This window comes from Odocoileus virginianus, chromosome 4 (genome assembly GCF_023699985.2).
Source record: "Odocoileus virginianus isolate 20LAN1187 ecotype Illinois chromosome 4, Ovbor_1.2, whole genome shotgun sequence".
NCBI lineage: Eukaryota > Metazoa > Chordata > Mammalia > Artiodactyla > Cervidae > Odocoileus > Odocoileus virginianus.
In genome coordinates, this window is record NC_069677.1 from 56418144 (window position 1) to 56490232 (window position 72089).

Sequence of the window (72089 nt, forward strand, 5' to 3'; positions counted from 1 at the left end):
AGGCCACAACTTAGGGACATCATGAAAGTTCCTCAGCATGATATGGGTATTTATTCACTTATCAAAATAACTCAGGTAATATTGTAAAGACATATTTGTTGCAAATTATCTCCATACAGGTATACACACAGCTAAAATTAAAGGACTTCTTCACTCCTTCCATCCCTCCTTCATTCCCGCTCCCTAGAGGAATTTGTTTTTAACATTAAAAAACAAAAAGTCTTTTCCTTCCTGTATGTGTGCGTGCCTGCTAAGTCGCTTCAGTCCTGTCCAGCTCTGTGTGATCCTATGAACTGTAACCTGCCAGGTTCCTCCATTCATGTGATTCTCCAGGCAAGAATACTGGAGTGGATGTCATTTCCTCCTCCAGGAGGATTTTCCTGACCCAGGGATTGAACTGGCGTCTCTTGCGTCTCCTGCCATTGGCAGGTGGGTTCTTTACCACTAGCGCCACCCAGGAAGCCCTATGTATGTGTGTACATGTGTTTATCTCCATCTGTATCTGGAGAGCTACCTGCCATCCCTGAGAGGTGTCAAATGCGTGTCTGTTCATTTCCTTAGATAAGTCTCAGCTACTGCACTCTCTAGGCTAGAACAATAAATTGCTTTAAACTCAGTCACCTGTGCCAAATAACATACCTCTCACAAAGGGAGTGACTTTAAAAAACAGAACAGAACACTCACCATTTTACTTGATTTGCAGTTCTGGAGTTCAGCTGTGTGGTTCTGACCTGGGCCCGCTGGCTCATCCCTGTGGTCCAGCCGGTGGGTGGGCCGGGGCGCTCATTCACAGCAGCTGGCTGGCTGACCAGTGGGTGCAGGACCCTCTGCTGAACTGCTCCGCCTGGCTCCAAGGGAGGCTAGCATCCGCCAGCAGCTTAACCCAGGCTTCAGCACCTGAGGGCTTCGACGTTCCCAGCGGCAAAAACAGGTAAGCCTCCCAAAGCGGAAGTGCGCACGTACTTCCGCATATGTCATGGTTGCAAACACTCCATTGGCCACAGCCGATCACATGACCAGAACCAACTTCAAGGAGTGGGGAAATGGACTCTAACCTCTTGAGGGGAGAAGCTGCAACGTTACCATAACAGTGAAGGCTTGGAGGGGAGGAATTTGCAGCCACTTTAGTGTTCAATGGACAAGATTCCCAAAAGGCCTGTGTAAGGCACCTGGGAATTCCTAGGAGTGTGAAACGCTGTGAAACGCTGAGCTGGCCAGAAGAACAAGAAGCTAGAATGTCTATGGGAAAGGCACACTCCGATTTCAGATTCTTCGTGCTCAGGATGTTTCGGGGGAGAGTTCCTCTCTCAAAGGCAGAGCCTAAGAGGGAAGGCAGTCAGTGGTTCGGGTCTAAGAGGTGATGGGTAGTGGGGTCCAGGCCGGGGTGGCTATGATAAGAACAGAATGGGTAAGAGCTGTAAGTTTGTGAATCCAAGCAAGGGACACTTAGCAACCAGGGTGTGAATTATCCTCTCTGGAAAACTCAGGGCAGCGGCCTTTGCAGTTGAGATTGTGCCAACCAGGCAGGTAAGGGCTTAAGTGATTGGGAAAGGCAATGAGTGTGACCACTTTGACAGCATTTATGGAGGAGTTTATATTAATGATACATATCTTAGTTAATGTTTGGTCATTGAAACTTGTCCTAATGTGTTTCCTTCATGAAATTTGCTCTGCTTCTTGGTCCCCACCCTGCTACAATGGCTCCCTGGAAACCTTGGCTCTTTTCTTTCCCTCAAGGTGGATATTATGGACTGAATGCTTTCATCCCCTCAAAATTCATATGTTGAAGCCCTGATGCCAAGGGTGACTCTGTGAGGAGATGGGTCCAGCTAAGAAATTAGGGTTAAATGAGGTCTTGGAGGGAGGGATTCTGATCTGATAGTATTACTGCTCTTCCAAGTAGAGACACCAGAGAACTCACTCCACACACCCCCATCCTCACCCCCAAGTGATCACCCACCAAGGCGAGCCCTATGAGGACACAGCAAGAAGGTAGCCAGAAAGAAAATTTGGTGGTCCCTTGGCCATGAATTTCTAGCCTCTAAAACTGTGAGAAAATAAGTTGATGTTGTTTAAGCCACCCTTAAACAGGCTGTAGTATTAGCGGCCATAGCCAATTAAGACAATGAATTTAACCTGGTCCTCCAACTGCTTCCCCTCCTTTGCCAGTTCTTCAATATCCTCTCACGGTCAGAAGCCTTAAGTGAGTCTTACGGGGCTCATGTCACCCTGTTGGCAGGGCTTTGTTGTTGTTTAGTCACTAAGTCATGTCCCACGCTTTTGCAACCCCATGGACTGCAGCGTGCCAGGATCCTCTGTTTGTGGGATTTCCCTGACAAGAATACTAGAGTGAGTTGCCATTTCCTTCTCCAGGGAATCTTCCTGACCCAGAAATCCAAGCAGAGTCTCCTGCTTGGCAGGCAGATTCTTTACCACTGAGCCACCCGGGGAAGCTCATTGGCAGGGCTAGTTCCTTTCAAAAAATAAAGGAGGAGGAGGATGTAATGGAGGCCTGAGCGGTGGTTCTCTGTGAGGATGTGACATGTGCCTTAAGACCTCAGTGAGAATTCCCTGGTGGTCTAGAAGTCAGGACTCCGCACTTTCACTGCAGGGGGAGTGGGTTTGACCCCTGGTCAGGGAACTAAGATCCTGCATGTTGCAGACTGCAGGAGTGTGGCCAAAAAGAGGACTGAGTGAGGAGGAACCAGCCTTGCGAAGAGCTGAAGGATGATCCAGAGCTAGAGCCCTAAGGTGGGCCTCAGTGTCTTGGTTACCTATGACCGCTACAGCAAATTACTACAAAGTGAGTGACTTAAAACAGCATAAGTGTGTTATCTTACAGACAGCACTGTTTAGTTAGTTTCCTTCTCTAACTCCTCCCAGAAAGCAAGCTTCATGAAGGCAAGGCCAGGCTTCCCAAGGTAGCTCTGAACCGATGGTCTTACACCCATGTGTATCTTCAGAGCCTAAAGCAGTGAAATCAAGTATTTCATGGATAATTCTCTAACTGAATGTAAAAATAATTGAATAAACTGGGGCATATTTACTTGATGTGATGCAAAAATGAACAAAATGATCAGGATGTTTGTGACATGTCAAATGAAGAAAATCAAGATATAAAATTGTATATAATCGCAAGATGTAAAGCAAATGAATATACAGAGAAAGATGAGTAAAGGAAACGCCTCAAATGTTAATAATGTTTTCTTCAGGATGTTAGAAACGGGAGTAGGTTTTCCCCCTTCCTTTCATTTTTATTTTTTGCATTTTCAGATTTGCTACAATAAGCATGTGTTACTATCCCCTCACCCCAGCTTTACTGAAGTACAATTGGAGTATGTGTTATTAATACTTTTTTCAATGTCTAGGGCTCTGAGTTAGAAATAATCTGCCAGGTCATACCTGAGTGCCTATCCAGTAGTAATGTCATTGAACTCTAAGACACCCCCTTATGCCTGTGTGGTGGCATAAGTCACATTTTATTTTCTGTTAGAATTATCTGGAAGCTAGTCGTAGCTCCTTCCCATCTGCTGGCCAGGGGCAGAGACTTTCCTTACTTGTGACCCCAGTAGTATTTTTTTGCCCTTGGGGCTGCACTTCAAACACACTGCCCAACATATTGCCCATTACAATAATTTTCAGTCGAGTCTCCCTACTAATTAAGCCTCTGTGCTCCCATAATCTAGTGAGTCTAGTTGAATAATCTAGCTGAGTCTAGATTAGAGCTAGTTTCAAATGTAAACCAGGCCTTTCTCAAAGCCCTGCAGTGGCTCCCCATCTCACTCAGAGTAAAAGCCAAGGCCCCACACTACTGACCCCTTGCTTCCTCTGCTCCAGCCACACTGGCCCTTGTGTGTCTACAACACTCCTCCCTAGGATCCCTAAACCCAGCTCCCTGGCTTTCTTCAGGCTTCTGCTCAAACATTACCATATCTGTAATAGGACAACAGAGGATGAGATGGTTGGATGGCATCACCAACTCAATGGACATGAGTTTGAGTAAACTCCAGGAGCTGGTGATGGGCCAGGGAGGCCTGGCATACTGCAGTCCATGGGGTTGCAAAGAGTCAGACATGACTGAGCAACTGAACTGAACTGAGTAGAACAGAGGTCTAATGGGCCCACTCTTAAAAGCAACTATTCCTACCCACAATTCTGTGTCCCTCCCACACACACTTTAAGTTTCTCCATGGCACTATGACCTTCAGACATACTGATTATTTATTGAGTGGTCCTCCCCTAGTGTAAGCACCATGATTAAGAACAGAAGCCTTTTGTACTACTGCTCCCCCTGGGCGGGGAACAGTCCCTGCTATGTAGGACACACTCAGTATTTTTTTGAATGAATGACTCCTGAGTGCCCTAAATGAATGAATGAAGTGGTGGATGGTGAGTCCTGTAGGAGGCAGGAAAGGGAAGGATGACTCTGGAGTGGGTTAGAGTACTTCCCTGAACTGCAGGGGCAGTCCAGAGACAAGAAACAAGAAATAAAGTTAAGCTTAGGGACTGAAAGTGATGGAAGCAAAGAGTTGAAGCTGGGTTTGACTGGCAAAAAAAAAATTATAAGGGGGTATGAAGTCAGGGAGGTGAGAGCAGCAGAAGGATTTAAGGACTTTGGTAAAGAAGAGTGTTTGCTACATCTCCCTTTCCCAAGGCTGTCTCTGCTGGTTGCATGGCAATCAAGAGAGAGCACTCCATATAAAACATTGAGGGGAAAGATAAAGTGGGCATTGCTGTTAATTAAGAGGCATTAGACATGCTCTCTCTGAAAGGAGCTTGTGGGAAAGGAGAGGGTTCTGACATTTAGAAAGAAGCTCCTCATAGCTAATTACTATGATCTAAATGTTTTTGTCATCCCCCCGCAAAGGTTATATATTGAAATTTTAAAACCCAGTGTGATGGTATTAGGAATCAGGGCCTCTGGGAGGTGCTTAGGTCATGAGAGTGAAGTCCTCATGAATGAGATTAGTGCTCTAATAAAATAGGTCCTCCAAAAGCTCCCTGCCCCTTCCGCTCTTCCTCTCTGAGGACAGAGTGCAGAGGTTTATAAACCAGCCAGTGGGCCTTCACCAGGCACCAAATTTACCACCACCTAGATCTTGTACTTCCCAGTCTCTAGAACTATGAGAAATAAACACTCAGACTATGGTGTTTTGTTACAGCAGTCTAAATGGACCAAGACACTGATGATGCCAGGCACATCCTTCATCAGCTCTCATTAAGGCTGCAGTTTTTTACTATTGTTCTTCCACCATGAGTGAGAACAATGCTTAGCAAAAGCATCCAAAGACCCTAAACTTTCTTCCTGAACAGAGAACTGTCTTATAGCACATTTGAAATATTCTGTATACAAATAACAAGTTGGCACTAGGCAAAAATTCACTCACTTGACTTTCTCAAAGTGGCTGTATTCATGGCAGTCTTCAGAGAGAAAATGGTGAATAGAAAGGGAAACAAAACTCCAAATGATGACAACAGAGAATGTGCCACAGGAAAAAATATTTTTTAAAAAATCTACTTACACTGGAAACATGTAAAATGTTATTTTACAGATACTAGAAGTAATATTTTTTCCTAAACAAAACTATAGGGTCTTACATGGAAGCAACCTAAATGTCCATCAACAGATGAATGGAGAAATAAGATGTGGTACATATATACAATGGAATATTACTCAGCCATAAAAATGAATAAAATAATGCCATTTGCAGCAACATGGATGGGTCTAGAGATTGTCATACTGAGGGATGTAAGTGAAACACAGAAAGACAATTATCATATGGTATTGCTTATATGTTTGAAATCTGAAAACAAAAAAAAGAGGGGGATACTAATGAACTTACTTACAAAACAGTAGCAGACTCACAGGGCTTCCCTGATGGCTCAGTGGTAAAGAACCTGTGTGCCAATGCAGGAGACACCAGTTCACTCCCTGGGTCGGTAAGAGTCCCTGGAGGAGGAAATGGCAACCCGCTCCAGTACTCTTGCCTGGGAAATCCCATGGACAAAGGCCCGTGGAGGTCTGCAATCCCAGGAGTCGCAAAAGAGTCAGACACGGCTTAGCAACTAAACAGCAACAACCACAGACTCAGACACAGAAAGCAAACGTATGGTTGCCAGAGGGGAAAGCTGGGGGAAGGATAAATTAAGAAGTTGGGGGATTAATATGTACACACTACTATATATAAAACAGATAAACATACTAGCGCTAATCAACGAATACAGTAAAGTTGCAGGATATAAAATTAACACACAGAAACCCCTTGCATTCCTATACACTAACAATGAGAAAACAAAGAGAAGGAAACAATTCCATCCACCACTGCAATGAAAAGAATAAAATACTTAGGAATAAATCTACCTAAAGGAACAAAAGACCTATATATAGAAAACTATAAAACACTGATGAAAGAAATCAAAGATGACATAAATAGATGGAGAAATATACCATGTTCATGGATCAGAAAAATCAATACAGTGAAAATGAGTATACTACCCAAAGCAATCTATATATTCAATGCAATCCCTATCAAGCTACCAATGGTAGTTTTCAGACAACTAGAACAAATAATTTAGCAATTTTTATGGAAATACAAAAAACATAGAATAGCCAAAGCAATCTTGAGAAAGAAGAATGGAACTGGAGGAATCAACCTGCCTGACTTCAGACTACACTACAAAGCCACAGTCATCAAGACAATATGGTACTGGCACAAAGACAGAAACATAGATCAATGGAGCAAAATAGAAAGCCCAGAGATAAATCCACGTACCTATGGACACCTTATCTTTGGCCAAAGAGGCAAGAATATATAATGGAGAAAAGACAATCTCTTTAACAAGTGGTGCTGGGAAAACTGATCAACCACTTGTAAAAGAATGAAACTAGAACACTTTCTAACACCATACACAAAAATAAACTCAAAATGGATTAAAGATGTAAATGTAAGACCAGAAACTATAAAACTCCTAGAGGAAAACATAGGCAAAACACTCTCTGACATAAATCACAGCAGGATCCTCTATGACCCACCTCCAAGAGTAATGGGAATAAAAGGAAAAATAAACAAATGGGACCTAATGAAACTTAAAAGCTTTTGCACAACGAAGGAAACTATAAGCAAGGTAAAAAGATAGCCTTCAGAATGGGAGAAAATAATAGCAAATGAAGCAACTGACAAAGAATTAATCTCAAAAATATACAAGCAGCTCATGCAGCTCAGTTCCAGGAAAATAAATGACCCAATCAAAAAATTGGCCAAAGAATTAAACAGACATTTCTCCAAAGAAGACATACAGATGGCTAACAAACACATGAAAAGATGCTCAACATCACTCATTATCAGAGAAATGCAAATAAAAACCACAATGAGGTACCATCTCACGCCAGTCAGAATGGCTGCTACAAACAATAAATGCTGGAGAGGGTGCAGAGAAAAGGGACTTATACTCTTATACTATTGGTGGGAATGCAAACTAGTACAGCCACTGTGGAGAACAGTAATAATAAGTTTTTAAGGAAATTCCTTAAAAAACTGTAAATAGAACTGCCATACAACCCAGCAATCCCACTGCTGGGCATACACACCGAAGAAACCAGAATTGAAAGAGACACGTGTACCCTAGTGTTCATCGAAGCACTATTTACAATAGCTAGGACATGGAAGCAACCTAGATGTCCATCAGCAGATGAATGGATAAGAAAGCTCTGGTACACATATGATGGAATATTACTCAGCTAATAAAAAGCATGCGTTTGAATCTGTTCTAATGGAAGAAGTGGATGAAACTGGAGCCTATTATACAGAGTGAAGTAAGTCAGAAAGAAAAACACCAACACAGTATATTAACACATATATAAGGAATTTAGAAAGATGGTAACAATGACCTTATATGCAAGACAGCAAAAGAGACACAGATGTAAAGAACAGACTTTTGGACTCTGTGGGAGAAGGTGAGGGTGGGATGATTTGAGAGAATAGCATTGAAACATGTATATTACCATGTGTGAAATAGATAGCCAGTCCAGGTTGGATGTATGAGACAGGTGCTCAGGGCTGGTGCACTGGGATGACCCAGAGGGATGGGATGGGGAGGGAGATGGGAGGGGGATTCAGGATGGGGACACATGTACACTCATGGCTGATTCATGTCAAAGTATGGCAAAAACCACTACAATACTGTAAAGTAATTAGCCTCTAATTAAAATAAATAAATTAATTTATAAAAGAAAAATATATAAATATATCTTAATCACTTGGTTGTACACCTGAAACTTACACAATATTGTAAATCAACTATACTTCAATTTTAAAAAAACTGTGATCTTAAAAAATGAAATATTCAATACAAGATCAGTTCTCAATAACAAAATTACAATATATATTTATAACATAACAAAAGTAAACTTTATCTCAAAATAGCATGTCAAGTATACTGATTCGGAATCTCAGATAAGTGAGCTGAAGCCCGTTAAGCTCCAAGTCACAAAGTAGGTAGGGCGGTGCCTGGCTCTCAAATCCCAAGCCCCCCAACTCCAGTGAGGTACGGGGAATAGAGGAGAGAACACTAAAAGGGCTTCCCTGTTAGCTCAGGCAGTAAAAAATCTGCCTTCAATGCAAGAGACCTAGGTTCCATCCCCGGATCGGGAAGATCCCCTGGAGAAGGGAATGGCAACCCATTCCACTATGCTGAAAGGCCCAGAATCATCAGGCCTCTGAATGGCCAAAACAAAAGCGTAATTCCATCGTGAGGTAGTAAGAAATCGTTCTTTGTGGAGTGAGTAGGTCCGAGAAGGTTTTGAAGATTTTCAAAAAGGCCTTAACGAAGGTTGTAAATAAGGGATGCTTTTTAAAAATTACTTTCCCATGCAATTGAGAAAATGCTATACCAGCCACAGAACCTTGCTAGAGGCAGGCAGCTCAGAAGAAGCACTTTTACCCCTGGTGGGGACTTTCTTGCAGCCCCAACTTCAACCCACATCATGATCCCCGTTCTGCTCTCTGAGGACCCTGGAAACAAACCAACTTGCCTCTCCTCAGGTCACTTCCCTAAGGAGAAATGGCCGGCTGAATTGCGTGACTTCTAGGATCCCTTCCGGCATCAAAATGCTTTCATTGCCCTGAAAAGTGTTGGGCTGTTTTCTTGATTCATTTATCTTAATCGTACCTTGAATCCCCACCCACAATTCCCATTGCTAGCCCCCTTCCCTACCCTAGGTGCCCTGAGATGCTGTTGAATGCTTTTCACTCTCCTCTCCAAAGACCCACATTTCCCCCTTCCTTCCAGAGCGTTGGAAACGTCCTCTCGTCTGTGTTGACTGCTTCGATAGCCTGTAAGACCGCTTCTTCCAACATATTCTGTGTACCGGCTCTCTGACTCCCTGACGTGCACATCAGTTTTGGGCCTCTCTCCTGCCTGGTTCTGCTCCAGGGCCTGTGAGCCCACTGAACTCTTGCCTCATGCTCAGGTACTGCTGGCAAGTAGAGAGGGCATGGACCACAGGTTTCTTACTCATTGCCTGGCCAAGCATCCAGTAGAGAGCTGGCTCATCGTCCTTAGTAAATATTAGTTCGATCTGACAGTCACAAAATACTGTTTAGGGACTTCCCTCGTGGTCCAGGGGTTAGGACTCTGAGCCTCCACTGCAGGGAGCGTGGGTTTGATCCCTGGTCAGGAAACGAAGATGTCACATGCTGCATGGAGTGGCCACAAAACTAAGAAAAAGGTACCAAATGGTATATTTTTAAAGTAAACAAATAAATTAGATATGGCTTAGTGATTCTAGACATTTAACTTCTCACTTTCTGTCCCCTTGAAAGCCCTGTTATTATAAGTGCCCTGGGCTGGAAGACTCAAGGCTGAAAGTCCCTGCTGTGAACTGACCCGATATTCACAGCTAGACCTCCATATTATTGCAAGCTAGGCTGGTACTCACTGCCAGGCCATTTAGTCCTCCTGTTGGATAGAAAGATTCTCGAAGAATAACAACCTCATACAAGGGACTACAAACTAGAATGTTGGTGTCCCCTTAAAATTCATCTGTTGAAACCTAATTTCCAATGTGATGGTACTAGGAGGTGGGGCCTTTGGGTAATGATTAGGTCATAAGGGCAGAGCCCTCCTGAGTGGGTTTCGTGCCTTTAAAAAAGAGGCCCAGAGAGTTCCCTCTCTCCTTCTGGGATGTGAGGACAGATACAAAAGATGGAGGTCTATGACCCAGGAAGTGGGCTGTCATGCATGTGCATACTAAGTCACTTCAGTCATGTCAGAGTCTGTGCAACCCCATGGACTGTAGCCCGCCAGGCTCCTCTGTCCATGGGATTTTCCAGGCAAGAATACTGGAGTGGGCTGCCATGCCCTCCTCCAGGGAAACTTCCCAACCCAGAGATCTAACCTATCTCTTATGTCTCCCGCATGGGTAGGTGGGTTCTTTACCACTAGCACCACCTGGGAAGCTCAAGTAGACTCTCACCAGATACCAAATCTGCCACCCCTTTATCTTGGACTTCCCAACCTCCAGAACTGTGAGAAATAAATTTCTGTTGTTTACAAGCCACCCAGTTTATAATAATTTGTTAATGGCAACCCAAACAAAAGTAAGACACATGCTTATGCTGTCACTATGACAAAATGAAACAAAACAAAGCCACTTCATAATTTTGTCTAGTTCACTTCAGTTGCTCAGTTGTGTCCGACTCTTTGCGACTCTGTGAACTGCAGCACGCTAAGCTTCCCTGTCCATCACCAACTCCCAGAGTCCACCCAAAACCATGTCCATTGAGGCAGTGATGCCATCCAACCATCTCATCCTCTGTCGTCCCCTTCTCCTTCTGCCCCCAATCTTTCCCAGCATCGGGGTCTTTTCAAATGAGTCAGCTAAACATAGACAAAAATAAGGTCACTGTACCACCACAAAATACCCTATCGCAGAATAGTTTCTTTTTTCAATTGAAGTTTAGTTGATTTATAATGTGTTAGTTTCAAGTATACAGCACAGTGATTCAGTTATGTATATTCTTTTTCATATTATTTTCCTTTATAGGTTTTATAGGTTTTTATAGGTTTTTAGGTTTTATAGTTTTTATATTGCAAAATATTGAGTATAGTTCCCTGTGCTATACAATAGGTTTTTGCTGCAGAATACTTCACTTTCTGACAATATCCACTTCAGAGCAAAAGCGCCTTTCCTTAGACCTCTCGCAAATCATCTAACCAAACACGAAATCCTGTATTAGATTCTTTCTGACATCCTCTTACTAAAACATCTTGCTGTAACAGTCATAAACCCAACTTATTTAACTATATACGTGTTCCTGGTGGTCTTTGGCTGAAATGTCCTTACAGTCGTAGGCAGTCATTTCACAGTTATTGTCTTCACAGACATCTTTCTTAGTCGCTCAGTCATGTCTGACCCTTTGTGACCCCATGGACTGGAGCCCGCAAGGCTCCTCTGTCCATGGGACTTCCCAGGCAAGAATACTGGAGCAAGTAACCATTCTCTTCTCCAGGGCATCTTCCTAACCCAGGGATCTAATCCAGGTCTCCTGCAGTGCAGGCAGATTCTTTACCATTTGAGGCACCAGGAAAGCCACGTACACCTTAGGGGTAAATATTATTATTCCTAATATACTCCCAGGGAAACTGAGGCGGAAAGATGTAAGGCTATTTAGCAGAGAACACAGAAGGGGACTCTAAGCCTAACCCTGGTTACTTAATATAAGGGTCAATCCAGACCCTTTTCACAACACCTAAATGTCCTCAGCCACATAGAGTCTCCGTTGGCATTCTTCATTAGAGTTGAAGTTAAACAGCAAGAATACAATCCCTCCCACCAGGAACCCTTGTCAGTCTTAACAGGCTTTTAAAGGGAAGTTGAACCTAAAGGTGAAGTTATAACTTGCAGTCTGAGCAGTAGGTAAACAGATGTCCATTATATTATTCTGTACACTTTCTGTGTACAAAAATATTTTACAAAAATTTTAGTAAGTATGAAACTGTTGCAGGAAGGGGGACCCCTTCCAGGGCCCGAAAGTGGGCTCTTGTCTAACACTCAGAAATGGATTGTCCAAGGAGACACATGTGCTGACAAAGCAAGAGATTTTATTGGGAAAAGGCAGCTGGGCAGAGAGCAGCAGGCTAAGGGAACCCAGGAGAAATGCTCTGCCAGTCTTGGGTTTTACGGTAATTCGATTAGTTTCTGGGTTGTTTTTAGCCAATCATTCTGACTCAGAATCCTTCCTGGCGGTGATGCCTTGTTCAGCCAAGATGGATGCCAGTGAGAAGGATTCTGGGAGGTGGCTGGACACGTGGTGTCACTTTTTTACCTTTTCTGAACTCTCCTGGTTAGTGGTGGCTTATTAGTTCCATGCTCCTTACCAGGACCTCCTGTCATAAAACAACTCATGCAAATAGTAACTATGGTGCCTGGCCATGGTGGGCGGTTTCAGTCAGTGCTTCCCCTAACAAAACCAAGCAGGATCCAATGGGATCCTCCCAGGTACAAAAGTCCTTCCATGTGCCCTATTTCTTGTTTGTAGAAAAAGGCTTTAGTCTCCGAGAAGCCTCCCCTGAGTCACAAGAGCCTGGCTCAAGAATTAATGATTGAAAGGATGTAGACATGTAGTGACAAAAACAGCAATTAGGCCTAAAGAACTGGTAACAATTGAAGCAGGAAATCACCCATAGCACAGTCACAGAATCTTTAGTTCCGCCCTGAAGGACATAGATAATGGTATCTGAGACACATTCCTGAGTTATTTTGCAGATACTATAACCACCACCAAAGGGAAAAAGCTAAACAGCATGATGACCAGACTGTGGCCATGACATACCCTGCTGCAACCCGAGCAATACTGCATCTATGGCCAGCACAATTCCAGGAGCTGGCTTCAAGAAAATGGCAACAAACCACCCTGAAACTGAGAATTATTATGCTTAAAACAATCAAGACCAAACCACAGCAGGACCGGTTTCAAGAGCTGACTGTGCCGCTCTGCACAGCCCCTGTCTGCACATCCTTAAAGCTTTCCTCTAAAGCTCTTGCCCCCTGATCTGCTCATTGGGAGATGGTTTGGGGGACATTAGTTCACCACCTCCCCAGATTGCCAGCTTCCCAAGCAAAGCACCTTTCTTTTCCCACCAACCCTTGCTTGTTGAGCACTAACTTTGGAGCAATGAGCAACCAAACCTGAGTTGGTTTCCAGCCCTGTGGTAAAAAGTACAATGCCACAGGAGATGCCTTGGTGGTCAAATGCCTCAGGCCTTGTCCACCCCCTGTATGGATGGGTAGAACAAGCATTAATCAGGCCCCGGACTACAGCAAGGCACTCACCTCTGTGGCAAAATATAAGTGGCATCAAAAATCTCACTAATCAAGATAAACAATATTTAAGGTGTGCATGCTAAGTTGTTTCAGTCGTGTCCGACTCTTTGTGACCCTATATACTGTAGCCTGCCAGGTTCCTCTGTCCATGGGATTCTCCAGACGAGAATACTGGAGAGGGTTGCCATGACCTCCTCCAGGGGATCTTCCCCAGCCAGGGATGGAAACTCTCTTATGTCTCTTGCATGGGCAGGAGGTTCTTTACCACTAGCACCATCTGGGAAGCCCACATTTAAGGCAGTGCTTTAAAAATATCAAACCAGCAAACTACCACGGTGGACCGGTGCCAGCTTTTGTAAATAAAGTTTTATCATAAGCTCCAACAAGCACTTGTCGACTCCAAAACCAAACCCTGGCATCAGCAATACCAAGTGGCCTTATGGGTGTCCATCGCTAGTAGCCATTCTCCCTCCCCAGCTCCAAAGACTAGCTTCCCAGTATTTTATAATAAATTAAAATGGAGTATGTTCTACAAAAATATTGAATCATGTTGTACACTGGAAATTAATACAACATTTTAAGTCAACTGTACCTCCTTTATTTTTTTTAATTAAAAAAATTTTTTAAAGACTGGCTCCAAATGAGCTAAGAGATTAGCAAGGAGGATCAGGTCGCAGCAGGCCGCTAGAATTTCCCGCTGGAGTCCAGAACACAGATGCCCAAGGAACCTGCAGGGGTCCTGGCTACCCTCCCGGTCGGCCCCTCCCCGTCAGCGCCAGTCCTCGCGGCTGAGGGGTCCTGCGACTTTTTTTTTTTTTAATTTTAAATGGTTAGTTTTATTTTATTATTACTTTTTTAAATGGTTAATTTTAATTTAGTGCATGGAATAGAATCCTTAACAATATAACTAGAAGGATTCCTTTTCTATGGCTTATATTGATTTTTTTAACTTAGCATTTATTTTATTTTATTTTATTTTTACAATATTGTAGTGGTTTTTGTCATACACTGACATGACGGGGCCCCCTACCAAACTGCGAACAGGCCTCCAGTTTCTAAGCAAATAGGTCCTGCGACTTTAATCTCCAGGCTCGCGGGCCGAACTGCGGGCGGTTGCCCGGGGAGACGGACGCACAGAAGGCGGCGCGGCCCGGGGCCTGGACCGCCGGCGCCCTTTGTGCTAGCGGCGGTCCCGCTTCCCGCCCGCCGCGGCTGACATGGACTCGCAAGGCAGCTTCGGAAAGCCGGAGAAGGAGCGGGACCGCGAGGAGGAGGAGCAGGAGGTGGACGTGGAGGACGAGGAGGAGGAAGAGGGGAAGGAGGAGGAGGAGGAGGAGGAGGGGGCGGGCCTGCAGAAGGAGCTGGAGAGCGTCGGGAGCCTCAGCGCGGAGGACTTCTGGAAGGTCTGGGACCTCGGAGATGCCAGTGCGGAAGACTGGGCTCGCGCCCGCTTGGTCAGCATCGTCACCCCCAGCCTGAGCCCGACGCTGACGCTCAGGACGCCGAGCCAGACGTCCTTGCCCACCTCCAGCGTCTCCTCCCAAAAAAGTACCGCCCCCCACGCCGAGCCCCGTCCTCTAAGGCTTCCCGGTCCCTAGGGGAGAGCTGGTCCAACGACCCTGCAGCGTGTCAGTTCCCAAATACACTCACCACCTCCCATACACCCCTGTCTCAGTCCCTTCTATCAAAGACACTTGGCTGAGAGGCTGTGATGGTTCACCGTTTAGAATGAAGGGGAAGCATCCTCCTAAAACGGAAAACAGGCAGTACTGTACGGAGCGCTCGCTTTATAACGAGTGCATTCAGTGATCGTGTCCTATCTCTCATATTCATTCTGCCCTCCCGCCTCTCTCTCATACCACGAGGCAGGGGAGGGAGGAGTGCTTTAAGGATGCTCTGCAATTGAAACAGTCCTGCCTCCCCACCCCCACCCCACCCACCCCCAAAATAAACAGTTCACGTTTGTGCCTAACTTCCTGTACTGAAACCCCTCCAGCCACTTGGAGGCAGAGCAGTTACTCAGAGTAGATTTCGTCCATCCCCCAGTATTGACATTTTGGTCTGGATTATTCTTTGCTGGGGCTGAGTGTGTTGAGGGCAGGAGAACGGACTGTACTTGGCATTATAGTATATTTAACAGCATCCCTGTCTACGTCTGACTCTGCCAGTTAGCCCCTACCAGGCTTTGTGACAATCAAAAATTGTCAAAATGTCTTTAGATATTGCTAAATGTTTCCTAGGGGGCAAAATTGACCTTTTGAGAACCATTGATTCAAATGGAATGACTAAATTGTTTTGTGTTTTATTCAACAGGTTTTCCTAGAATATTTCAGACATTTAGGAAAGACATGTCTGAAATGGATTTAGATAGGTAAGGAATTGTTTTCAGTTTTCATCTTCTTATTTTTTGAAAATGATGTTTCCTTTGGGGATGAACATGTCAGGAAGGTAGAGTAAGATCATGCAGGGTATTCGCAACTAATATATCTACTTTAAATTTTTAATCTACACTGTTAGACACTTTGGAGCAGATAGAGACAGGGTCCTTGCCCATCTCTGGCTTATTATCTACCTATAGATTTATGTACCCCTCTCTCTTCCCTCTTCCACTCACCAGAGCTAACATACTATTAACAGTTTGCTTTGTTTCCAGTATAATTTAAATAGTACATTTTCATGACTTGATTTATTAATTTTTAACATAGCTACTGACCTCCCATCATGAAAGCTGAGGAATGTAACTCACACCACTTCCCTCCTCTCCACTTTCAGTAGTTATATTACTTTTAATTTTCCTGGAAAATCCCATGGACGGAGGAGCCTGGTAGGCTGCAGTCCATGGGGTCGTGAAGAGTCAGACATGACTGAGCGACTTCATTTTCACTTTTCACTTTTATGCATTGGAGGAGGAAATAGCAACCCACTCCAGTGTTCTTGCCTGGAGAATCCCAGGGATGGGATAGCACAGAGTCAGACACGACTGAAGTGACTTAGCAACCTTTAGGACTTTAAAGTATTTAAATTTCTACTTCTTGATTTATCAATTTTAGTGACTACTAACTCTTTTAAAAAATTAACACCTTCATGAAATTCTACTTCCTTCTCTTACCCTTTCCTTTCCCAATAAACAACAAATTATTTAACAGATTTTATTAAAATATATAATATAGTCATATAAAGTCGTATTACTTTACTTTTATTATGATTTATTAGTTCTTAGTGCTTTTGGTGCAAGTTGATTCTAAAAGTTGAAAACCAATAACCAATGCTCATAATTTCTTGCTAAGAAACCAATACTGTGACTGCGTGCATGTATAAGAAAATGAAATCCTATGTCCATAAAACTTGGCTCCTAAAAGGAGAGCTTCTGAACTCTTGGTTGTTTTTAGCTGTCTTCAATTGTTCTGAATTGGGCTACTGGCCATAGTTTCCATATTGCTTTTTTTTCTTTTTATTCCTCTTCTTTTTGCTGGAGGAAGTTCCTTAGGTAATTATTTTGTGTTGATCTCATGGATAGTCAAAGTTCTGAGTTCTTGGCCGTCTTAAAATTTCCTCCGTGTTCCTTTACTCTTGGTCCAGTCACTCGTTTCCCTGCGAAGTTAGACAAACAGGGCTCCCCCAGATGGAGTGGCTTCAGCAGAGCGGTTCTCCAGCGATTACAGCACAGTCGTTTCAGAATTAAAACACACAGTCTGCCAGAAACAAAGCTTCCAAAAAGGGAGGTGGAGACATAAGAGAGCTGAGAAAGGTGAAAAAGTAACAGTCCTAACGTCGACTACACTCTTTGGGAAAATTTTGTTTGATATTTTTAGAAGAGCCAGCAAATTACAGCAAAACAAACAAACGATCAAAAAAAAAACACCTTATATTCAAAGAGGCAAAGGAGCTTGAAAAGCAATCGTTACTATTTACTTGTTACCAGTAACAGTCATGTTAGCTAGTCAGTAAATTCCTGCTTCCCGTTATGTCAATGTTAACTGACTGATTCAGCTCCACAATGCTTGTGGGATGAATACAGAATGCTTAATTACAATACATTTAACTTCAGCCCTTTAAAAAGACTGGATTGTTTTACAGCTATTTTAAAATGAGCAGTGTGTTCTAATTTAAATTCAAATAAATGTTTAAACACACATATCATCATTGCCAACGCCAACAATACTGACACACACACACAGATAGAGGGGTCGTAATTTACTCTCTAAGAGAAATAATACGGTATCGGGAGCCTCTAAGATTTAGAAAGAAGTACTTTGCAAAGAACGGATACGACTCTAACACAGTGTGCCTGACTTTACTGAAGACAAAGAATGGAAGCAAACATTTCCAATAAAAAAGAAATCAGGGTCTTCTAGGGACATTTGTTATTTGATTGTTAAATGTACCAGGTTTAAAAGGACTGCTAAGAACGCTCTAGGTATACTGAAAACAAGCATTTTGTCTAAATTTCAGGGCTATCTATTACAGTCTGCATCCAAAAGTTCCAGCATCAATACAAACAGAAGAAAGTTGGCTTCAGGAATTGACTGACATGGAGAAGCCCAGTGAGTGGTTTGGTTCTGAAGCTTTTCCTGGGAGGTGGGATTGCATGCTGGATAGAGCATAGGAGCAGGCGACCAGGGGAGGTAGAATTAAACCCCAGCACCAACACAAACTAACACCGTGACAACTAGGCAGGTCAGTTAACCTCACTGACTCTCCTTCTTCCTCTATTGGCCATAATAAGCCTTGTCTCATAGGACCATTATGAAGATCAAAATGAGATTCAGCGCTGAAACTCCTTGGCACAGAGTCTTTAGTAAATGGTAGCACCTATGTTCACATCAAGAAATAATCTGCCATCATATTTTGATACATATCTCTATTTTTTATTATAGAAGTAGCATATGTATGCTGTTTTTTAAACGTCAAACCATTAAGAAAAATATAATGGGAACATTAATTTTTTAACTTACCCAGTGTATGCCTCAGAAGTCATCATTATGAATAGCCTTTCCTTTAAACTTTATTATTTGTTGTATGTTGAATCATGTGTCCATCAGATGTTTACTGAGCACATACCAAGTACCTGTCATAGGTCAGTTTCCTATTCTAGCGTCACAGCAATGAATAAAGCAGACAAACCCCTGTCTCAGTGGTCTTCTATTAAAGCGTTGAAGGTGGAGGTGAATGTGATAGTGACATAAATAATATACAAAGCAAGTAAATGCACAATGGCTTAGATGATGTAAGTGCTAAGGAGAAAAATAAAGCAGGCAGAGGGGTGGAAAATGCTGGACAGATGGGTGAAAGTTTACACAGGACGCTCAGAGAAATCTTCACCAAGAAGCTGAAGTATTTGAGTACAGACCTCAAGGAAGTGTGAGAGTGATGATGATCTCCGGGGATAGAGTGTTCCAGGCATAGGGAAGAGCACGCGCTTCCCTCTAAAACAAGGAGGCAGCCAGAGTGGCTGCAGTGGAGTGAGGAAGGAAGTGAATGCTAGGTAATAAAGTCAGAGAGATGGTGAGGACCAGATCTTATTCAAAGAAAATGAAGTCCGAAGTCACTGGAGGGTCTGCCCAGAGGACTGACACAATCTAACATAAAAATCAGATGTAGAATTAATATCACATGTTAATATAACATTAAACCTGCTATTAGAAAACTTGTTAATTATTCCCAAATTAATCTATATAGTCCAAGTAATCACGATGAGGTTTTTCAGCGGAATTTGACAAGTTGACTCTTTGATCTTGCTTTGCAGCATTGAAAGATAAACTGAGACATTTTCCATTTCTTTAGAGTTTAAGAGTTTATTCAAGCAGATATGGATTGGAATTGGCCAGCGCCAAACTGGGTATGGTTAGGAGCACTCCGCAAAGGAGAGCTGTGGAGAGGTTTTTATAGAGAAGTCGAAGGTATTTGATTGGCTATTGCTTAAGGTTGCATTCTCTGGGAAAGCCCAGTTGGCTGTTTGCGGTTAGCTGTTCTTAACCTTGAAGCAATAATCTTGACTCTGGCTTAGGTTTCCCTTTTGCTAGCAGTTGGCTCATCTAATAGTTTCCTGTTTGATTACTTAACAACCGGAGCCTAGCGTACATTTTCAGTTTTTTTCATCTTTTTTTATAGTTCCATTTAATAGAGAACTTATTTGCAGTTCTAATTAATTTATTCTGCGGTGTTTTGCAGTTGTGTTTTACTGATGTAACAATTGGAATTTTTTTTCCTATTATATTTTCTAATTGGTTACTGTCAATGTATAGACTCGTTGGAAAAGACCCTGATGCTGGGAAAGATTGAGGGCAGGAGGAGAAGGGGACGACAGAGGATGAGATGGTTGGATGGCATCACCAACTCAATGGACATGGGTTTGGGTGGACTTTGGGAGTTGGTGATGGACAGGGAGGCCTGGCGTGCTGAGATTCATGGGGTCGCAAAGAGTCGGACACGACTGAGCGACTGAACTGAACTGAGACCTGTAAAAGCTACAGTGGGAGACAACTCAGAGACTGTAAAGCCCAGTCCCATAATTTTGTGTATGGGAAACTGAAATCTGAAGGTGTGACTGGAGGCTGTCACAGGCAATGGCTACCCATTCCAGTATTCTTGTCTGGAGAATCCCCATGGACACAGGAGCCTGGCAGGCTACAGTCCATGCAGCCGCAAGAGTCGGACATTAGCAACTAAACCACCACCACCACTTAGGAAGGGTCTCATCCTCTGACACCCATCTCTTTCTCCAGCACCAGCTCTGGCTGTCCTGGGAAAATGGGCCCACCCTCCCCCTTCACCCCTGTCCCATTGTGGGTTGTTCTGATTGGCTTTTCATCATGCCAATCTCATTTGCTTAACCTTCTAGACATTTACTCCAAGTGGCTTGTGTGTTGATGGCTGTCTTTCCCATTCCCAGAATTGCCCTGGAATTTGCAGAGGGAATTATCCTGGTGGTTTAGTTCACTGTTTTGAATAGGGAACTACTCCTCGACCTCAGCCCAGCACTCCTCTAGCTGAAGAATCTTTTGCAGAACGATGGTCTTAAATTAGACAGAATGGTATGCTTAAAAGGCACCACACAAAAGGGTCTGCAAACCCTGATTATAATCAAGTAAAATGTGCATTCGTGTAGCATTCTGAGACTCAAAAGCAGCAAGGAAGCATCTTTTATGTCTCCTGCATTGGCAGGCAGCTTCTTTACCACTAGTGCCGCCTAGGAAACCCCAGGAAACCTTTTTTAATGTGTTTCATTAGTGGTGCGCCTCCTCTGTTTGTTACTTTTTGTTGATAAAATGTTACTTGGGAAAAGGAAAAACATTCAAAGATAAACACAATTAGGGCACTTATTTTCCTAAGAGGCATATTTTCTCTTCTATGAGATTTCTTTCCTCCGTTGTCAGGACTGATTGACAAATGTGCACTCTTTTTTCAGAGAAGGAAGTGCCCTCTGTAAAGAAGGACGATGTACCCGGAAAATCTAGCATCTAAGTTAAGAGGTAACTGGATGTCTGGCATCAACCCCCAAACTGCCCGTAGGGAGCCTGCCTTAACTTGGACGCTGTCCAACCCCTTTAGAAAAGAGCTCCCCTAAGAATACAGCAGAAACTAACGCAACATTGTAAAGCAATTACATTGCAATAAAAAGAAGAATATAGGCAAGGTGGGGAAGGGAGGGTTTCAGGGCATTTAGACTCGTGGTGTGTGTGTGTGTGTGTGATGGGCTAGGACTTTACAGAAAATGGTTTTCAAACCACACTCCATAAAAGTTTTAAACTTTCCCTCTAAATCTCTTTTTTTTTCTTCAGCAAAATGGATAATTAACCCAGAAGAACAAAAACTAAGGATTTTATGTGAACTGGAGGTAAGAGATGTTTATCAACCCAACTAGTACACCATACTCATGGTAAAAATCACTGATTCAATCTCCCTTTTTTTTTTTCTTTCTCTCTTTTTAAAATTTAGTTTAAGGAAGACTTCATAACACTCTTTGAGCCCTCTCTGAGAACATTACCCAGCATCGGGCCACCATCTATTCTGACATTCAAACAAGAAAGTTCTAATTTAGGCATTAAGTTCAAGGTAATTTTCATTTACATTTTTTTTAATTTCTGTCATAAATGATATAAAAAGACACATGATGATTTGCACAAAAGATATTGAACATACTTTTTTTAAGATTTTTTTTTTTTATGTGGACCATTTTTAAAGTTGTTATTGAACTTGTTACAGAATTGTTTCTGTTTTATGTCTTCGTTTTTTGGCCAAGAGGCATGTGCGATCTTAGTTCCCCAACCAGGGCTGAAATCCACACTTTCTGCGTTAGAAGGCAAAGTCTTAACAACTGGACTGCCAGGGAAGTCCAAACAGTGAACTTACTTTAAAAAAAAAAAACGGCCAAGAGCTCACTTACTTGAAATAGTGCTTAGGGTGGCTGTGTTCATTTCCTAGGGCTTCTGTAACAAAAAGCCAGAAACTGGGTGGCTTATGGTGACAGAAAAGTATTGACTCACAGTTCTGAAAGCTAAAAGTCCAAAGTCAAAGTGTCAACAAGTCCAGCCTGGGAGAGCCCCTTCTTGCCTCTTCCGAACATCAGTCGTCGGCATTCCTTGGCTTGCGGCCGCATCACGGTAGTCTCTGCCTTGGCCATCACAGCGTGTGTCTGTGTCCAAATGCCCCACTTCTCCAAGGATACCAGTCATATTGCTTCATTGCCCACCCAGATGACCTCCTCTTAACTTCATTACATCTTCAGAAACCCCATTCTAAGTCAGGCCACATTCACAGGTATCAAGGGTTAGGATCAGCATAGCCTTTGGGGGAACACAGTGCAACCTATAACAATGGCCATAAGCCGGGAAGCACAGTGAGCATTAGCTGTATTTAATAGTGGTAAGTGACCAGTTAATGTGTGCTTTTGATGGGCAAGGGAGAGGTCACCTTAGTCATTCCGACAGGATGCACACCACCTTGCTTGGCCAAAGACTGACTGGCAGTATGATTGTTTCCCAATTTGGACTTGTGCTGAGAGCTGCGCACTCCCCAGACTGGAACCTCCTTGATTACTTCTTCTGGGGCACACTAAAGGTACAGCCTTATTTGCTGAAAATAAGATTCACCAACAGTTGAAGCAGAGCAGCACAGATATGCGTGCAGGAGTTGACAGGAATGCCCTGTGGATGCAGCAGCGTGGTTGGTGTTCACTGTTATTTTGTGCAGCACATTGAACTAAGCAATTCTAATGCATGGTGATTCATTAAATACATCATGTAATGTAAATTCTTTCTTGAAGAAAGAAATTCTTTCTTCAAACATAAGTGTTTATCACGCAGTCGTGTGCAACTCTTTGCAACCCCATGGACTATAGCCCACCAGGTTCCTTTGTCCATGGCATTCTCCAGGTAAGAATACTGGAGTGGGTGGCCATTCCTTTCTACAGGGGATGTTGCCGACCCAGGGGTCGAACCAGGTCTGTTGCATTGCAAACACAGCACCTTCCTTTTTCTGAAGCACAAGAGCTTGTATTGAGCTTTCTTCCCCTGACACCCAGAGATGGGCCTGAGCTTGAGGAAGGCCCTGGGGACTGCCTTCCACAGAGCTGTCTCTGCCCTGGTCCCTGGGCAGGGCTGGTTCCACCTGAACCCCTGGGAGACCTTTCAGGTCTTCGGGCCTTGACACTGGTCTAGGTTAGGGGTGGCGACAGCTGAGGGGCCAGCTCTCTTCTCCAGCCACAGTCTTTGAAGCGTAGATTCGCCGACCCTGCCCGGGGCCCTGGCTTCTCCTGCTCTGAGAGGCTCTGGGCCTATCTTCATTTCTTTCTCTGCTCTCTGAAGGAAGAAGAGGAGGAAGTGTCGCCCAAGTGTGAATTCTGTGGGAGCGACCTAAGAACATTTCTCTCCAGCGTGGACGTCTCCTCTGATTACAGCAGCGCTGAACTGCCAAAACATGTAAGTGCCACAGCAGGTTTACTGAGGAAATAGTGTTATTTTTAGACATTACTTTAAACATAAGCAGCATGTTCTTCTGCATCTTCCCACGACATCACCCCCCACCTTTCTTTTTTTTTTTTTTTTTTTTTGCCACACTGCATGGCTTGTAGGACCCTAGTTCCCCGAACAGGGATCAAACCTGGGCCCCCAGCAGTGAAAACCTGGAATTCTAACCACTAGATTGCCAGGGAATTCCATGAATTGCCATTCTTAAAAGGGTTATGTGTTAGCTCTTGGGACAATGCAAATCATAACCACAATGGGACAGCATTTCACACCCCTTGAACGGCTATAACCCAGAAGACAGATAATAACAACTGTTGGCAAGGGTGTAGGGAAACTGGAATCCTCAAACATTGCTGAAGGGGAATATAAAATGATGCAGCCACCTTGGACAAGTCTAAGCAGTAGTTCCTCAAAAAGTTAAAACATACAGATACCATATAACCCAACAAATAATTCCATTCCTAGGTATATACCCATTAAAACTAACAACATACGTCCACCCAGAAACACATATAAATGTTCACAGCAGCATAATTCATAACAGCTAGAAAGTGAAAACAACCCAGACACTCACTAAGATAGTATAAAGAAACGTGGAGCATCCAGACTATGGGATCTTTTTTTTTTAGATCATTAATTTTATTTTATTTTAAAAATTTATTAATTTTTAATTGAAGGCTATTTGCTTTACAGAATTTTGTTGTTTTCTGTCAAACCTCAGCATGAATCAGCCATAGGTTTACATCTATCCCCTCCCTTTTGAACCTCCCTCCCACCTCCCTCCCCACCCCACCCCTCTAGGTTGGTACAGAGCCCCTGTTTGAGTTTCCTGAGCCATACAGCAAATTCCCGTTGGCTGTCTATTTTGCATATAGTAATGTAAGTTTCCATGTTACTGTTTCCATACATCTCACCCTCTCCTCCCCTTTCTCCATGTCCACAAGCCCATTCTTTATGTCTATTTCTTCACTGCTGCCCTGTAAATAAATTCTTCAGTATCATTTTTCTGGATCTAGATTCCATATGTATGTGTTAGAATATAATATTTGTCTTTCTCTTTCTGACTTACTTCACTCTATAATAGGCTCTAGGTTCATCCACCTCATTAGAACTGACTCAAAGATGTTCCTTCTTATGGCTAAGTAATATTCCATTGTGTATATATATACCAAAACTTCTTTATCCATTCTCTGTCGATGGACATGTAGGTTGCTTCCATGTTCTAGCTATTGTAAATAGTGCTGCCATGAACAATAGGATACATGTGTATCTTTCAATTTTGGTTTCCTTGGGGTATATGCCTAGGAGTGGGATTGCTGGGTCATATGGTGGTTTTATTCCTAGTTTTTAAGGAATCTCCATACCACTTTCCATAGGGGCTGTATCAATTTACATTCCCACCAACAGTGCAAGAGCATTCCCTTTTCTCCACACCCTCCCTAGCATTTATTGTTTGCAGACTTTTTGATGAGGGTCATTCTGACCAGTGTAAGGTGATATCTCATTGTAGTTTTGATTTGCATTTCTTTAATAATGAGCAATGTTGAGCATCTTTTCATGTGTTTGTTAGCCATCTGTATGTCTTCTTTGGAGAAATGTCTGTTTAGGTCTTCTTCCCATTTTTTTGATAGGGTTATTTGTTTTTCTGTTATTGAGTTGTATGAGCTGCTTGTATATTTTGGAAATTAATCCTTTGTCAGTTGTTTCATTTGCTATCATTTTCATCCATTCTGAGGGTTGTCTTTTCACCTTGCTTATAGTTTCCTTTGCTGTGCAAAAGTTTTTAAGTTTAATCAGGTTCCACTTGTTTACTTTTGTTTTCATTTCCATTACTCTAGAAGGTGGGTCATAGAGGATCTTGCTTTGATTTATGTCACTGAGTGTTCTGCCTATGTTTTCCTCTAAGAGTTTTATAGTTTCTGGTCTTATGTATTGGTCTTTAATTTGAGTTTATCTTTGTATATGGTGCTAGGAAGTTTCTAATTTCATTCTTTTATATGTAGCTGTCTAGTTTTCCCAGCACCATTTATTGAAGAGGCTGTCTTTGCCCCATTGTATATTCTTGACCCCTTTGTCAAAAATAAAGTACCCATAGGTGCATGGGTTTTTTTCTGGGCTTTCTGTCTTGTTCCATTGGTCTATATTTCTGTTTTTGTGCCAGTATCATACTGTATTGATGACAGTAGCTTTGTAGTATAACCTGAAGTCAGGAAGGTTGATTCCTCTAGCTCCATGCTTCTTTCTCAGGACTGCTTTGGCTATTCAGGGTCTTTTGTGTTTCCATATGAATTGTGAAATTTTTTGCTCTAGTTTTGTGAAAAATGCCATTGGTAATTTGATAGGGATCTCATTGAATCTGTAGATCGAATTTGGTAGTATAGTCCTTTTCACAATATTGATTCTTCCTACCCAGGAACATGGAATATCTCTCCATCTATTTTTGTCATCTTTGATTTCTTTCATTGATGTCTTATAATTTTCTGTGTACAGTTCTTTTGTCTTCTTAGGTAAGTTTATTTCTAGATATTTAATTCTTTTTGTTGCAATGGTGAATGGGATTGATTCCTTAATTTCTCTCTGATTTTTCGTTGTTAGTATATAGAAATGCAAGTGACTTCTGTGTATTGATTTTGTATCCTGAAACTTTGCTAAATTCACTGATTAGCTCTAGTAACTTCCTGATACTATCTTTAGGGTTTTCTGGTTACAGTATCATGTCATCTGCAAACAGTGAGAGCTTTACTTCTTCTTTTCCAATCTGGATCCTTTTATTTCTTTTTCTTTTCTGATTGCTGTAGCTAGGACTTCTAGAACTATGTTGAATAATAGTGGTGAAAATGGATACACTTGTCTTGTTCCTGATCTTAGGGGGAATGCTTTCAGTTTTTCACCATTGAGAATAATGTTTGCTGTAGGCTTATCATGTATGGCCTTTACTATGTTGAGGTAGGTTCCTTCTATTCCCACTTTTTGAAGTGTTTTCATTTTAAACAGGTGCTGAATTTTGTCAAAGGCTCTTTCTGCATCTACTGAGATTATCATATGGCTTTTATCTTTTGATTTGTTAGTATCATGTGTCACATTGATTGATTTGCTTGTATTGAAGAATCCTTGCATCCATGGAATAAACACAACTTGATCATGGTGTATGAGCTTTTTGATGTGTTGCTGAATTCTGTTTGCTAAAATTTTGTTGAGGATTTTTGCATCTATGTTCACCAGAGATATTGGCCTGTAGTTTTCTTTTTTTGTGTTGTCTTTATCTGATTTTGGTATCAGGGTGATGGTGGCCCCATAGAATGAGTTTGGAAGTGTTCCTTTCTCTGCAATTTTTGAAAGAGTTTTAGAAGGATAGCACTAGCTCTTTAAATGTTTGATAGAATTCTCCTGTGAAGCCATCTGGTCCTGGGCTTTTGTTTTTTGGGAGATTTTTGATCACAGCTTCAATTTCAGTGCTTGTAATTTGGTTTTTCATAATTTCTGTGTCTTCCTGGTTCAGTCGTGGTAAATTGAACCTTACTAAACATCTGTCCATTTCTTCCAGGTTATCCATCTTATTGCCATATAGTTGTTCATAGTAGTCTCTTATAATCCTTTGTATTTCTGCATTTGTATTTCTGTCTGTTGTAACCTCTCCTTTTTCATTTCTAATTTTGTTGATTTGATTCTTCTCTCTTTTTTTCTTGATGAGTCTGGTTAAAGGTTTGCCAATTTTGTTTATCTTCTCAAAGAACCACCTTTTAGTTTTATTAATCTTTACTGTTGTTTCTTTCATTTCTTTTTCACTTATTTCTGCTCTGATATTTATGATTTCTTTCCTTCTACTAATTTTGGTGATTTTTTTTGTCCCCTTTCCAGTTGTTTTAGGTGTAAAGTTAGGTTGTCTATTCAATGTTTTTCTTGTTTCTTAAGGTAGGATTGTATTGCTTTTGTTGCATCCCATAGGTTTTGAGTTGTTAAGTTTTCATTGTCATTTGTTTCTAGAAATTTTTTGATTTCCCTTTTGATTTCTTCAGTAACCTGTTGCTTATTTAGAAATGTATTGTTTAATCTGCATGTGTTTGTGTTTTTTACAGTTTTTTTCTTGTAACTGATATCTAGAATCATAGCACTGTGGTCAGAGAAGATGCATGATACAATTTCAATTTTCTTAAATTTACTGAGGTTTGATTTGTGACCCAAGATGTGGTCTATCCTGGAGAATGTTCCATGTGTGCTTGAAAAGAAGGTGTATTCTGCATTTGGATGGAATGTCCTGAAGATATCAATGAGATCCATCTCATCTAATGTATCATTTAAGACTTGTTTCCTCATTAATTTCTGTCTGTTGGTGTGAGTGGGGTGTTAAAGTCTCCTACTATTATTGTGTCACTGTCAATTTATCCTTTTATGTCTGTTAGTGTTTGTCTTATGTATTGAGGTGCTCCTATATTGGGTGCATAAATATTTACAATTGTTATGTCTTTCTCTTGGATTGATCCCTTGATCATTATGTAGTGACCTTCCTTATCTCTTGTAATCTTCTTTATTTTAATGTCTATTTTGTCTGATATGAAGATTGCTACTCCAGCTTTCTTTTGCTTCCCATTTGCATGGATTACATTCTTCCTTCCTCTCACTTTCAGTCTGTATATGTCTTGAGGTCTGTAGTGGGTTTCTTGTAGACAGCATATATATGGGTCTTGTTTTATTATCCATTCAGCCAGTCTGTGTCTTTTAGTTGGAGCATTTAATCCATTTACATTTAAAGTAATTATTGATGTGTATGTTCCTATTGCCATTTTCTTAATTGTTTGGGGTTGATTTTGTAGATATTTTTTTCTTTTTTTGTATTTCCTGACTATACAAGTCCTTTTAACACTTGTTGTAAAGCTGGTTTGGTGGTACTGAATTCTCTTAACTTTTGCTTGTCTGAAAAGCTTTTGATTTCTCCATCAATTTTGAATGAGATCTTTGCCAGGTACTATAATCTTGGTTGTAGATTTTTCCCTTTCAGCACTTTAAATATATCCTGCCATTCCCCTCTGTCCTGCAGAGTTTCTGCTGAGAGATCAGCTGTTAAGCGTATGGGGTTCCCCTTGTATGTTACTTGTTGCTTCTCCCTTGCTGCGTTTAATATTCTTTCTTTGTGTTTAGTCTTTGTTAGTTTGATTAACATGTGTCTTGGTGTGTTTCTCCTTGGGTTTATCCTGTATGGGGCTCTTTGTGCCTCTTGGACTTGATTGACTATTTCCTTTTCCAGTTGGGGAAATTTTCAACTATAATCTCTTCAAAAATTTTCTCATACCCTTTCTTTTTTCTCTTCTTCTTCTGGGACCCCTATAATTTGAATGTTGGGACATTTGATATGGTCCCAGAGGTCTCTGAGACTGTCCTCAGCTCTTTTCATTCCTTTTACTTTATTCAACTCTTCAGAAGTTATTTCCACCATTTTATCTTCCAGCTCACTGATTTGTTCTTCCACTTCAGATATTCTCCTATTGATTCCTTCTAGAGGATTTTTAACTTCAGTAATTGTGTTGTTTGTCTCTGTATGTTTATTCTTTAATTCTTCTAGATCGTTGTTAATTGATTCTTACATTTTCTCCATTTTGTTTTCAAGGTTTTTGATCATCTTTATTACTGTTATTCTGAATTCTTTTTCAGGTAGTTTGCCTATTTCCTCTTCATTTATTTGGACTCCAGTGTTTCTAGTTTGTTCCTTCATTTGTGTGGTATTTCTCTGCCTTTTCATTATTTTTTTTTTAACTTATTGTGTTTGAGGTCTCCTTTTCCCAGGCTTCAAGGCTGAATTCTTTCTTCCTTTTGGTTTCTTCCCTCCTAAGGTTGGTCCAGTGGTTTGTGTAAGCTTCATATAAGATGAGATTTGTGTTGAGTTTTTTGTTTGTTTCTTTGTTTTTCCCTGTGAGGGGTAAGGCTGAGTGAGGTGGTAATCCTGTCTGCTGATGAATTTTCATTTTGTTTGTTGTTTAGATGGGGCATCCTGCACAGGGTGCTGCTGGTGGTTGGGTGATGCCAGGTCTCGTATTCCAGTGGTCTCCCTTGTGTGAGTTCTCACTGTCTGATGCTCCCCGGGGTTAGTTCTCTGGCAGTTGCTGGTGGTTGGGTGATGCCAGGTCTCGTATTCCAGTGGTCTCCCTTGTGTGAGTTCTCACTGTCTGATGCTCCCCAGGGTTAGTTCTCGGGCAGTTGCTGGTGGTTGGGTGATGCCAGGCCTTGTATTCCAGTGGTCTCCCTTGTGTGAGTTCTCACTGTCTGATGCTCCCCAGGGTTAGTTCTCGGGCAGTTGCTGGTGGTTGGGTGATGCCAGGCCTCGTATTCCAGTGGTCTCCCTTGTGTGAGTTCTCACTGTCTGATACTCCCTAGGGTTAGTTCTCGGGCAGTTGCTGGTGGTTGGGTGATACCAGGCCTTGTATTCCCGTGGTCTCCCTTGTGTGAGTTCTCACTGTCTGATGCTCCCCGGGGTTAGTTCTCGGGCAGTTGCTGGTGGTTGGGTGATGCCAGGCCTTGTATTCCAGTGGTCTCCCTTGTGTGAGTCCTCACTGTCTGATGCTCCCCAGGGTTAGTTCTCGGGCAGTTGCTGGTGGTTGGGTGATGCCAGGCCTTGTATTCCCGTGGTCTCCCTTGTGTGAGTTCTCACTGTCTGATGCTCCCCAGGGTTAGTTCTCGGGCAGTTGCTGGTGGTTGGGTGATGCCAGGTCTTGTATTCCCGTGGTCTCCCTTGTGTGAGTTCTCACTGTCTGATGCTCCCCGGGGTTAGTTCTCGGGCAGTTGCTGGTGGTTGGGTGATGCCAGGCCTTGTATTCCAGTGGTCTCCCTTGTGTGAGGTCTCACTGTCTGATGCTCCCCAGGGTTAGTTCTCGGGCAGTTGCTGGTGGTTGGGTGATGCCAGGTCTTGTATTCCCGTGGTCTCCCTTGTGTGAGGTCTCACTGTCTGATGCTCCCCAGGGTTAGTTCTCGGGTGTCTAGGGTCTTGGAGTCAGTGCTCTGACTCCAAAGGCTCAGGACTTGATCTCTGGTCAGGAACGAAGATTCCACAAGTGGTTTGTTATGGCATTAAGTGAGATGAAAACAAATACCCCAAAATGAGAAACCAAAGATGAACCCCAGACAAACGGCAGTTACAAAATCAGGCAAATAATAATTAAAATAATGGAATATACACCCATAAGCAAAATCAAAACAGTCCAACAAAAATAAAGCACAATAGATTGATCTGGTGAACAAAGAAAACCAAGAATTTATTTACTGTTTAACAGCAAAACTAAAGCGCAAACTGGAAAACAAAACTAAATCAAGGTGCCAAGTTGGCAATAAAGCAATGAAAACAAAACTAACAAATATGTTGAGAGGAAAGGAAATAAAGAAAGATTAGATATGCAAAGATAAACAGAGGTAGATAAAGAAGATTTATATACATTAAAGATTAACTTCAAAGGGAAAAGAACAGTAGGAAAAGCAAACAAAGGAATAAGTGTAGAAAAAAATTATAATAGGTTTAAGAAAATTAAAATTAAAAAAGAGAAAAGGAAAAAAAAAAAAAGAGGAAGAAGAAAGAAAAAAAAAAAAAGGAAAACTCCCCAGAACTGCAAAAACCCATGAAGAGGCAGAGGTTTATAACAACAATAAAAAATGTGATGAGAAGAAAAAAAAACAAAACCTTAATTAGATTTCATAGTGTCAATTTTAAAGGGGGGGGGAATCCAAAAGAATCTGTAAAACCAGTCAAAACATAAGAATAATAAATGTTTTTCCCGAGTCACTGCTGTCAGAGTCCGTTCCCTCGCTGGGAGTCACAGTCCACCTCGCCTCCCTAGGATGCCCCCCATCTCTGTGATGTGCTGGTCTCTGGACCTGCTGCGGGGGCAGCTCAGATGCTAATCTGGTCCTGCTCGTGTGTTCTTGCCTCCAATGTCCGCAGCTGTCAGAACTAGTGCGTTTTCTTTTGTGGGAGCTCGCAGTGGCCTTTTATATATTCCGTAGACACAGAGTCTGCCTAGTTGATCGTGTGGATTTAATCCACAGCTTGTACAGCTGGTGGGAGGGTTTGGGTCTTCTTCCTCAGCCACACTGCCCCTGGGTTTCAATTGTGCTTCTATTTCCACATGTGTGGGTCGTCCACTGGGGTTCGCTCCTGAAGCTGCCCTGGGGGACTTGGGTCTGCCCTGTGAGGGCCAGGTGCGGAGGTGGTGCAGCTGCTTGGGTCGCAGGGCTTCTGGAAGCACCAGGTACTCAGGGGGGTTGGCGGCTGGGGCAGCAGGAAATATAGGGCTCTAGAAGGGTATGGCAACCAGTACTGGCCAATATGCGCCAGTATTGTTGCCTGGAGAACCCCCCTGACAGGGAATCTTGGCAGGCCACAGTCCACAGGGTTGCAAAGAACTGGACATGGCCAAAGCAACCCTGCATGCATAGATGCAAGACTTCTTTGCCTGTGGCAGCTCTGCCCCAGTGAGGGTTGAGCATGAAGGTGGTGCATCTTCTTGGCTTGCAGGGACCCTGGCCGTGCCAAGTGTGCAGGAACACGGGCTGCCTCCACTCCAGGAGTTCTGGCCCTAACAGAGTCTTTTTTCAAGCCCCTTATAGCTGGCAATCAGAAGGCCTCTTTGGGCAGTCTCTCTCTGTAGCTCTGCCTGTTCAGGCACTTAGAGGGTTCCCTTGCCTGGGGTCCTTCTCTATTGTTAGGCGTGTCAGGCACATAGAGGGCCCCCCGCCCCTCCCCAGGCTGGGGTCCTACGCTGTAGTTCAGTGGTGAGGCGTTTGATGGGCCAGCCTCTATTTTCAGCTGCCGATGCTGGCGTGTGGGGAGAGAGAGGCTGTGGTGCTGGCTCCACCCCATACACATGACCCAGCAGTATCGCCTTGCTTCCACGGCTGCCCGGCTTTCCTCCACAGGCGTTTCCCACCAGGATTTCCTCCCTCACACCCCCTCAATCCGTCTCTCTGCAGTCAAGTAGCAGCCCTCGCCCTGGGATTGCGCCACAATCCCTAAACTCCAGCTCCCAGCCGCTGCCCCTTCCAGGGGACCAGCGTTCCCGTCCGGGGTATGTTTGGCTGCGGCAAGGACTGTCTGATTCTCATTCCATTTAGGCTGCCACAGATCAGCTGTTTAACCCTCAGCCTTAAATGTTTCTCCTCTGACTCAGACAGTTGCCCCGATGTGGGGATCGGACCCCTGCTTCAGTCCCCCACCCGCCAAGGGCAGGTCCAGTCCTACTAACACTCCCGTATTTCCCCCAGTTCCTTCGTCCTACTGAGTTTTGCGTGGCTCTATATAATCTTTTCCGCAGGTCAGGTCCTCCTGTCCGCTCTCAGCTGGTGTTCCGCGTGCACTTCTGTGTCTGAAGGTGTGTCCTGATGTATCCGTGGAGAGAGATATGCTCCACGTCCACCGACTCCTCCACCATCTTGTTCCTCCTCCCATACTATGGAATCTCACGCAGCCATAAAAAGACATGAAGCATTTAAACATGCTTCAACATAAATGAAAATATTATGCTAGGTGAAAAAAACCAGTTGCAAAGCACCACATTCCATTTATATTAATGTACAGAACAGGCAAAGCTACAGAGACAGCAGATAGATTAGTGGTGGCCATGTGGGGAGGAGGAGAAGGGTTATTGGGTACAGGTTTCATGTTCTAAAATTGATCATTGTGATCACTGCACACGTCTGTGAATACACTAAAAATTATTGAATTGTACCCTTTAAATGGGTGAATTGTATGATATGGGAATTATACCTCAATAAAGTTGTTAGCACCCCCCCCCAAAAAAATACGATAGATTGTTATCCAAAACACCATTAGCCATTTTGGGTTTTATTTTTTTCCCCTCCTATAATTACCTTCATCTAGGGCTAAGGAGATGAAAATAACATCTTTGTTTTTCAGACTTCCTGTTGTAGTTATTTCCAAAATCTGGTCGACTACATCTATGAAGAAAACCAAAAAATCCAGAGCCCTAAAGCTGAATTAATCAGCATTGACCCTCATGCCGCCCACGGCAGTGAAGCTGACAGACTCAAAGCGAAAGAAAAAGCTTTGCGGAGGTAACAGTGAGCCTTGGCTATTGGAACTCAGATAGGCCCACTTAATTAGAAAGCCTTTTTTTAAGAAGATTTGTTTATGTATTTATTTCTGCCGGTACCGGGTCTTCGCTGCCACACGCAGGCTTTCTCCAGCGGCCGCCAGCGGGTGCGACCGTCCTGTGTGGTGCGTCGGCTTCTGTCTGCGGCTTCCCCTGTTGCAGTGTGGGCTCTAGGCTGCAAGCGCTTCCTCAGCGGTGTCCTGTGGGCTCCGCGGTTGTGGTCTGAGGGCTTAGCTGCTACGTGGCACGTGGGATCTTCCCAGACCAGGGATCGGACTCACGTCCCCTGCGTTGGCACGTGGATGCTCAACCACTGGACCACCAGGGAAGCCCTAGAAGGCCTTTTGTAAAACAAACCTCATTTTTTCCAAAGCAAGTAACTGTGTAGATGCATTCCCAGTGAAGAAACAAAAATTGGCTAAAGCAAACTTCATGCAGTTCCTGGTGGACCTTTAGAGTAGGAAATTTACCCATCCCAGATTCTCAGGGTAATTGGGAATTCCTATTAATATATTAGAGAAATTTGTCCACCAAACACAGCAGAAACACACAGGCACTGATTAAATGACTGGGTTCACAAGTAATAACAGACACAAAGAATAAGGAGCGGCATGTAAGCAGTAAAAATTATAGTGTACTTCTTTTTTTGAAAGAAATAGAATGGTGGCTTTTATTCTCAGCTGGCGGAGCGGGGAACACAGTATGCTCCTGCCTCAAGAACTGCGCCCCTAAGGCAAGCGCTCGCAGTCAGGAGTCGGTGATGAGGAAACAAATGCGATAGGATCTAGATGTCTTCCTTTTGCTTTGTTTCAAAGACAGTCATAAACTGGCGTCAGTAGCCCAGTAACTTCATCTGGCAGTTTGGAGGCTCTGAGGCCTTCCTTCTGACATGTAACTACGAGGCTAAGGCCGTTGTAAAGGTAAACACTGGATAGGGGATGTATTTAGCATACAGTCCAGTGAAGCGTACCTCCTGCAGTGTTAGGGGGCAGAAAAGCAAACTTACAGATGTGCAGAATTAGGAGCAGTTAAAGTAAAATAAACTAGGAATGTTCGGGCCTGCTCACTGTTCTCTTTATCTTCTTTGCTCTCAGAGAAGTGAAAAAGAAAAACTCATTCTTCTTTTTTCCTTTTCACTGTGACAAATTCCCCCCGTTGATTTATTCCCTCCATATCAATGGAGGAAGGGAAATACGTGTCATTCTTGTCTGGCTGAGGACAAACTTCAGTTTTGCTCTGCTTGAAAATCACCAGCTTTTCAGTCCAGAGACCCATCTATCTCCTACTTTAAACTTTTCTTGAGACATGAACCCCAAGAAATCTTTATTGGGGTGATGAAGGACAGATGGTCAGTCTTCTGTAACTTATTTAATGCTTACACGGGACTTGTAGACCCTACCTAGGTGGGGTCATGGAGCTCTCGCCCTGTTCTATGAAGGGGCTCTGGGGTGACTTTTGTGGTTATTCCTGCTGGATCTGTTTGGAAGAGTGGCTGTAATCTCTTTGGGGGCATGGGTTTTTCTCTGCACATCATCTTTATCTTGATGTAAATCTGTGTCATCCGATAAGGGTCCTTCTGTCCAGGTTGGAGATAGTCCTTTGAACAATGTCTTTTTCAGAATGTATAATCCTCTGGTTGCAGGTCACAGGGCATCTCACAGTTAGAGAAGGCTTTATCCGATGAAATACAAATGAGGTTTGCCGGGGTGGAGGCGGGAAAAGCCAAGGCTGGCTTGGATTTCTTATAGCCCTTAGCTAACTGGGGCCTGTAATCCTGCGTTCTCAGAGTTTCCTCTCGATTTACCATAGGGAGTGGTTGGAGCGGCTGCAGTCGAATGAAGGCCTGGTAGCAGGTATTCCCCTTGCTCAGGGCTGCTGACTCACACTGAAAGGCTACAACCACTGATTCTGTGGCTCAGGGCTTTCCTTCTTGGTCACAAATGACCATTATCCTCCTGGAATTTAGGCTCTGGTTCCTGCTTCAGAGTCATTTATAAGGGATCCACCTCCTCCTCCTCCTCCCACCACACTCTAGTATACTATTTTAAACTTGGAACACATTTCAGACTTCTGCATCATGTTTTTAATTTTGTAGAAAACAAGAGCAACAAATGGCCAGACGCTATGAAATGTTAACAAAAGAAGAGCCTATTTTCTCTGAAGAAGGTAAGTTCCTCAAAGCTGATGTTGCAGATCAGTTATACATCAGGGAGCTCATGTGTTTGACCAAGGGCAAAAACTGATGTATTTTTTAAAAGTAATATTAAAATTTTTCATTTTGGTCAATGCCTCAGTCAAAATGGCTGAAGGTCAGAAAACCCCACTTTTCTATCACCTAGCTTTTGAAGCTATGAGTCTTCAGTTCACTGCTGTTATTGATTGAAATAACTTAGCAGCATCTATAGAGCACTGACTTCGACTGGCTTCCCTCACAGCTCAGTCGGTAAAGAATCTGACTGCAATGCAAGAGACCCAGGTTCAATTCCTGGGTCAGGAAGATGCCCTGAGGAAGGAATTGGCAACCCACTCTAGTGTTCTTGCCTAGAGAATCCCATGGACTGAGGAGCCTGGTAGCCTAGTCCATGGGGTCACAAGAGTCACACAGGACTAAACCACCCCCCCCAGAGAGCACTTTGGAGCGTCCCAGGTAGCACTAAAGGTAAAGAACCCGCCGGCCAATGCGGGAGACGTAAGACATGTGGGTTCCATCCTTGCGTTCAGAAGATCCCCTGGAGGATGGAATGGAAACCCCCCCAGTATTCTTGCCTGGAGAATACCCATGGTCAGAGGAGCCTGGTGAGCTACAGTCCATGGGGTCGCAAAGAGTCAGACACGACTGAAGCGACCTAGCACACAGAGCATTTTACAGAGAGCTAGAAAGAGCTTTTGAGTTCATTGTCTCTCTTTTAGTAAAACATACATTCCATTTTGTCTCAGGCTAGAATATGGAAAGTCTGTCAAAAATAAATCAGATTCCTTTCTTATAGATGGGCCCCATGGGTCAGCTGGCCAGTGTAGCTGCAATACTAGTACAACTGAAGGGGCATCCATTCTAGAATCAGAAGTTCTAGAGTTATATTCTTGCTGTTCTCCTTATAGGCTGCAAAATTTGGGTTAAATTTTATTTTTAATATTTCTGAGTATCAGGCTCCTCTGCAACTCAGAGCTATTGAAAAGATACTTTGAGAAGATTTTTTTTTTTTTTCAACTGAATCCCAAGTTCCTTGGGATTCAACTGTTTCCTACTAAACCTACAGCCAAAAAATTCCACGTAATGAAAATTATCATTTTTGTTCTTCCAACGAAATAAGAATGTTCTCATTTTTTTAACAAAAGAGGGCTCCTCAACTTAATTTAATGAAGCTCTTCATTCTTCTTTCATTAAAAAAAAAAGTCCAATAGAAAAAAGTGTCTGATGAATCAATGCATTTGTAATAGAATTTGAAATTTCATTTTAGAAGAGAGATTTTGGAAAGTTTTAAACATATATGTATTTTCATGTGATTCTTGTCCCATTAGATGCAAAACACTATAAAACAATTTCTTATCAATTTTCCGTGGATATTCCAGAAGTAGAGTCAGTTAAGGAAGAACTAACTGATTATCAAGTGGACAAAAGAAATATATCCATTGTTTGCTGTGATTCTAGAATAGCATGTGGAAAGGTAATTAGCTTGTAATTTTTTAAATTTGCTACTTTTTAAAAACCAGTTTTACCTAAAATTTTAAAAGCTGTCTCGATGAAAATGGCAGCTTGGTTACAGGACATCTTTAACTATTAGTCATAAAGAATTGGTACAGACTTGCCCTTTTAACTTCTATTTAGAATAATAGGCTTCCCTGGTGGCTCAGTGGTAAAAAAATCCACCTGCAATGTAGGAACTGTCGGAGATACAGTTTCAATCCTTGGGTTAGGAAGATCCCTGGCGTGGCAACCCATTCCAGTATTCTTGCCTAGAGAATCCCATGGACAAAGGAGCCTGGTGGGCTACAGTCCATAGGGTCACAAAAAGTCAGACAAGACTAATGTGACTTAGCATGCACGCAAGCAGACTTTATAACAATACCTTACATGTGTCTTATGAGGGGCTATTTTGGTTAAAGCCTTTTTACTTTAAAATGTGATCATTGTATAGTGACGAACATTTGGAACCCTTTAGAAACCTAAAATCAATGGTAGAAAATCACCAGAAGTCTCAGCCTCATCCCCAAAATCATGATTAATATTTCAGTATTATCTAGATCTGCACTGCCCAATGTGGTAACAAATATTTCACATGGCTATCCAAATTTAAAGGAATTATAATAAAATGAAATTTAAATTTAACTCTTCAGTCACACTAGCTACATTTCAAGTGTTAAATAACTGTGTGTGACTAATGGCAACCATATTGCAGGGCAGTTATAGAAAAGTTTTATGGTCAATAAAAGTTCTATTAGCACTGTTCCGAAGTTTTTAAGCATAGGTTTTTGTTAACACACCTGTAATTATATTACATATGTAATTTTTCCTACTTTTAACTTAATTTTCAACAATTTTCCCATGATATTATATAGCTTACGTTGCTATTGTTTAGTCGCTAAGTTTCACTTTTGCAATGTCATGGACTGTAGCCCTCCAGGCTCCTCTGTCCATGGGATTTCCCAAGAAAGAATACTGGAGTGGGTTGCCATTTCCTTTTCCAAAGGATCCTTCCAACTCAGGGATCAAGCCTGCATTTCCCACATTGGCAGGGGGATTCTTCACCACTGAGCCACCAGGAAAGCCCATGGGTTACATTAACATCATTTTAATATCTATGAGCCTTTTCATATAGTATCTGACCATTCTATAAATGGTTATAAATAAAGATTATTCAAAGTTCTTTTGTTTTACCAAATAATGTTGCTTTGAATATCTTTTTGTATAAATTAATTCTTATATAAGCATAGAATCCGCCTGCAATGCAGTTTGATTCCTGGGTCAGAAAGCTCTGCTAGAGAAGGGATAGGCTGCCCACCCCAGTATTTTGGGGCTTCCCCGGTGGCTCAGCTGGTAAAGAATCCACCTGCAGTGTGGAAGACCTGGGTTTGATCCCTGGGTTGGGAAGATCCCCTTGAGAAGGAAACAGCTACCCATTCTAGTATTCTGAGCTGGAGAATTCTGTGGACTGTAGCATGCCAGGCTCTTCTGTCCATGGGATTCTCCAGATAAGAATACTGGAGTGGGTTGCCATTTCCTTCTGCAATATGCAGAGTATATTATGCAAAATGCTGGACTGGATGATTCACAGGCTGGAAACTAGAAGGCTGGGAGAAATATCAACAACCTCAGATAATGACTGAAAGCAAAGAACAACTGAAGAGTATCGTTTCCCTGAATAGATCCCTAGAAATCAAACACCTGAGACCAGTTTTGTCTCTCCTGGGTGATTTAGAATTTAAGGGACAGCAATGAGCTGAGGTGCTAACAGAATCAAATCCAAATCCTATCTGAAGGAAGGTCACTTATCCCACCCTCAAATTACTTCTACAGATTACCTTTCAAGTTCAATTACCAGCACACAGTGAAAAGTGATAAAAACACGAGGAAACGCAATACCAAAACTGAAAATTCAAAGGACTGGTGTCCAATGAGAAAAGTCTTACAAAGACTTACAAAGCCTTCAAAACCTGAAGTAATCTAAGTATGTTTATGAAAACAAAATGTCAGCTTGAAGATATATGGAGGGAACAGAAAACTATAAAGTGACATGATAAATTTGACAAAAAGATAGTATAGAAATGAAAAATACAACTGAAACTAAAAACTGAGAAGTGAAGTGAAGTCACTCAATCGTGTCTGACTTTTTGCACCCCCATGGACTATAGCCTACCACACTCTCTGTCCATGGGATTTTCTAGGCAAGAGTACTGGAGTGGGTTGCCATTTCCTTCTCCAGAGGATCTTCCCGACCCAGGGATTGAACCTGGGTCTCCTGCATTGTAGACAGACGCCTTACCATCTGAGCCACCAGCAAAGTCAAAACTTAAAAGATGAGAGTTAAATGCAGGTTAGACCCAACTAACGAGAAACTAATGACCTGGAAGAAAAGTTGAAAAAAAACCTATCAAAATTTACCATGGGGTAAATTTACCTTTTACAAAAAAAGGTAAAGAATACAGAAAAGTTTGTAAATATGAAAGTAGAATGAGGGGTATAAAATGGATTTGTTCAAAGTCTCAGAAGGAGAGGAAAAAGATAATCAGGCAGAGGCAGCATTTGAAGAGATAATGGATGATTATTTTCCAAAACTGGTAAGAGAGACCCATTCATAGATTTAAGAATCCTAATGAGCCCCAAGCAGGATTAATTAAAAAATAATCCTAGGTAGATTGGGAATTTAGGATTTACATGTACACACTGCTATATTTAAAATAAAATGTGTTTCCATGAAAAAAAATTCTAGACACACCAGTGAAACTGTAGAACAACAAAGACAAAACGGAAATCTAAAAGTCAGCAGAGAAAAAGAAATTCTGTTTATATTTAAAAGAGAACAGTTAGAAATCAGATAACCTTCCAACAGTGACAATGGAAGCCAACAGAATGTCTTCAGTGTGTGCTAAAAGAAAATAATGGTCAATCTAGAAGTCTACACCCAGTTAAAATATCTTTCAAGAAAATGTGCCCCAAAAGACATGCTCTAGCAAAACAGAGTTTGTCACTAGTAGCCTCTCACTGAAAAAAATGCTAAAGAATATTTTTTTGTGTGTAGTAGCATAGTGTGAGATTCTATGTAATCTCATAGAATTGCATAGAAGAAGAAGCAGCATTATGCACTGTATGTATAAAACTAAACGTTGACTGATAAAACAATCATAATGATAATGACATATGGAGTTTCAAGAAACAGTATAGAGTAAAAATGTTTTAAAAATTAGTATATGATTTGGGAAGAAAGCTAAATGCAGTTACAGTGTTTTAAAAGTTCTTGGTTTGGGAGAAAACAAATACATAGCTTAATCTCAGACTTTGATAAATTTGCTTGCTAAAATTTCTAGGGCAGCCAGAAAAATAACAGAAGCAGAGTGTATAACTTCCCAGCTATCAGAGGTAGAGGGGAAAAAAGAATAATTTATTTTAAATATCCCCCAAAGACAAGAAAGGATAAGGGGGAAAAGAATACCTAACAGAAGACAAATAGAACACAAGGAGTGTCAGTAGGTATATGTAAATAGAGTAAATTCTTCAGTTAATAAAGACTCAGACAATTTTTAAGGAAAAAATCCAACCATATACTGATTGCAAGAGAGATATCTAAAATATAAGGTTACAGAAAGATTAAATATAAATTAAAAAATGATATATCATGAAAATACTGAAGAACATCTCTAGAGATAGAAGACCACTTTATAGTGACAGAAGTTTTAATCCCCCAGGAAGGTATAATGTTACAAAATATTTTTCCATATTAACATAGCCTCAAAAAATATAAAGCAAAATTGTGCAGAAGTAAAAGGAAAAAAAAACGTAATCCATAATCATAATGAGATACTTTAGCCTGCTTCTCTCAATAATTGACTGGACTATTAGACCAAAAAAAAAAAAATGAGCAGTAATACAATAAAATGTTTGAACAGCCTGTTTAACAAATTTCACCTAATGTTCATGGATTGGAAGATCAAATATTTTAAAGATGACATTCTTTCCAAATTAATCTAATGCAACTATAATTCAGTTCTGACAAGATTGTAGATTTGTGTGTGTTGGGAAAAGGAAAGTCTTGAAAAGTTGATGACAGGATTTACATGGAAATATAAAAAACCTAGGTGCACCAGTGGTCAAGACCCTGCCAGCCAATGCAGAAGATGTAAGAGACACTGGTTCAGTCCCTGGGCTGGGAAGACTCCCTGGAGGAGGGGGGCATGGCAACCCACTCCAGTATTCTTGCCTGGAGAATTCCAAGGACAGAGGAGTCTGGCAGGCTGCAGTCCATGGGTCACAAGGAGTCAGGAATCAGACACTACTGAAGCGACTTAGCACAGCATGCATGAAAAACTTAGAAGAGCCAAGACTTTCTTGAAGAAGACAGGGAGGAAAGGGAACATGCTCCATCAGATACTAAGATCTATTACGAAATAGATAGGAGCACATCAAGGCTGGATACTGTCAGCCTGTTTATTTAACTTCTATACAGAATACATCATGCAAAATGCTGGGCTGGATGAAGCTCAAGCTGGAATCAAGATTGCCGGGAGAAATATCAATAACCTAAGATATGCAGATGACACCACCCTAATGGCAGAAAGCGAAAAGGAACTAAAGAGTCTCTTGATGAAGGTGAAAGAGGAGAGTGAAAAAACTGGCTTAAAACTTGACATTCAAAAAAACGAAGATCAAGGCATCCGGTCCCATCACTTCATGGCAAATAGATGGGGAAACAATGACAGACTTTATTTTCTTGGGCTCCAAAATCACTGCAGATGGTGACTGCAGCCATGAAATTAAAAGACGCTTGCTCCTGGAAGAAAAGCTATAACAAACCTAGACAGTGTATTAAAAGCAGAGACATCACTTTGCCCACAAAGGTCATATAGTCAAAAGTCCTGGTGGCTCAGAAGGTAAAGTATCTGCCTGCAATGTGTTAGACCAGGGTTTGATCCCTGAGTTAGGAAGATCCCCTGGAGAAGGAAATGGCAACCCACTCCAGTATTCTTGCCTGGAGAATCCCATGGATGGAGGAGCCTGGTGGGCTACAGTCCATGGGGTCGCAAAGAGTCGGACACGACTGAGCGACTTCACTTTCATATAGTAGTCACTGTACAGATGTGAGAGTTGGACTATAAAGAAGGGTGAACACCAAAGAATTGATGCTTTTGAACTGTGGTGCCTTCCCTTGGACTGCAAGAAGATCAAACCAGTCAGTCCTAAAGGAAATCAACCCAGAATACTCATTGAAAGGACTGATGCTGAAGCTAAAGCTCCAGTACTTTGCCACCTGATGCAAAGAGCTGACTCACTGGAAAAGACCCTGATGCTGGGAAAGATTGAGGACGGGAGGAGAAGGGGGCAGCAGAGGATTAAATGGTTGGATGGCATCACCTACTCAATGGACACGAGTTTGAGCAAGCTCCGGGAGTTGGTGATGGACAGGGAAGCCTGGCGTGCTGCAGTGCATGGGGTCACAAAGAGTCGGACACGACTGAGCGATTGAGGAACAACAACATTACAAAGTATGGTAATTAAGATAGTGTATCTTGGGGACAGGATAAACAAAAAAATCCACGATACAGAATCAGACTTATGCACACACAGACACCTGATATGTGCCAGCAGTGACCCTGCAAGGTAATGGAGAAAGGAAAATCTTGTCAACACCTGGTGCTGGGACAGTTAGATATCCATATTTTTAAATGAAGTTGGAATAATACTTCATTTCCAGCGGATTAAAGACTTTAATGTGAAATGTAAACCTACAATGATTTTTTAAAAAACAGGAGAATAGCTTTATTATTTCAGGTTAGGGAAAGATTTAACTAATTCTAAAAAGCAATATCCATAAAGGAATTAATAAATTAAAATTGGAAAGAAAAGCCAAGAAGGGAGATGTTTTATAGCACATATGATATACAAAGGGCCTTTATTCTAAATGTATAAAGAATTTTTATAAATCAACAGGAAAAAAAAAGTCTACCTAATAGAAAAAGAATGAACTAAAAAAACACTTGACCACTTCTCCAAGGAGAAAATCCAAATGGTCAGTAAACACATGAAAAGGTGCTCAACCTCATTAGTAACCTGGGAGAAGAAAACTGAAACCACGACTAGAGATCAGCATGCACTGGCAGAGGAGTCTGGTGGGCTGCAGTCCACGGGGTCGCCAAGAGTTGGGTGAGACAGGACAGTGACTGAGCGCACATGCACGCGTGCACGTACGTACCTATCACACTGGCAAAAACAGATAAATAAACAGACTGTAAAGTCTGATGCTACTGAGTGTTAGGAAGGATGTAGAATAACAGTCACTACAGTTTAGCCTCTAGTGGGAATGCACGTTGGTGCAACGGCTTGAAAGTCATTTTGGCAGCTTTTTGCAAAGTGAAAGACACATATCCTTTTGTAAAGTGGAATTCAACAATTCTTCCTCTGGATATAAGATCTGAGAGGAACTGGGTACCAGCATACATGCATGAGTGGTCAGAGTATCATTATTTATAAGCTGAAAACTGGGAACAACCCAGACATCCATTAAAAATACAGTGGATAAATAAATGATGAAGTCATACAGTAGAATACTGTACACAAATGGAAGCTATTGGACTTTGGCTACACCCTGGGACACATATGAATCTTACAAATGTAACGTTGATTAAAAGAAACAAAATATAAAAAATTCCCATTATATGATTCCATTTACGTAAAATTCAAAATGGGAAAGAAACTATATTGTTTAGAGATTATAGAACACTGACTTTGGGTTAGCACACAGGGGACTCCTAGAGTTTGAGCACTGTTCTATTTCTTGACCCAGATGATGATAACATGGGTGTTCATATTACCAGTTTAGTTCAGTTCAGTCGCTCAGTCGTGTCCGACTCTTTGCGACCCCATGGACTGCAGCACGCCAGGCCTCCCTGTCCATCACCAACTCCTGGAGTCCACCCAAACCCATGTCCATCTAGTCAGTGATGCCATCCAGCCATCTCATCCTCTGTCATCCCCTTCTCCTCCTGCCCCCAATCCCTCCCAGAATCAGGGTCTTTTCAAACGAGTCAGCTCTTCGCATCAGGTGGCCAAAGTATTGGAGTTTCAGCTTCAGCATCAGTCCTTCCAATGAACACCCAGGACTGATCTCCTTTAGGATGGACTGGTTAGATCTCCTTGCAGTCCAAAGGACTCTCAAGAGTCTAACTATCCATTAACAAAATAGCATATTTTAGTGCTTCTCTGAATGTATTTTGTGTCTCATAAAAATGAGAAACATATTATCTTTCAAAATAAATGGCAACATTTACATGAAAATTTAATTATTTCATTGTTTAGCCCTAGGAATTCTTATATCCATTTTATTATAATTCAAGATTAGGAAGAAATAGAATTAAACTGAATTTTTAATTCATTATAAAACATTGTTGGGTACAAATTCATTTTCCTACTGAGTATTACCTAGATAATAAAATAGTTAAGCTTAGAGGTATAATACAGAATATCTCTCAGTATTTCTTTCTTCATCTTCCCATATTTCACTAGTATTTTGCTCAAATGAATTTCAAGAGCAACCTTGAAGAGACACCAGATGCTACAGCTTATACTAGAGTGTAAAGTCATTTTATTGAAATATAATTTATAGTGAAACTCACCTTTTTATATATACAGCTCCATTAATTTTGATAGTTATATAATCACCTCTACAATCACTATATAGGATATCTCCATTGTGCTAGGGCTGGTTTTTTGGGTTTTTTTTAATCTTCTGTTTTCACAGCAATATGTGTATAAAGTAAAAGTAGGTAAATAAAAAATAAACTTGATTGAAAAACTGGCATAAGACCTGAATAGACATTTTTTTTAAAGAAGACATAAAGGTGGCTAACAGGCACATTAAAGGATGCTCAGCGTCACTAATCATCAAGGAAATGCAAATTAAAACCACCATAAGATATCATCTCACAGCTGTCAAGAATGGTGTCATCCAAAAGAACACAAGTAACAAATATTGGCAAGGATGTGGAGAAATGGGAACTTTATACACTGTTAGAGGGAATGTACACTGGTGCAGTCACTGCAGAAAACAGTATGGTGTTTCATCAAAAAACTAAAAATAGAATTGCCATGTGATTCAGCACTTCCACTCTTGAGCGTATACATGAGAAAATGAAAATGCTAATTCGCAAAGAGACACGCACCACAGTGTCCACAACAGCATTATTTATTGTAAAATAGCCAAGACATAGAAACAAACTGTCATCAGCAGATGAATGGATAAAGCAGATGCAACATATACACACGTACACACTCACAGATACATAGGAACGGCCTTCCCTGGTGGCTCAGATGGCAGAGAATCTGCTCGAAAGACAGGAGACACAGACTCAGTCCCTGGGTTGGGAAGAGCCTCTGGGGAGGAGATGGCAACCCACTCCTGTGTTCTTGCCTGGAGAATTCCAAGGACAGAGGAGCCTGGTGGGCTACAGTCCACTGGGTTGCAAAGCGTTGGACACGACTGAGCGGCTAACACTCGTAGATGTGAATGGTCCTCGGCCATAAAAAAGAATGAGGTTTTGCCATTTGTTGCAGCGTGGATGGAGGGTATTTGACTAAGTGAAATAAGTCAGAAAAGACAAATACTGCATTGTATCACTAATATGGAGAGTCTAAAAGGAAATAAACTAGTGAATATAATGAAAAGCAGGCTCACAGACATAGAGAACAAACCAGTACTTTTCAGTGGGGGGAGGGAAGTGGGGAAGGGCAAGATAGGGATAGGAGTTTAAGAGGTACAAACAACTATGTATAAAATAAATAAGCAAAAAACAAATAAATAAGCTACAAGGATAATACTGTACAGCACAGAGAATACAGCCCATATTTTATAATCAGTTTAAATTAAATGTAGCCTTTAAAATTGTGAATCACTCTGTTGAAGCTTATATCATATTGTACATCAACTATACTTCAATTAAAAAAAATACCTACCATGTGATCAGCTCTTTTTAAGTGTTTGCTGTTTTGATGAGAACAGTTACTTAAAATATAATCCTGACTAAAGCCTAAGCACTTTCTTCTGTCTTGTCCTACTGAGTAAATTTTTTAAACCTTTTAAACAAGTTTAAAAAGACAAAAAACACAGACCCTTTAAACAGATAAGTAATGTCAGACTCCTGCCAGAAAGATTTTATTAAGTTATCTGCATGGGCTAGGGACAGTCTTTAATGATTCCTAAAGATTGTCCCCGGTTGCTGATACAAGACTGAAAATTTAAGTTAAGAAATGGTTTGTACCACTATCTTGCAAGCGAAGGATGTCTGCTGTCATCATATAAGCATCCTTTTGTTCTCTGTGGTGTGTAGATCATGACGGATGAGCTCTTCGAAAAGCACTACAGACATGGAAGCAAGTTTCTGACTTCATTTCCAGACGGGACGACGCAAATATTGTATCCTTCCTTTCAACTTATTTTCATTAGCTTATTTCTTCAGAAAAAGAAAGCTAAAGAAAAGAGAGGTTAAAAAAATATGAAGGAAAAAGATAGATATGACCAAATCCTATCACACAGAGCAAAGCTATTAACATCTGTTTATATATCTTTCCTTATTTTTTCCTAGGAGCAATTATATAATTCTTTAAAAATTAATTCTTAAGCAAGTTCTTCATATTTTATAACTTGCTCCCTTTACATAATAATATTAGACAATAAGTACTCATAAACATTATGAGTATATAATATGCAATAAATACAGAGATACTGCACCATCTTTATATGCATATGGTATTCCATCATAGGGAGGAACTATAATTCCTTTAATCTATCCGCTATTACTGATCAAAGGTGGTTTCACAGTTTGGGGCTGTTTTATACAATGGCTAAATGAACAGCTTTGTGCGTACTTTGCTGCTTACTTATCACTTATTTCCTTGAATTAAATACCTAGAGATAGAAATTCTGGGTAAGAAAAAAGCTTTAATAGATTTTGTCCCCCAGAAAATGTGTACCACTTTACACATCCATGAGCAGTATGTTGTTTTTTAATGCAAAAATTCAATATCCATTTTATGGAACACTAAGTTATTGATCACTTGAACTTTTGCCTGATGGCCAGGCCATTTGCTATTTTGACATGAAGGACATTTAATATCTCTGGGAAAGAAAAGCAAAGCTATGAAATTAGGAGGAGTTTTTGGTGAACTAAGGGCCTCACTTTGTAGGAGAAAGTCATTTTTAGCCATAGTTGCCTAAATGTTTAGTCAAACCCCATCAAAAACCTAGAAAAATGACTTTAATGGCATAAGAAGTATAAGGAAGTTTTAGTTCCCCAAGCCCTGTGAGAAAGAGTAGGTTTTTCTTTCATTTTATCAAAAAATTTTTAATTAACTTTCCAACTTGTATCATAACTTGTCATTTCCTGCCCTAGCTTTAATTCTTTTTCACTCCTTTGAAGACTAAGGCTGATTTTCGAAATGATTCAGAATCAATTTTGTGTTTACTTCACCGCTGGACTTCCAATCAATTTAGATAGGACTGAATATTAACAGTTCATGAATTATCCTCAGTATATTTTATTCTTTGATGCTATTGTAAATGGAATTATTTTCTTAATTTCATCTTCAAAATGTTCACTGCTTAGAAATACAATTTTTTGCATATATATTGACCTTTTAGTTTACAACCCTACTGAACTCTTTTGTTAGTTCTATGACATTGTTTTGTAGATTCCTTAGGATTTTCTGTATTCAAGAGCATGTTATCTGCAATTAGAGATAGTTTACTTCTGTTTCCAATATAGATGCCTTCATTTCTTTTTCTTTCATAATATTTTCCTGATTGAAACCCCCAGCATGAGATTGAATGGAAGTGGGGAGAGTGGACACTTTTGTTTGCTTCCTGATCTTAAGGGGGAAAACACCTAGTCTGCCATCACTAAGTGTGATGTTAACTGTGGTTTTTGTTAGACATGCCTTATTAGGTTGAGGAGTTCCTATCTATTCCTAGTTCATTGAGTCATTTATCATGATAAAATATTGGATTTTGTCAGATGCTTTTTTTTGTCTATTGCAATGATCATCTCTATTTTTGCTTTTTTTTCTATCAATGTAGTATGTTTCTGTTAATTTATTTTTAGGTGGTAATCCAACCTTACATTCCTGGGATAGACCCCGGTTTGTCATTTTACTTATAATCCTTTTTATATTTTGCTAGATTCCATTTGCTGGTATTTTTGGCTGAGGAGTTTTGTGTTTCATAAATATATTTTGATTCACACAGAAAGCACAAAATTTGTTAGTAATTAATGGTGCTTCCCATTCATTTTCAGAATGCTTTATAGTTTCAAAGGACTCTCTCATAAATTAAATTTACTCTCAGGCTAGTCAAAGACCATTAGAATAATTCAAATGACATTAACTGATCTCAGTTACCCATCTGGAAACCTAGCCATCATCCGAGTGCCCAACAGGATAAGTGGATTCACTTGTATAGTCCAGGAAGACGTGCCCACTAACCCTGCAATCCTGGCGTTGCTTGATTCTTCTGGTAGAAGTTCCTGCTATCATCCCAATGGAAATGTCTGGTAGGCTTCTAGATTCCTCTTGCAGTCACTTTGTTTCTTAAGTTTCATGAAATTTTATTTTTTCTTTAATTTTTTCAACTTTTTTGAAATATAATTGACATATACTGGGTAAGTTACAAGTGTACAATGGTTGTTGATTTGATACACTTTTATGGTGCAAAATGATTACTTTTGTCGCATTACCTAACTAACACCAGCATCATGTCACGTAATTACCATTTCTTTCTAAGACATTTAAGATCCACTGTCTTAACAACTTTGAACTACATAACTGCAGTGTTAATTAAAATCACTATGCTCTACATTAGATCCCCAGATTTTATTCATCGTATGACTAGAAAGACAAAAATGAATTTAAGAAGATTTATTTAAATTAGTGGTTGTAGGATAGGAATGTTCAATTCAGAGAAGTTTTTTATTTATGTCATCCCATATGCAGTGGAAAAATCCCAGGAAGTTACATAAAACAAAACTCATCATACTTTTTCTATAAGCAGCAAGAAAATATGAGCTGTACAATTTTAATATTAGAAAAAAAAAAAACCTCTAGTTAAATTATATGGCCACTCTAGGGATGTAAGATACAAACCCAGCAGTCTCTCTATAGCCTATATGCTGGCCTCATCAATGGAAATAATTCACAACGGACAGCTGTCATACTCTTGTTGTTTGAGATAGAGCCCTAACAAGTAGGCAACCCATTGAAGAAGGAAATGGCAACCTACTCCAGTATTCTTGTCTGGAGAATCCCGTAAACAGAGGGGCCTGGTGGGCTACAGTCCATAGGGTCACAAAGAGTCGGATCCAACTTGGTGACCAAACAACAAGGCACCCCATAGCCACACGAACAACACTTTTCCTGTGAGCAACTATATAATTCTTTAACAATTCTTAACAACAATATACAAACTAAATCTCTAGAGATTAAGGTCCTGATGCCTTTGATCTATGATTTATATGCTCTGTGACCTTGTATTATTTCATTTAGCCTGAGAAAGTGAAATTTGGGTTCTAACTTCAAGTACAATTTCAACTTTTAAAGTTTTTCAGAAAGAGATATTCTCTGCCTTTAAACTATTTACAAGTATAACAATATCATCTTGAGAAACTCTGCCAATAAATTGACAAAAGTTTGAACACTCTGCTGGTGCTTGAGAAAGTTAGGACACAGGAAGCTATTAATATTGCACTTCTAGTTCAAAGGAGTAGTCAAACCATTATCCCCAATTATATTGGAGAATTTCTACTTATCCTTCAGGGCTCAGTAGCAATTCTGTGGGCTTCCCTGGTGGCTAAGTGGTAAAGAATCTGCCTGCCAATGCAGGAGACCCGGGTTCAATCCCTGGGTTGGGAAGATCCCCTGGAGAAGGAAATGGCAACCCACTCCAGTATTCTTGCCTGGAAAACTCCATGGGCAGAGGAATCTGGCAGGCCTTAGTCTGTGGGGTGGAAAAGAGTCAGACATGAGCTGCTGACTGAACAATAAGAGCAGCAATTCTGTATTACATTTATTTGGAAAGGCACAATATTAATTGTCACCAAATATCCACTGGCTTCTAGGACTTTTCTGTACCAGTGAAGCCTTCCTACCCACCAGCTGATTCTGGGCCCCCTGACATGGCTCCTTAATACGCTCGTAGCCTCTTGTGTAGCAAGCCCACCTCTCCTGCAGGACTGACGTCCCTTGAAGGCGCACCCTGAATCTTTGCCACTACATACTATGTAAGTGGCATGGACTCAAAGTTTATTTAATAAAAAATTTATCTAGATAATTTTAACCAAATGTTTTCTTCACCCACATAGCACGATTAAACTAAATCTTCTTCCCAGAAACAATTAGATAACACCTCAATTTCTCATGTGTATTTTTGCTATTAGATTACTGCTGCCACTCAAAATTGGGAAGATAAGACCTGAGTTATCTTACTCTAGGGTGCCCTCATGGCTGATTCACATGATTTTTAAAAATAATTTATTACCACATTAAGCCAACTCTCTAAGTACCTAGAACCCTACCTATCCTCTCTCCCCGAGAAACACATGGTGAGCCGAGATGGAAGAATGTGATAGAGTGTGCAGAAGAGCTCATGGACTAGAACGGCAGTCACTAGTGACACCAGATCTCAGACGGCACAGGGCTGCTTCTGTTGGTAATGCAGTAAAACGTGGCATCAGCGACTCTAAGAGATTGGGGAGCCTGACTGGAGTCAGTTCCCCCTTCCACTCCATTACTGGGCTCTTCTCAACCACAGTGATCTCAAAGATGCTCCCTGAGCCCTTCCTACCCACACCAGCCTTGATATCCTTGAAGAAGTCCTGCCCCCACCCCCGCTGATGTTAGAAAACAAGTCTCAGCACTGAGGCTAGTACAGCCTTTCCTAGAATTTACACTCGCTGATATCCACACTGGCACAGGAGAAGGCTAAGCACCAGTCCTCACCCATCTTCCAGGCAGAGCCTGCCTTCTCGTGTTTTTTTTCATGTCCAGACTAAATCTTCCCTGCTCCCTCTTAATCCTCCCCAGCACATCACTTTCCAGATCCCTTTATTGTCCTGGTTCCACCTCTGGACGCATTTTGGTTTATCACTAGGTCTTAAACTACACCCAGGACTTCAAATTAGTATAGAATTCTGTCACAGTATTATGGCTCCTGTGATTATATGGGGTTTTCCACTATTCATATGCTATTGTGCATGCCGTGTGTGTGTGCAGTTGTGTCCAACTCTTTGTGACCCCGTGGACTGTAACCCAGCAGGCTCCTCTGTCCATGGGATTTCCCAGGCAAGAATAGGGGATAGGTTGCCATTTCCTACTCCGGGAGATCTTCCTGACCCAGGGATTGAACTCGAGTCTCCTGTGTCCCCTGCAGTGAGGGTAGATTCTTTACCACGGAGCCATCAGGCCATAGGCTATTGGCTAGTATAAACTGCTACTCTCTTTGGTTAGCAAGTGGCAGAGCTAATCTCAAGGTTGAATTGCAATGTTCTTGTTTGTGATTTTTAATCTCCTTTCTCCTCAGGGTGTACATCAATATCTTGGGTGGTCAGTATTCTGATCAGGCTGGCAACAGAGTCAGGGCTTGGAATTGGTCAAGTTCCGCCACTTCCTCACCCTTCGTTTCATTTAAACCCGTGTTTCTGGCTTTGAACCATTATGTTGGCATCCGCATCTTAGAGCAAGACAAGATTTCAATCACTTTTCTAGCAATGGGCCAACAGGCAAGAATCAGTGTCGGAACCAAAGTGAAGGTAGGTCCATTTTTATAAACATTTTAAAGCACTTAGGATAATAAGAGTAAAATAATGTCTGTTAGTGTTATTACTGACACATTATATTTGTGTGTGATCTACTGTGCACCACTGTGAATTCTGAAATTCAAAGGAAGAAACAGTGAAAGTTTTATATGGAATTGAATTGAATTCATATGGAATTGAATTGAATTCATATGGAATTGAGACAGCCTTATTGTTTCTTCTTCCTCAAATTCCTTTTTAGTTCAAACTTGATTCCAAATAACATTTACCAAGTGTCTACTCTATGAGTAGTGCAGCTTTGAGGTTTTGGTTTTAGTATTTTGTATTGTTTTTCTCTGTGTTGTAGCTGAAAGCCTTTGGCTGAGTCCGGCGTCCTGGGTTCTGACCATGTTCAAGACCCAACACAAGCCCTGTTTCCTTAGAGACACTTCCCAGACCTCCATGCCCTTTGTCCAAACAAGGTCAATCATGTCCTTCTCTAGGTTGTACATGTACGCATCTCTGTCCATGTGTGTCCTTGCTGAACTATTGAACTATGCGCCTTACTTGCCTTCGTGGCTGCCTTTCCTACTGGATGGTGAGCTCCTGCAGGTTAGAATCTGCAGGATTCAGTCCAGATTTCTCTACACCACCCAGGGCATGGCCCAAAGAACACTCTCGGTGACCAGCAGTGCCACATGATGGTTAAGAACACAGACTTCAGGTTACAGGACATAGTTTCAAACCTCAACTCTGCCACTTAGCTAAGTTGGTGACCTGGACCTTCAGTGCCCTCCTCTATAAAATGGGGATGATTCCTCCATTATATTATTGCTTGCTGTGATGATTCAATGAGAATATAAAGTGCTCAGCATGTTCCTTGGCACCAACTACTTAATAAATGAGCTCGATAGAGATGTTTGTTGTTGTTGTTTAGTCGCTAAGTCCTGTCCAACTCTTTTGCAATCCTATGGATGTAGCCCACCAAGCTTCTCTGTCCATGGAATTTCCCAAGCAAGCTCCAACAGAGATGTAGAATTTGTCGATTATATCTCAGTAAAGCTGAACTATGTATATATGCATGTATATGTATAGATTCAAGGGATTAGATGTATAAAAATTACATGTATATAAATAGATTACATGTATATAAAAGGGACTACATGTATATACACAGATTCAAGGGATTAGATCTGATAGACAGAGAGCCTGAAGAATTATGGACAGAGGTTCGTGACATTGTTCCGGAGGCAGTGATCAAGACCATCCCCAAGAAAAAGAAATGCAAAAAGGCAAAATGGTTGTCTCAGGAGGCCTTACAAGTAGCTGAGAAAAGAAGAGAAGTGAAATGCAAAGGAGAAAGGGAAAGAAATACCCATTTGAATGCAGAGTTCCAAAGAATAGCAAGGAGCGATAAGAAAGCCTTCCACAGTAATCAATGCAAAGAAATAGAGGAAAACAATTGAATGGGAAAGACTAGAGATCTCTTCAAGAAAATTAGAGATACCAAGGGAACATTTCATGCACAGATGGGCACAATAAAGGACAGAGATGTATGGACCTAATAGAAGCAGAAGATATTAAGAAGAGGTGGCAAGAATGCACAGAACTATACAAAAAAGATCTTCATGACCCAGATAATCACAATGGTGTGATCACTCACCTAGAGCCAGACATCCTGGAATGCGAAGTCAAGTGGGATTAGGAGGCATCACTACGAACAAAGCTAGTGGAGGTGATAGAATTCCAGTTGAGCTATTTCAAATCTTAAAAGATGATGCTGTGAAAGTGCTGCACTCAGTATGCCAGCAAATTTGGAAAACTCAGCAGTGGCCACAGGACTGGAAAAGGTCAGTTTTCATTCCGATCCCAAAAAAGGGCAATGCCAAAGAATGTTCAAGCTACTGCACAATTGCACTCACCTCACAGGCTAGCAAAGTGTGAAGTTGCTCAGTCATATCCAACTCTGCAACACCATGGATTGTAGCCTACCAGGCTCTTCCGTCCATGGGATTTTCCAGGCAACAGTACTGGAGTGGGTTGCCATTTCCTTCTCCAGGGGTCTTCCTGACCCAGGGATTTAACCCAGGTCTCCCGTATTTCGGGCAGATGCTTTACCATCTGAGCCATACGACTCAACACACGCTAGCAAGAAATGCTCAAAATTCTCCAAGCCAGGCTCCAACAGTACGTGAACCATGAACTTCCAGATGTTCAAGCTGGATTTAGACAAGGCAGAGGAACCAGAGATCAAACTGCCAACATCATTGGATCATCGAAAAAGTAAGAGAGTTCCAGGAAAACATTTACTGCTGCTTTATTGACTGTATCCAAAGCCTTTAACTGTGTGGATCACAACAAACTGTGGAAAATTCTTAATGAGATGGGAATACCAGACCACCTGACCTGCCTCCTGAGAAATCTGTATGCAGGTCAAGAAGCAACAGTTAGAACTAGACATGGAACAACAGACTGGTTCTGAATCAGGAAAGAAGTATGTCAAGGCTGTATATTGTCACCCTGCTTATTTAACTTATATGCAGAGTACATCATGTGAAATGCTGGGCTGGATGAAGTACAAGCTGGAATTAAGATTGCCAGGAGAAATATCAATAACCTCAGATACGCAGATGACACCACCCTTATGGCAGAAAGCGAAGAAGAACTAAAGAGCCTCTTGATGAAAGTGAAAGAGCAGAGTGAAAAAGTTGGCTTAAAACTCAACATTCAGAAAACTAAGATGGCATCCGGTCCCATCACTTCATGACAAAATAGATGGGGAAACAATGGAAACAGTGAGAGACTTTATTTTGGGGGGCTCCAAAATCACTGCAGATGGTGACAGCAGTCATGAAATTAAAAGACACTTGCTCCTTGGAAGAAAAGCTACGACCAACTTAGTGTATTAAAAAGCAGAGACATTACTTTGCTGACGAAGGTCCGTCTTGTCAAAGCTATGGTTTTTCCAGTAGTCATGTATGTATGTGAGAACTGGACCATAAAGAAGGATGAACACTGAAGAACTGATGCTTTCAAACTGGGGTGCTGGAGAAGACTCTTGAGAGTCCCTTGGAGTGCAGTGAGATCAAACCAGTCAATCCTAAAGGAAGTCAACCCTTAATATTCATTGGAAGGACTAATGTTGAAGCTGAAACTCCAGTACTTTGGCCACCTGATGAAAAGAACTGACTTATTTGAAAAGACCCTGATGCTGGGAAATATTGAAGGCAGGAGGAGAAGGGGACAACAGAGGATGAGATGGTTGGGTGGCATCACTCACTGATGGACATGAGTTTGAGCAAAGCTCTGGGAGTTGGTGAAGGACAGGGAAGCCTGGCATGCTGCAGTCCATGGGGTCACAAAGAGTCGGACACGACTGAGTGACTATATAGAGAACATACATAGTATGTGACTTTGAATAGGTATCCTAAACTCTGAGGACCTTGTTTCATCAATTATTCAAGGAAGAGATGGCTCCAAACTTCAAAGACATCTTCAGTTTCTAAAATGTCTATACATTTAAGTAAGTGGAAATATGATTTCAGGATTCCACATACGCAGGAATGGTTCATAAACACCAAACAAAAGGGAGACTTCAGATTCAGTCAGCAGAGAGCAAGGGTCCACCCCGTGCTAAGTGATATTCACGCTGCCTCCAGTCGTTCCAGCTACTGCAGTCAGCTGGCAGGTCCAAACGAGTTTCTTCCTTGGTTAGAAATCTACCATATGACCTCTTTTTGGTTCAATACATTCATGGTAAATGCATCCTTACCAAAAATGTCAAAAATGTTCTGTCTCTTTCTCCGCCTCTCTCCTTCGAAATGAGTCTTAATCAGAAAAAGAGTTGGTGCAAAAGAAAGAATTAGGTGTTAAAAACGTTTGCTTTTCTCATCATCCTCATAATTACCCTTTCATTTTTTTAAAATTGCAAAAGTGACATGTGAATACACTGTTATATTTGAAGATTCAAATAATATTGACATAAAAGAGTCGAAAACAATATTCCTCCCTTCCATCCTTCTATTCTAATCCTCTTCCCAAAGGTAATCACACTGAAAATTTGGTGTGTATTTCTCTTTTCTATATATTTGTAACTTATTCATGTGCATCTTTTTTAAAATAAAAATTGTATCTGACTACACTGATTGTACTCTTAGACTTGTTCTATTTGTTTTTGTTTTCCACAAGTTAAGTGGAATACCTTTCATGTCTAGATATCCAAGTAAATTTGTCTGTTCGGTTGTTGCATAGTATTACACGTTTACTGTGGTTGCTATACGCGAAGTCTAATGCCCTCTCAGGGGCAATGCGCACACATAGATTCTCACCCCCGCCCCCTGGAAGCATTTCCTCTCTTGCTTCCAGGAGCTACTCTGGCTAGATTTTACTTCCACCTCAGGGGCCACTCCTCATTTTTCTTTGCCTATTTTCTTCGCCTCCCCTCCTTTAAATACTGAAAGGCCCCAGGGCCTGTCATTGGGCTCACCTCTTCTCTCTGTACTCACTCCCCAGGTGATCTCATTAGTTTTCTGTCCTGAAATACCATCTGCTTGCTGATAACCCCTCCTTTGATCTCCAGGCGGATCTCCCAGGAACTTTAAACTTGCACATCTCTGATTCCAACCCTGCCTCTCCATCTGGCATCTGAAGGGTACGAGAAACTTCACAGAGCAAAATGACATGGGAAGGCATGTTCTACCTTCGATCTTCTCCATCTCAGGAAATGGCACCTTTCTTCCAGCTGCTCAGACCCAAAACTTTGGGGTTGGTCCCCCCTTCTCTGTTTCGCAACCCCACATCTTTCATCTGCAAGTCATCTAAACGCTTCCAGCAACACGTCACCAGATTCCAGCACGCCTTGCATCCTTCATCACTGTCACGCGGTCTGCCTCATGTATCTACTTAGTCCATCTTGTTTAAATGGTTACAATAGCCTCCTCCTGAGCGTCCCAGCTTCCACTCTTCCCAAAGTCAATTCCGTCATGATAGTAACGGTGGTGTTTTGAAAACATAACCGATATTTATAGGGCATTCCATCCAAAAGCAGCAGAATACACATTCTTCACAAGTACACATGGAGCATGCTCCAGGATTGACCACATGCTGGGCCACAAAGTCAGCCTCAGTAAACTGAAGAAAATTGAAATCCTATCAAACATCTTTTCCAATCACAAAGCTATGAGATTAGAAATAAACCACAAGAAAAAAAACTGTAAAAAAAACCACAAACATATGGAAGCTGAACAATAGGCTACTAAACAACCATGGGCTCACTGAAGACATCAAAGAGGAAATCAAAAATCACCTAGCGACAAATGAAAATGGTCTGTCTAGTGACTTCTAACGTTACTCAGAGTGAAAGCCAAGACCCTGTAAAACACCCGCAACAGTACACATGGCCTGGACTTCCTTTTTAACGTTTCTCTGCAGTCCTCTTTTCCGGCCACTGCGCTCTAGCCGCCAGGGCCTTTGCTGTTGGGCACAATACCACGCACATCACTGACACAAGGCTTTTGCACTTGCCGCCCCCTCAACCTGGAATGCCCCGGACCCCACTGCGCACCGCCCTCGGGCTCTGCTCTTAGAGTCCTTTCCTGACCACCCTGTGTAGACTCCCAGCACCCCACCCCACCCGACCGTGGCACTCATGTAGCGCTCTTGTTTTCTGTCCCTTCTATGTAGTTTATGATTTCTATTTTGATTCCTTCAACTCAGTAGTTACTGAACTTTCAAATAAGGTTTTTTAACTTTGCTGCCTTTTCTCATTAACTTCTAAATAAATGGTCAAGGAATATGGCTTGCACTTTTTTCTCGCTATTTAGAATGCAGGGGTATTTTCTTTGTAGTTGATGACATAATTTATGACTGTTCCTTGTATATTTGACCCCCCCCAAAATGGTTTAATGTTTATTGGCACAAATTGTATAATGTATGTTTAATTGTTCTATTCATACATCTCTCTAAATCCTTTTCTTTTTATATTGTTGGTTTATTTCTGAGAGATGTATGAAGATATCCCAGTACAATTGTGAATCTGTCCATTTTTTCTATAATTTCTATCAGGTTTTGCTTTATCTGTCTTGAAGTTCTATGGTTAGGAAATTCAAGGTGTTGTCTTCATGGTGAGTTAACGCCTTTCACCCCGGGCCAGCTCACCTATCGGCCCTTCAGCTTTGTGTCCATTATGTGACTCACAGTATCACTGAGGGTTTTTGTTTCTATTTTGACAAAAAAAATTTAACATCATCAGTATGTTTCCCTCTTAATGCTCTTTGCTTGAAATGCCATCCTAATATTCACTTGACTTTGAGCTCAGAATATGTGTGTTCTGGACTAGTTCTTTCATCATTTATCTCTCAGTGGATATGGTCCCAGCCGCGTCTCAACTTTCAGGAATTCCCTAAGAGTATTCCTGCTGATAAAAATCTTTCCTATTTCCTAGTGATTTACTCTCTGAAAATGTTCCCCATTTTATGGGATTTGGGATTGAAGGAAAACTAAAAATGGTGATTCACCCTTCATTTATCAGCTACCTCAACCTCCTTCCCCCACCACTCCTTCCTTCCTCCCTCCCTTCCTTCCAACGTGGGGAGCGGTGAAAATGCAGAATACTGTGATCTCACATCTCCGGCCAGTGGTCACTCTGCTTGCAGGAGGTAGCAGTTGGGCTTGCTTGAGTCCATCCCACTAAGGCTACATGCCCCTCCCGGGCTGGTCCTAAAGCTCAGCCTTGGAAACTTTCCAGGCAAGGCTTGGGACCCTTGACCTTCCTGCAGCTCGAGGAGAGAGCATCAGCCTGAATCACCCGAGGCTGAGAAGACATGGGCAGCACAGAGGGCAAGGAAGGGTCCTGGGAATGTTCATGGGCAGCAGCCTCCTGTTGGTGGGGACACATTTCGGGAGAAGAAAAGGAGTGTCGGTCATCCCAGGGCCGTCTGGAAAGCCCAGCTCAGGTGCTCCCGCAGCCTCCCCAGCCCTCCAGGCCGGCACTCACTCCACACTGGGTGTCCCAGGGACAGGATAGCTATAGCATTCCCGTGCCATCCTCAGTAGATGCTGGTGTAATAGTCTATGCTAATGACTTGAATGCATTGTATGCCTTTGAAAGGAAGTATGCAAATTCTGTTTGGTCTGGTCCGCTCCAGTCTCTCAGATCGCCAGAGCATCTCAGCTCATTCCTGTTCAGATCAGGATTAACACCACCGCCCCTATTTATAGATAATTAGACTCACAATGTTGCTTCTCACCTCCTCCCACCTCCTGCTTCTGCAGTCACTATTTCCACATGCAACCCTGAGCTTCCTTTCTCTCTCTCTTTGCTGAAAAGCTGCTGAATGCTGAGGAGATTCCAGTGCTCCGATACCTGAACGGGGATGACCTTCTTCTGCTGGCCAGTTTAATAAAGATCCGGCGCCTGTTTCACAAACTGGAAGGATGTGTGAATTTCCCCTCCAGCCAGGTTTGGGAAAAATTTAAGCAACCTTCTTACCTTTCTTCACTTTCTGTAAAACTACTTGCCCTTTGTCACAATTCTGGTATGAAGCGAGATATAGTAGCCACAATAGCAGCTATGATAAATGAAGACATTTAACCAATGACGATGGTGCTTTTCATTTGTTCTGTTGTGTTTTTCTGGGAGGCGGTGTGGGAGATCTCGAGAAAAGTGTATACGGTGACTGGGAAATACCAGGAAATGGGCTTTATTACAAATTTGGAGCACATCCCGAGTCATCCCTGGTTTGCACCCGTGGTCGGAAAACTAAGCCACTGCCGTTGGGGACGACAGAGTGAGCAAGTCAGCCAAAGGCCTTATTCATCAGTCAGGGTCCCGTCAGGAAAACAGAAGGCAGGAAGGGAGCAGGTGCTTCCACGACCTCCTGAGAAGCTGGGAACGTGAAGGTCAAGGCACAGCCCTGCTGTTCGGGAAAACATCTCAGGAAGCCACAAAGCCAACAGCCCCAAGGGAGAGTGGCAGGAGTTCCTCACGTGCACGCACCTGCCACCCTCGGAGGCCAGCCCCCTGCCCGAAGCGAGCTCCCCTCCCGCCGCGCGCCCCTCAGGCGGGTGCCCCTCCCTGGGGGACCGTCATGGGCTGCCCCTGGCAAGGGTCACCGGACCACCTGTCCTTCCCCGTCTGAGGGGAGGGAGGAGGGATGCTGCTGAATCCGCAGGGATAGCAGGGCCCAGCACAGCACGGCGGCCTCTGCTCCCTGATAAAATCACTGGCGAGCAGAGAGCAGAGGGGAGAGTCTTGAGGCGGAGAACCCTAGAGACAGAACGCCCAGCCCGGCCCCCTGCGGAACTTCCCCGGCTCCTCGGGTCTCTGATCTTGGGAGAGGGAGGAATCTCGTCTGGAGGGCCGTTCCTTGCAGGGAATAACAGAGTTGGTGTTAAGTGTGTGTAGCAGGAGGAAGTAAATCTAGCCGCTCGTTATTCATCAGTGAGTGTGAGGACTGAATCATACTGTTTTCCCACCAAGAGGCTGCCGAGGAAGCTGGGGCGGAGCTGCAGGGCTCAGGAGGACTGGAAGGGCGAGGTGTCCGGGGAGGGCTCAGGCCGGGCCGCCGGGAGTGGGCGAGCTACTGGGAGACGGAGCGCTGGCCTTGGTATCAACCCGTTCACCACCTTTTTCTTAAAAGCTGCCTTTAACAAACTTACGTTACCGAAGGGTGAAGGGGGTGGGGGAGGGATGAATTAGGAGTTTGGGACTAGCAGATACAAAGTATTATATATAAAATAGGTGAACAAGAAGGTCTCACTGTATAGTATAGACAACTATTCAATATCCTGTAATAAACCATAATGGAAAAGAATATGAAAAGGAAAACATACATGTATAACCAAATCACTTTACTATACACCATTAACTAACACAACATTGTAAATTAACTTCTATAAAAAATTTTTTAAAGGCAGTTGTTATTTAAGGGTTTCAGTTGTTAAAAACAACAACAGTGATAAATTTTACTTTGAATATCTGCATCCCAAAGTATATTGGGATATGCCATAGATTTTATTTATCAATTCTTGTTTTCTCACATGGCTGTTTAAAGTAAGCTTGGTGTTTGTTTGTTTTTTAATAATCTACTCTGTTAATTCATAGGGTATTTTTTTTCTCATTTTTCACAATAAAAACCCCTTCAAAAAAATTAAACTTTTCTAGAAAACCATAAACAAAATGACAATCTACTAACTGGGAGAAAATATTTGCTAACAATGCAACTAACAAAGACCTTAATTTCCAAAATATACAAACAGCTCATACAACTCAAAATCAAAAAACAACCCAATCAAAAAAAAATGCACAGAAAACCTAAATACACATTTAGCCAAAGAAGATATACAGATAGCCAACAAAGACATGAAAAGATTCTCAACATCACTAATTATTAGAGAAATGCAAATTGAGACGACAATGAGGTGTCACCCCACTCCAGTCACAAATAACAAACACTGGAGAGAGTGTGGAGAAAAGGGAACCCTCTGATACTGTTGGTGGGAATGTAAACTGGTGCAGCCACTTCATGATGGAGAATAGCATGGAGATTCTTTAAAAAAATAAACACAAAACTAAAAAACAGAGGTACCATATGATCTGGCTGTCCCACTCCTGGCATATATCTGGAAAAGAGGAACACTCTAATCCAAAACGTTCATACACCTCAATGTTCACAGCAGCACTTTCTGCAATAGCCAAGACAAGGAGGCAACCTAGAAGATATGGTACATACAGACAATGGAATATTACTCAGCCATAAACAGGAATGAAATAAATGCCATTTGCAGCAAGCAACATGGATGGACCTGGAGATTATCATACTAAGTGAAGCAAATCAGAGAAAGACACATATCATATGATATCACTTATATGTGGAATCTAAAAAAATAGTACAAATCAACTTATTTACAAATCAGAAACAAACTCACAGACATAAACAAATTTATGACTACCAAAGGAGAAGGGGAAGGAGGGGGAAATCAGGAGCATGGGATTAACAGATACACATTGCCATATACAAAATAGCTGAACAACAAGGATTTATTGACGTCCCTCGTGGCCCTGATGGTAAAGCATCTGCCTACAATGCAGGAGACCCAGGTTTGATCCCTGGGTTGGGAAGATCCTCTGGAGAAGGGAATAGCAACCCACTCCAGTACACTTGCCTGGAAAATCCCATGGACGGAGGAGCATGGTAGGCTACAGTCCATGGGGTTGCAAAGAGTCGGACACAACTGAGCTTTCTTTCTTTCACTTTCACAAAGAACTATAGTCAATATCTTATAATAGCCTACAATGGGAAATAATTTTTAAAAAGAACATACATAAACGCATAGATTATATATAACCAAATCACTTTGCATCTGAAAATAATATTATAAATCAATTACAGTTGGACATAAGAAAAAAATTAAACTCTTCTAGCCATTAAGTTGTCATATAGTGATACTGCATAAATTGAGGGAGAAGAAAACACTCTAAATGTGTAGGTCTGCTCATTTGTAAATTTCAAAGGAATTTTTTATATACTTAAAGCTTACAGTAGTACTGCAAATCCTTGTATTCTTTTATTCCTGATCTCAAGATTATCATTTTATTTTGCTTATATGTGAGAGTTGGACTGTGAAGAAAGCTGAGCACCGAAAAATGATGCTTTTGAACTGTGGTGTTGGAGAAGACTCTTGAGAGTCCCTTGGACTGCAAGGAGATCCAACCAGTCCATCCTAAAGGAGATCAGTCCTGGGTGTTCATTGGAAGTACTGACGCTGAAGCTGAAACTCCAATACTTTGGCCACCTCATACGAAGAGTTGACTCATTGGAAAAGACCCTGATGCTGGGAGGGATTGGGGGCAGGAGGAGAAGGGGACGACAGAGGATGAGATGGCCGGATGGCATCACCGACTCGATGGACATGAGTTTGAGTAAACTCCGGGAGTTTGTGATGGACAGGGAGGCCTGGCGTGCTGCAATTCATGGGGTCGCAAAGAGTCGGACATGACTGAGCGACTGAACTGAACTGAACTGATACATATTTTACATTTTATGTGTACAATTTTGAACAGATAAAATTACCATCTTTGAGAAGATACATATATGCACATCAGTGTAACAGATGAGTAAAGAAATGAAAACTTTCGGACGTCCCTGGTGGTGCAGTGGATAAGAATCTGTCTGCCAATTCAGGGGACATGAGTTCGATCCCACATGCCCAGAAGTAACTAATGTGCCACAACTACTGAAGCCCCAGCGTGCTAGAACCTGTGCTCTGCGATAGGAGGATCCGCCACCATGAGAAGCGGATGTACACAACTGCTGCCCGCAGCAACTAGAGAAAGCCTGCCAGCAACAGTGAAGACCCAGCCCAGACAAATACAAATAATAAAATAAATAAAAATCATTTTTTTAAAAAAAGAAGAAAACTTTTTGCTTCAGGTAAAGCTGGCAGCAGCAGCAGAAAAGCCTTAGGGGATTGAAACATAAGAGACACGTCCAGTGTATTGGCCTCCATGCAGCTCTAATAGTAGTGAGCAGTATATTCCAGAGTGCATTTCCTTGCTAGGTTTTCCTGCTAACGAAAGTCATACCAGGGAATTTCGTAGCAGTCCAGTGGTTGGGACTCTGCACCTTCACTGTGGAGAGTGTGGGTTCCGTGCATGATCAGAAAACTTAAGATTCCATAAGCCACAAGGCGCGGGCAAAAAAAAAGAAAAAGTCATATCGTGGAGTAAGGGGTATTAACCCTCCACTAAGAAAAAAGGAGAGAGAGAGAATATTATTTTTAGTAACCCCTCCCTACCTTCACTCTCTCTGCATCCAGCATGCTTCAGGAGCCCACAGTTCCTCTAGATCGGCAGTTCTGCACCTGTGGATTTGACACACCCAGAACAGAGAAGTTTGTCGTGGTACTGCTGAAAAAATTCCCCGCACAAGTGGACCTGAGTAGTTTGAACACCTGTTGTTCAAGGGTCCACTGTATAAAGATTTTATGTGTTTTACTGACATATATTTGCCCTGAAATACTATGTTAGTCCCAGGTGCATAGCGTAGTGATTGGATGGTTCTGTACATTACAAAGTGATCACCACTAAAGCATAGAGATTTTGAAAGCAGTCTCACTAGATGGAGATAACCATCTCTAATGTGTGCTTTCTTTCCAGTCCTTTTCCTGTACTTGTGTATGGGTGTGTTTTTGGAAAACAAAAACAGAAGCCTCTCAAACAAGGGAATTTAGTAATTGCCAATAAGAATTTTGAAAGAGGAAGAAAACTGGATTTCCACTGCCCAAGAAAAGCTGTAGAAAGTTAAACTCTGTTAAATGGGGAGCCACAAAATAAGTAAAGAATTAAATGCACACTATTTCTTAGCGAACTGGAAATAAATATCTCGTGAAACTGTTAGTATTTCCATTTTCACTGGTAAATGTACTACTGCTTTATGAAAAATGAGTGAATGAATAAAGCAAAAGCTTTCAGAGTCTAAGTTGTTTCAACAGATATATCTAAATAAAATTGGTAATATTTTGGATGCCAATGTTATATTTTGAAGAAGCAAATATTATACTTTAATGATAATTTTTTATAAACATAGAAACTGCACAGTCCTTTTTTTAATGCTATGTTAGAAAATACCCAAAGGGTAATTAAGATTTCAGTTAATCCAAGTAATTTATCATGATCATTCTATTGTTTCATTTTCCTGTGAGACAACAAAGATCTTGTATGTATATTTTGTTTATACTCTACCTTATTCCAGAAAAAATATAAGAAATATTTTCGGAATATAGTCAATATAGAAAAATAATTTTTAAATAAGTGAATATAATTCAGGTAATAAGAAAATAGTATGAGGAGTAAAATTATTTCCAAAATGCATCCCTTTGGGACATCCTTGGTGGTCCAGTGGCTAAGACTCTGTGCTCCCAATGCAGGGGGCCCAGGTCCAATCCCTAGTCAGGGAACTAGATCTCATATGCTGCAGCTAAGACACAGGACAGCCAAATATAGAAATACATAATAGTCTATTTTAAATGCATCTCTTTGACAAAGCCTAAGTTAAAGTTGGCCCAAGACAACCTATAATGAAAAGATAGCCAATGAGCTAGTGAGAACTCCTCAAATTATATGTTTCCTTGGAGGGAGCGTCTGGGTCAGTGTTTCTCCCATGACACGTAGTAAAATCCAAGAATTAGGAAAGCCTTGATTTGAGCCAAACTGGGAAATCAAACTCAGGTGATAAAAAGACTTAAACATGTCTGCAGCCAGGAAGAGCATCGCATGCATTTCTCCATCACACCTGCAGTGACCCAGCATTGACCAATGCTTAGAGGAGTCAGTCCTGAGCGGGGGGGTGGGGGGGCAGGGGGATGACTCTACTATCTGCATCCACTCCTTACATACTTGTCTTGGGAAATGAAAATGACTGTGTAACATCCATCCAGACTCCTCGGAGATGATGCCCCATTGAGTCATTTTCCAAATAACACAGGCTTTTTGTGGGGAAACTAGTAAGCAAAGTGACAACACACAAGGGGGGGAGATCCGCTTTTTTCTCTCTCGTTTATGTGGAAACATATTTGCGCCTGACGAATGCTGAATAAATAAAGTCTCTACCTGGGATAGACATGGCCAGGGAGCAAAATCCTGGGTGTCTCTTCACTTGCTCTATTTGTGCTGAATGGTGGAGCTTGAGGATACACTAAAATTGACTCTGGCCCAAGGGTAGTTCAATCTACCAGTCTGTGGAAAATCTGGTTTTCTCAAGAGTGAAAAGCCACTGATCACAAATTTCTATAAGAAACACCGGGCACACACTCTGTCTCTCTTCGGATTGAATATGCTAATAAACCAGGTGTTCATTCCAGATCTAGAGGTCATACCACTCGATCATTTGCTCATGTTTAATAAGCATTCATTACATGCTGACTTTGTGCCAGGCCAGTGATACGAAGCTAAAAGTCACATTTCTCTATCCTCAGGGCAAAAGAGATGACGACAAAACAATGAGGTCAGTGCAGAGGGAGGATTATAGGGAGCACCACAAACAGATCACCTGTCCCAGCCCAGGAACTAATTCAGTTCATGTAGGCTCACAAAGGTGAGGAGTCAGCTGAGCAGTCTCAGAGTAATCACAGAATTTCCCCCGCCTAAGGCAACTAGGAATCCTTCAGTAGGGTGACTGCAGAAATCACAGGTTATTCAAAGGATGCCCATAGAGTCACCGTGTCCAGATGATGAGTAAGTGAAATGTGCTCAGCGGCCTTTGAGGAATTTTCCAGCCCATCAGGTTGGGAGGAGACGGCCAGAGATGACTCGAGCAAACCCTACCCTTGACCAAGGACTTACAGAAGCCACAGTAGTTTCCGGAAACATGCGAAGAGAGGGGTGGAGGGTCACAGGTTTTACTCCAGGCATTGAGGGTAGAGGGGCTTCAATCCAAAGAGAAAATTAGTCTGTAAGCTGGAAAAGGGCTTTTATCAAAATGTGACCACGCAGGAATCCTGATCTCACACTTCCAGTCTCCAGAGCTGTGAGAAATAAAATTGTGTTTGTAAGCTATCCAGTCTGTGGCACTTAGTTAAGCAACCTGAACTGACACATTCCATATAATGGAATTCCATACAGCAGTGAAATGAATGAACTAGACCTACCTAAATCAATATGAACAACCCTCAAAAACTCTCCACTTTGAATGAAAAGATCAAGAGGGCAGGTGGATATTCTTAGTATTATTCTATTTATATAAAGTTTTAAAGCATGCAAAAACAACCATTTATATCATTTAATTAGACATATCCATGCAGGTAAAGTATAAAGAAAGGCATGGGAATTACAGATGTCAAATTTCAGGCTGGTGCTCGCCACTGGAGCTGTATGTATGGGAAGAGGACTGCAGGGCCTTTGACTATTGCTTAAGCAAGGTGGTAAGTTTATGGACCCTCATTAATTATTCTTTATGTTTTTAATAGCTGAAATTGTTCTTTAAAAAAAAAAAGACTAGCCAGAAGCAGGCAAACAAACATAGAAAAGACAGTTGAAGCAGTTACTGGGGAGAAACAACAATTCTTTGAGTCAGCAAAAGCTTTAACTGGATTCTTGAAAGCAGAGTGGGAAACCAAGCTGGAACTTAGAAATTACTTTTCTCCTTAAGGAACAAGTGATATTCCTTTAATACATACTGTATTCTTGTTTTGTAACTCTGAAAATAAAAGTGAAGTCGCTCAATCGTGTCCGACTCTTTGCGACCCCGTGGACTGTAGCCTACCAAGTTTCTCCGTCCATAGGATTCTCCAGGCAAGAATACTGGAGTGGGTTGCCGTTTCCTTCTCCAGGAAATCTTCCCAACCCAGGGATTGAACCCAGGGATAGAACCCGGGCCTCCCAAATTGGAGGCAAACGCTTTAACCTGTGAGTCACCGGGGAAGCCGCCCTTACATAATTCTAGACACCAGATTCAGAGCTCAACATGAACAACTTAGATGTTCTCTACCCGAGTTCATTCAACTCATGGATCATCTGTACAAAACGTTAAACAGAACCCTCAGTGGAATAAAACTGGGAGACCAGAAGCGGAAGCTCTCACACCACATCACAAGGTAGCGGAGCCCAGCTAGAAGACTTGTTTCCTGGCAAAGACCCACCGGAAAGCCACAGTCTCTTTTATTTCCCACACCCTCCCAGCGTCCCTTCCCGTCTGTACAACGTTCTCTTTACCTTGGATTGGGTGAAGACCTGGACATGCCCCAGCATGGTTGCAGACTCTAATTTCTAATTCTTTGCTGATCCCAAATAAACCCATTTTCGTTGGAGAAATATCTGGCAGTCTATTTATTTTAGATCAACATCTAGAATGCACAGAGGTAATATTTATCTAAAAAGATGTGCAAATATTTTCCTAATATCCACTACCTGGGTTCTTTTCCCCATGCCAAAATCAAGGAGGAACACTCCATGTTTCTACACACTTCCAAGGTTTGACAATGCAATCACTGTAGGATTTAACAGAGGCAGAAAAACATAACCGAGTCCTCAATCCCACAAAACTGAATGATGTTTTATGAACACTGTGTGACCAAAAGGCAATATGATGGTTTCCCATTAATTCTGCAACAAAGAGTGAGCTAGGAGACAATATGAAAGAGGGCTTCTAAATACTCCTGTATTGCTTGCAGTTTAAATCTCATATAATCCTGCAAAGTTCCCATGACACTAAGATAGGAAGATGGTGACTTCTTAGGATGTCACAACTAGCCCGGAAGTTGAGCCCAGGTCTCCTTCAGGTTCCATCCAATCTTCTTCCCTGTCCCTCATCTGACTGCTCTTCTTTGCTCTTAGAGCCCAGAGGGCAGTGTCCTGAAGTGGAAGGCATCCGACAGACCGCCCCAGGAATACATCCTGGCTCCCCACCAACTAGCTGTGTGCCTTTGGGCTACTCACCTCCGTCAGCCTCAGTTCTCCCAGATGTAAACTGAAAAAGACAGAATCAACCTGCCATGGCTGTGGTGGCCGTTAAAGAGAACAGCGTATAATGCATAGCCTGGAGGAAGTTGCGCTACGCTAATGCATAGCCTGGAGGAAGTTGCGCTCAGTGATGGGAACCCTCATCTGTTACAGGGACCTTGCAAAGCTTGTACAGAGTCCCACATTCCCACAGTCCCTCTGACCAAACCAAAGAATGAACCCACCTTTCTTCTGAGAATTCATAGAATTAGTAATAGATTATAAAGTTAGGTTCGGTAAATTAGACTAAAAACTGACAGGAAGTGAAGGCTGACGTCAGAATGGAATGATTTCATTATTCCTAGGAAATAAACTGTATTGATAAGTATTAACAACAGCAGAAGTAACTTTGTACTACACAGACATATTTGTTTCTCCTTCAAGGACAAGGAATGGATAGGAAGTGCATATACAAAACATAGCCACACAATTTCCCTAAACATACTTTTTTTTTTTTTTGCAGCATTTATTAGTTATCAGTCCTAAAACAGGTGAAGTTGTAAAGTATGGATCAATTTCTGCTTTATTAACTATGAAGACAAAGTTTAAAATAAAAATACCTTGTAGTGAATGGTCCTTGGCCCTCCAGAAGGAAACAAAGCAATCTAGACCAGTGATCTTCACTTTTCCCTTCTCGAACCCTTAAAAAAAATTTTTTTTAATGCACGTTCTCCCTTCTACACTTTTCAGTTGACATCTATAATGATTCATCATAGATTTAAGCAGTTGTGAAGGACCTAATTTCCAATATACTTGTAAATCTTGACATTTTGAAGTAAAACATTACTTTCTGAAATGAATCCAATGGAACCTAAAGGCCACAGCAGTGTGACCTGTCATTTTCCATTAAAAAATATATGAACTCGCTCTTACTAACAACATTCTTTTTTTCCTTTTTGAAGTTACACTCTTTTTAAAAAATTTGATTAGATGGTAATTGCTTTACACTGAATTGACTTCTGCCATACGTCCATGAATCGACCATAGGTATACATGTGTCCTCTCTTCAACCTCCTTCCCACCTCCCACCTTGAACTTACACTTTCAGCCCTACTACTTTCAAAGATGTTTATTGGACTGTGGTCCATTTTTATGCTTAAAGATCTATTACTGATGATCTCCTCACATTTCTTGACTACCAAAGTATATATTTACTTTAAAAATGTTTAAACTTAACTTCCTGTGACCTTAAGGCTCTGAGTGTTCAAAACAACACTTTGACTGAGTTAACATTACAACTACTAGTAGCACATGGCTGATTAAAATGACAAACTTTGACAATTGAAAGTAACATTTTAGTGGACATTTATGACTTACCCTTTCAAAATTTTATTGAAAGCAAAGAACTGCAAACCCCCTGATGTGATCTTCAAACTGGCAGTTGTCAATTAACACCCAGGCCCCAATACTAGGACGTAAGGTAACAGGGGAAACTTTTTTTCTCCCAACAGTGTTTATATGTGTGTGTATTTGTATGTGTGTTTCATGACCAAGAACCACCTCAATTTTGCCCCTCGTATGATGGGGAAACTGGAAAAAGTATACTTGGGATGTCAACTCTACCCTGGATATTCAGGTAAAGCTGGTTCCCTGGAAGTCTTCCACCCCCAGTGGTCTTCATACACCTAGTTTAAAGATCACTGTTCTCACCACTTCAGAATATGTTTTTAAATTTTCACATAATAGTGAAAAAAACACAACATGCATATATGCATACATATACAATACACATAGTTTACATTTATATATATATATATATACATACACACATACATATATATTTACACACACACACACACACTGCCAAACAGGAGACGCGGGTTTGATCCCTGGGTCGGGAAGATCCCCTGGAGAAGGAAATGGCAACCCACTCCAGTACTCTTGCCTGGAGAATCCCATGGACAGAGGAACCTGGTGGGCTACAGTCCACAGGGTCACAAAGAGTCGGACCCGACTTGGCGACAAAAGAGCAACAGAAGCAGGATAGAAATGGGCTTCAGTGGTTTTTTAAAAACTCCCCAGCTGATTCTAAAGCACAGTTGAGGCTGATGATGACTGAATTAAGGCTAAAAGGAAGGAGGAAAAAATTCCATAAAAGCATCATAATCAGTGCAGACTCCTGCTTACACTGGGACCACAGCGTACTATGCTTTGCTTCGTTTTTTCCTTTTGTGCTGGAAGGAAAAACCAGCACCTCTCCCAGGAACTCTGGGACATGGTATTATCTGAGAATTTGGGGACAGGGAAAGTGTACTGTCTCATGAAAAGGTCAAACTGATAGTATTTAGACTCAAAGGAAACATGCTTTTATTTTTAAACAAAATTTTTAAAAGCAATTCAATGCAGCTATTTTAAGTGTAGTACCCTTAGGTTCTATATTAGTAGTTGTTCTTCTTCCTCTATAAGCAAGCAAGCCTTGTTTTCCTCTGGTTGCTTTATAAGATTCTTCTCTTTATTACTGGTTTTCAGTAGATAGAAAAACAAGAGAAAAAAAATCAATAAACCGAAAGTTGTTTCCTTGAGAAAATCAACAAGATTGGCAAGTCTTTAGCCAGAAAGGCCAAGGAAAAGAGACTCAGATTATCTAAAACAGAAACAAAAGAGGAAACATGTACAAAACTTCAGTTCAGTTCAGTTCAGTTCAGTCACTCAGTCATGTCCGACTCTTTGCGACCTCATGAACTGCAGCACGCCAGGCCTCCCTCTCCATCACCAACTACCGGAGTTTACTCAAACTCATGTCCATTGAGTTGGTGATGCCATCCAGCCATCTCATCCTCTAGAGAAATGAAAAGGATTATAAGGGAATACTATGAACAACTGTATGCTAACAAAACAGATAAATGGACAGATTCCCAGGCAAACACAAGATACTGAAACTGATATACAAAGAAATGGAAAATATAAGCAAAGTGATCATCAGCAATAGAATTTGAGGGTAAGCTGGCATAAGGCTGGAATAGAACAGAATTGAAAATCCAGGGAATTCCCGAGCTGTCTGGTGGTTAGCACTCAGCTCGTCCTCTGCCGGAGCATGGGTGTGATCCGTGGTTAGGGAACTAAGATGCCACAAGCCGCGTGACATGGCAGAAAAAACAAAAATGAGAATACAGATATAAACCCTCACACTCATCGTCAACCTTTGACAAAGTGACTACACAATTTAGTGAGGAGAAACAGTCTTTTTAACAAACAGTGTTGAGACAACTGAACTCCACGTGCAAAAAATGAACTTGGAAGCCTCCTTAAGCCATTTACAAAAATTAATGCAAAATAGATCAAAGACCCAATTGTAAGAACTATAAAACTCTTACAAGAAAACATAGGCATAAATCTTGATGACCTTGAATTAGGCAATGGCTTTTCAGATACGATGTGAACAGGAAAAGTAACAGCAACAAAGAAGAAAACCTGGATTTCACCAATAGTAAAAAAGAAAGTTTTCTGCTTTGAAGGACATCATTGAGAGCCAAAGCAACCTTGAGAAAAAAAATGAAGGTGGAGGAATCAGGGTCCCTGACTACAGTCTATACCACAGAGGTTCAGTAATCAAAACAGCATGGTACTGACACAATAACAGAAGTATAGATCAATGAAACTGGATACAAAGTCCAGAGATAAACCTAAGTGCCCATCTATGACACCTAATCTATGTCAAAGGAGGCAAGAATATAAAATGGAGAAAATACCATCTCTTCAATAAGTGGTGCTGGGAAAACTGGACAGCTACA

The 72089-nt window shown here is 41.6% G+C and overlaps 1 protein-coding gene across 1 annotated transcript; it reads left to right on the forward strand.

Annotated features, from left to right (window-relative positions):
• The first annotated feature begins 14484 nt into the window (after positions 1–14484).
• On the forward strand, positions 14485–59458 carry ERICH6 (glutamate rich 6). Its single transcript, XM_070466594.1, has 14 exons — positions 14485–14872; positions 15638–15695; positions 17777–17872; positions 20756–20796; positions 21106–21161; positions 21263–21379; positions 23131–23244; positions 33185–33342; positions 35476–35546; positions 36900–37045; positions 46413–46498; positions 48474–48629; positions 51650–51878; positions 59191–59458. The coding sequence occupies exons 1-14, from the start codon at positions 14542–14544 to the stop codon at positions 59452–59454; spliced, it is 1923 nt and encodes a 640-aa protein (XP_070322695.1). The 5' UTR covers positions 14485–14541; the 3' UTR covers positions 59455–59458.
• Positions 59459–72089: the final 12631 nt, after the last annotated feature.

Bases quoted from the DNA above. Each gene is read 5' to 3' on its own strand.
- ERICH6 (XM_070466594.1), top strand. From the start codon at position 14,542: ATGGACTCGCAAGGCAGCTTCGGAAAGCCGGAGAAGGAGCGGGACCGC. The intron at 15,696-17,776 runs GTAAGGAATTGT...TCTAAATTTCAG, and splicing joins TCTGAAATGGATTTAGATAG to GGCTATCTATTACAGTCTGC. The intron at 46,499-48,473 runs GTATCCTTCCTT...AACTGATCTCAG, and splicing joins GACGGGACGACGCAAATATT to TTACCCATCTGGAAACCTAG.